At 39.1% G+C, this 72,089-nt stretch overlaps 4 protein-coding genes across 5 annotated transcripts in view; all 4 read left to right on the forward strand.

Annotated features, from left to right (window-relative positions):
- The window catches only part of LOC115784842 (beta-galactoside-binding lectin-like), a 7,978-nt gene extending 2,077 nt beyond the window's left edge, over positions 1–5,901 (forward strand). The window contains exons 3-4 of the mRNA XM_030736204.1: positions 3,263–3,434; positions 5,354–5,901. Coding sequence (XP_030592064.1) covers positions 3,263–3,434; positions 5,354–5,500 — 319 coding nt within the window. The 3' untranslated portion in view covers positions 5,501–5,901. The remainder of the gene's footprint in view (positions 1–3,262; positions 3,435–5,353) is intronic.
- A 6,080-nt stretch (positions 5,902–11,981) lies between these two features.
- On the forward strand, positions 11,982–23,172 carry LOC115784831 (beta-galactoside-binding lectin-like). The gene is made up of 4 exons (XM_030736187.1): positions 11,982–12,084; positions 12,495–12,574; positions 20,592–20,763; positions 22,583–23,172. Exons 1-4 carry the CDS (start codon positions 12,082–12,084, stop codon positions 22,727–22,729), a joined length of 402 nt encoding a protein of 133 aa, XP_030592047.1. The 5' UTR covers positions 11,982–12,081; the 3' UTR covers positions 22,730–23,172.
- Positions 23,173–29,717: 6,545 nt separating this feature from the next.
- Positions 29,718–34,376, forward strand: LOC115784851 (beta-galactoside-binding lectin-like). The gene is made up of 4 exons (XM_030736216.1): positions 29,718–29,793; positions 30,316–30,395; positions 32,278–32,449; positions 34,199–34,376. Exons 1-4 carry the CDS (start codon positions 29,791–29,793, stop codon positions 34,343–34,345), a joined length of 402 nt encoding a protein of 133 aa, XP_030592076.1. The 5' UTR covers positions 29,718–29,790; the 3' UTR covers positions 34,346–34,376.
- Positions 34,377–43,844: 9,468 nt separating this feature from the next.
- On the forward strand, positions 43,845–46,269 carry LOC115784833 (beta-galactoside-binding lectin-like). Of its 2 annotated transcripts, XR_004020294.1 has the most exons (5): positions 43,845–43,959; positions 44,481–44,560; positions 45,406–45,577; positions 45,700–45,913; positions 45,993–46,268. XR_004020294.1 is itself a non-coding variant. In XM_030736189.1 (4 exons), exons 1-4 carry the CDS (start codon positions 43,957–43,959, stop codon positions 45,844–45,846), a joined length of 402 nt encoding a protein of 133 aa, XP_030592049.1. In that variant the 5' UTR covers positions 43,845–43,956; the 3' UTR covers positions 45,847–46,269. The 2 variants fall into 2 exon arrangements, 1 of the variants encoding a protein (XP_030592049.1); XM_030736189.1 differs by having other exon boundaries at positions 45,700–46,269.
- The last annotated feature ends 25,820 nt before the right edge of the window (positions 46,270–72,089 follow it).

The following is a 72,089-nucleotide window of genomic DNA, read 5'->3' on the forward strand; positions in this document are numbered from 1 at the left end:
AGAGTGGAGAGCTACAGTGATGGCGTCCTCTGTGGATCTGTTTGCACGATATGCAAACTGATGGGTGTCGAAAGTGGGGGGGAGATGGTCCTTGATGTGCTGGAGAACCAGCCTCTCAAAGCACTTCATGATTACCGGTGTGAGGGCCACAGGGTGGTAATCATTTAGGCTGGTGATGGAAGACCTTTTGGGGACGGGGATGATTGTGGCTGTTTTTAGGCAGGGGGGGATGACAATAGCATTTCAATCTACGAGAAGGGATTATCAATGAAAGATAGTGAAAACTACCTGCAAAAATTAATTTTGACCACTGACAACCGACTCCCGGATCCCTGTGGTACGTTAGCAAGTGGCCCAATATCCGTGGGTGGATATATATGTGTATTTGATGGAGAAACCCAGTGTATACATCAGAGAGAAGTTACGCGCATATAAGTCACTGGATGCTTATAATTATGCTGTTTACGGCCATGTACAGAATGCCAAATATCATGATACAGACTGAGTTTTGTGTCTTAAAGGCAGAAGTTCTTCCAAGTCAAAGACAAGGAAACAGGACTGCTATGTATGAGGCTTGGGTCATTGTCAACAAGTCAGAGAACTATGTCCTCACAGCGAATTGTACCTGCATGGTAGCGTGAGTACTTCGTCAAATTGCTTTTCTAGTTTGCTAAGAATTTTCCGGCTGCAGATATTATTGATTTACAAAGGAAAAAATATATACTGTTCCAGCCAAAAGTTTAGACACGCTCAACCATTCAGAATCAGAATCAGAAGGTTTTATTGCCATATGAGTGAACAGGTTCACAACATTAGGAAACTGCTGCAGTACTTCATGCTTACATAAAAACAAATAAGCATAAAAACTATAACACAATATTACAAAACAGTACAGAGATTAACTATAAGTCATAATCATTTAGTGCAAAGCAGAAACCAGGTGAATGCTAAAGTGACATAATAAAGTGACTGTAAAGACAATCAAATGTAAACTATAGTCCAGTAATATGTACATGACAGTGCAGTGATCAGTGCAAACAGACAGGTGCATAAACATAGGGTCATCAGCGTTTGTGGAGGGTGGTGGTAACAGTCTTAGGGTTATTGTTCATGAGTCCAACAGCAGAGGGGAAGAAACTGTTCTTATGGCGGGAGGTTCTGGTCTGAAAGGACCGTAACCTCCTGCCTGAGGGGAGAAGGTCAGAAAGTCTGTGCCCAGGGTGAGAGTGGTCAGCTGTGATTCGACCTGCACGCCCCAGTGTCCTGGAGGTGTACAGGTCCTGGAGAGATGGGAGGTTGCAGCCAATCACCTTCTCAGCAGAGTGCACAATGCACTGTAGTCTGTGTTTGTCCCTAGTGGTGAGTCTGCTCATACTTTTGACTGGCACTGCATATTGGAATCTATAGTGCGATTAAATATTAATTTAAAAATCAGGACTCTCTGAGTCCAGCAATAAATAAAGTTATTGCAGTGGGCAGGAATGATTTCCTGTAGCGGTCATTGTTGCAGCAAAGCTGTAAAAGCCTCTTACTGAACACGTTCCTCTGTTGGTCAGTAGGTTGTGCAAAGGGTTCATTGTGTTGTACATTATTTTAATCAATTTGTGTACTATTCTTTTTTCCACAGTTGTCTCCAAGGGCTCTAGAGTAATTCCAAGAACAGATCTGGCCTTTCTTAAAAGAGACATAACATATGCAAAATCCACTTTTTTAGCCCTTAACTACATTTTGTGGTGTGCTTTGAGTGTGTAGGAGTGCAGGAAATTTAACTGCATTCTTTCCTGGTTCTGCGTCCATATCTTTATATTCTGTTTCTCAAACCTCAAGTATGCAAGTAAAAACTTGTGTACTTGTCAAGTTCGAACTTGCAGACTTGACAAGTACAGACTTGACAAGTACTGGGGATTATTTCTCAATTGGAACACCAGTGTACTTGATGACATCACAGCTCAGCTCCAGTGTTTCTACCACCTTTCAGCTTAAATTTACTAATTGTTTGGTTTTAAAAACTTCATCTCTGAATAAAAATATTATATATGTATACACAGCTCTGCTGCTTACTAAACAAAAACAGGTCAAATATTAAAATTATATTATTTTATTCCAGAACACTTCCACCACTTACAACAAACAGATGTTTAGAATACAGTCAACTAAATATTAACATTTTAAACCATATAATGTGATCATTTCTGGAGCAAGCCTGTCATCAGTCTTCACGATCTCCATGTTGATGCTGTTCATAGCATCAACATCCTGCTGCGATTCCCGTTCCCGGTGAAAAGGCTCTTGTGTTCCTTCCTGAGTAAAATATTTTTAATATCAGTTTTATTGATTGGCACAGGAACAAATGAAACCCTGAAATAAACCAAATATCAGCCGTTAGAGATAATCAGAGTGTATTATATTTTGGGCAGTGAAAACCAGCGGGAGTTTTGAAAACGATGTGCCGGGAGTCAGACATTCTGCCTGCGTATAGCGACCATCGTCCAGCCGGCGAGCGGACAGCTGCTGTTAGGGCTGAGCTGAAATTTGATGATGTTTACGTATCTATATTCTCACCTGAAAACACTGTAAAAGTGTGTTTTGTGTCACAGAAGCGGCAATATGCATTCTGGGATACTTGGCTGCACCAAGTCCACACAAATTACCACCGATGCAAACTCAATAGAAGGGGCGCAGTGAGAACACATCCGGGTATTTTGAGCGAACTTGCCTTTATGCGAACTTTGAACAGTACTTGGGCTGAGATTGAAGACGTTTCACAAGTTCACGAGTACAGAATTCCGCACAAGTCTACATATTGAGAAACAGCCAAGTTTTCTATATTCCCTGTTATGTTTTCTTTCCTCTTAGATCACAGAATTTGCTGTGGACTTCTGGCTTACTGATTTTGTGAATCCACCATTTTTTTCCTTGCAGTGATTTTTTTTAGTCCAAGTTCAGTCATGCATAAAGTTGCCAGTAGACAAGTCAAAATGTTTGGTTGTTGGGTGTATTAACCCACACGATTCCTTACATCGGCCCCGTCATCAGAGCCTCTTCGAAGTGCTTGTTTCTCTGCCAGTAGATAATTGTATTGCTGCTATCAAACTACAAAAATGGCCGAACGGTGTGGAGTTGAACATAGACATATATACACAGAGTGGGGTGGCAGTTCGGTTTTGTCTCTGAATCTCAGTCCATTTCAGCCCCATATATTCTTACCCTTGCTAAAAAGGATGTAATGTGTAATGAATGTTTGTGTGTCTGTACACTGCAGTTTCGAAGTGAATATCGGCCCCAGCGAGGACAGAATTGCACTTCATTTCAACCCTCGTTTTAATTCCTGTGGAGACATAAATACAATTGTCTGCAACTCTTTTGAGGCAGGGAGATGGTGTGAGGAGAAACATGAGAGACGCTTCCCTTTCTATCGAGGACAGGAGTTCAAGGTATGAGATTGTGTGTGCATATGTTAGCCTTGCATAGGTTACCTTAGATTTTTTTGCACCTATCATCCTTTTAAATCCTTCCTTTTCACATGTAAATCATTCACTTGTGGTCCATGTAAAGTAGAACTGCAATGCTTTGGTCTGAATTCCTCGTTATTGTAGGTCCACAGACCCCTTTAATTTAAAAATCAGGACTCTGACTCCAGATGCCTCACCTGTAAGGGGTCATTCACAAATATCAACATTTTCCAGACCGTACAAAGTGTACAACAGGGGGGAGGTGGGTTACACCCAGCGTACGCTTTTCAAATAGTTAGAAAATGTCAGTCGGTCTATGTAATTTGACCGCCGATGGCCGAGGCATCCACACCACTGCACCATTGCGTGGTCTGCAGCAATATGGCCTCAGGTCTGGCAGATCAGTCCAAAAGCCTCATTGAATTCTCTAAAATAGGCCATCATCGATTCACAAAATGGCCCTACTGATGATATTAGACAGGAACAAACTGCGAGTGTGGCGCAGCAGGTGTGGAAAGCAGCCAAAGCTGCTGGAGATAAATTCAAGAAGAAGTGGAAACATTGTTCCAAAAATGTAAACTGTATGCCGTTACCAAATTTTGTGTAATAAAACTCCCTGTCGCTGTCTTAAAAAGTTGCTAAAGGATGAATCAAGGTCCGGGGCTATGTGTGCTTTCCCCATCAGTGCCAAAGGTCCAAGCAATGCTACGAAGGGACGCAGTACGAGCGCTGTATGTACACAATGCTGTGTTGTGTTGTACGGTGTTGTGTCAAAAAATTATTTACTTATTTTTGTTTTTTTTTTATTTTTTCTTTGCTTATATCAGTAAATATACTAGTGCACAGGATTGTGAAGGGCTTATATATATAATGAAGAAATGACTTGTTCTTACCCTTATTAATGGGACCCAGGTCAGGTGAGAGGCCCAACCTACCACACACTCTAAAAGGAACTGCCGTAGGCATGCATTCAGTTCAATACAAATAAAACTTTATTTGCAATATTTTATATATATATATACACTGCTCAAAAAAATAAAGGGAACACTCAAATAACACATCCTAAATCTGAATGAATGAAATATTCTCATTGAATACTTTGTTCTGTTGAGATATGCTTGACAGATTAAAAAAGATTGAAAAAGCGTCCCCTTTGTACGCTCTGGAAAATGTTGATATTTGTGAATGACCCCTAAACAGCCACACCACAGTTTGAAAGCCAAATAGCCTACCATCTAATGCTGTTCACTTTAGATATTAATATTTATCTAAACCTGACATCCCGCATAACCAGAGTAGATAAATAACTTTACCTGATATAAAATGTGCGCTTCAAATACAAGCATTTCTGATCGTGTCCTCAGTCCAATTTTTATCAATACATTTGATGGCTTGCAACCACAGACGCCTCCGTTTTCTCTCAAACAGCCGTAATCCCGTGGGAATTCAGTACAACTTCAGTCCGCTTTTGGTAGAGTAGAAATTCTGACAGCCAAACATGCAACAGCCAGACATTTTGATGCTGTTATTGCTTTTAAATCACATTGAAATGCTGTGCAGTCTCGTTGTCCTTATTGATTTGAATGGAGTAGCAGTTCACTTCCATTGCCAAAATGCCCGTGCATCCGTTGATGAAGTAGGCTGTAAAAGGGTCTATAGAGAAAACTGAACAGACTAAAAATTATGACCCAGAAATATATAATATAAAGATATCTATGCAACACTGGGACAGAATGCATTTAAATTTCCTGCACTCATGCACACTCAAAGTACACAAACAAATGTATTTAAGGGCTAAAAAAGTGGATTTTGCATGATATGTCTCTTTATAATTTCTCTCTCTCTCTCTCTCTCTCTCTCTCTCTCTCTCTCTCTCTCTCTCTCTCTCTCATACCTTTTAGGTTGTCATCAAATTCACCCTTTCAGAGTTTGTGGTGACTTTACCGTGTCGTTCAACTTTCTGTTTCCCCAATCGCATCGGTGCAGAGAAATACTCTGTCATGAGCTTTATTGGGGATGCTCGCATTAGAAGCATTGAGATCAAGTAAAGCTCCATCCCGCCTGGAATTTCTGGATTGAAAATCCTGGGTTTTTTTTTGGTTTTTTTTTTCTGTTTGTCTAGCAGAAGGTAATAAGTAGCTGTAGGTCTTCAGCTTCCTGTAAATGTGCCAATCTTGACTCTGATCACAGATTGTCATATCTTGCACAAATTTAGTTTGTTGAGAGCAGATCCAAACAGCTATGGGCATAAAGATGGATACTCATAATCTTTAGCTTTTGTGGAATCCTACCGTGAGCAGTTTTAAAGTAGTCCAAGTGATTTGCTTTTTGGAGTTTTTTTGCTTTCAAGAATCATAAATCATAAATGTGTTATCGGGTTTTTCTTTAAGGTGCCTTAAAATGCTTCACTATTTGCTTTTCCAAGACATTTCACTTTTTAATTCTTACCTGCAACAACTTCAATTAAAGTGTTTTGTTTTATGAAAAAATATGACTCTGGTGACTCCTCATACTTGTTACACTGACACTGAGTGTTCTGCAAAGCCTCTCATCCTTCCACTGTGAAATTACTTTATAGGTGAAACACAGTCACTCCCAGGATTTGTAATTTAACCCTTACATACTATTCATATTTCATACCTTCACAGAGGATTCTGGGTCACTTTTGACTTGTAACAAGTGTCTGTACCAAACTTTGAACTACAGCTCAATATGGAATATATAGCTAACCTAACTGGTATTTATAAATTATTGATTAATGCTTAATGATTGTTTCAGAGAGCAGTGAGGGTATATTTTTTTAGGTTTTTAGTGAATATGAAAATGGTAAGAACTGCTGGTATTTATTATATAACCATGTATAACCATTACAGCCATGAAACACTGTCCTCACTGCTGTATCATAAAATGTTTTCTCATTGATACTATCAATATTTACTTATATTTATTTGTGGCTGTAGGCTGCTAAAGCTGACAGTGTGGACCACATCAAATAAAATAAAGCTGCAAGCAACGATGATCGAGCCCTCGCACCCGACGCGCGTCGACCAGTGGCGCGCTTGAGCAGACTGCTTGTTCTTTGCGTTGTTCAGCTGCCAAACGTCTCCCGCATCCAGTGGGTGGCGTTGGTGAGCACCCACTAAATAAAATGTAATGATGCTGTATTGAATACTTGCACCCATCAATGAAACTGTAATGATCATTAGATGGTGATTATTAGTGTACTGCTGATTTCCTGTCACCACTAGGTGGCATTATGAGTGTGATAGTCGCACTAAAACATTTCGACATATTTTTGAGCGCAGTGTACCACATAAAATTGGTTCAAGGTCTGTAAGCACAAGAAGAATTCACACAAAAGGCGCACCATATTATAAGGCGCACTGCCGATTTTTGAGGAAATTTAAGGATTTTAAGTGCGCCTTATAGCCCGAAAAATACGATAATAAGTGAATGTTGAAGTGTATTGGGCCTCTTGGCCAGGGGATGTTTTGTAAATGAGACCTGGTTCTCACACATTTTACCTGGTAAAACAAAGGTTTAAAAAAATATTGACACTTTCTCCTGTGCAGAGTAACAGAAGTCCTCTCACAGTTAGCACACATGAGCCAGTTTAACTGCCATGGAGTCATATGCAAACTCCTCCATATGTACTGGAGAGAAAAGAAAAGTTAGTAAATGCTTGTTCTACAGAAAACTCTCTTTATCCACAAAGATCATGCACACAAATGTGAAAGACATTGTGTTTGCAAAACTAATGTCAACTTCTGAGAACTATAAGGCCGACAGTTTCTGCTATCAAAAGTTCATGTTGTTAATCCTGAATTATTCTTGGTCAGGACATTTACATCCCCACAGAAAGGATCTGTTACTGCACACACATTTGGAAAATCACATAGTTTGACTATAAAATATATTATTAGAGAAGAATTCAAATTTGGGGTTGCCGCAGCAAAATCATTAAAGAAAAATACACATCCCCATTTGAATGTGTTTTCATTTGAAAATATAAAATATAGAAATTTTAGATGTAAAGCATAACACAAGCTTAAAATATTAAAGACTAAATTATCCATCCATGCATTTTTGTCCAACTAGATTCATTAGTATTTCATCTCAGAGTCTACAGAGGCCGATGTACTGTAGGTTATTAGAAATACTGGATGGTAAATGGTATCTTTGACAAGACTGACATCACACTAAGCCACTTTCCCTTTATTTGTTGTTGTTTATTTGTCCTCTTCATAAGCTTGATGCATAATTCAATAAAAAAGGTCCTTCATGTGAGATGCTTCACGCTGTCTAAGCTGGACTCAAATGATAAAAGCACACTTCCTTTCTGTTGTGCTGATTGTATCTTTATGACCTGAATCATTGTGAATTTATTGGTTCAGAAAAGAAAAATATATTACAGAGTCATTGAGATTATATAATTGATTTGTGCACTTTACTCATACAGACATTATATGTTAAAAAGATGAGCTTAACAATTAATTTAAGGTCCTCACACACCCTGTACTCACTTTGTGCTCCATGTATGAGGACTGGAAAAACAAAATGTTATAAAATAAAGCCAGAAATGTTAGTTAAGTCTTTTAATTTATTCTAAGCTTGAAATTTATTTTCTGTCCACCGTTTTGGTGAATAACATTCTCACTTTAAGGTGTTACAAGTGAGGCGACTGTTGTGATTTTGGTGCTACACAAAGAAAACTGAAATGAATTGAACCTTATGCTGTACAATGTATCATGGGATCCCGTCATGGGTAGCATGCAGCGACACAACAAGAACAACTCAAATTTCACCACAACCCTTACAAGAGAAGGGCAATTTAGACAGTTTAATGAGGCACTGCAATAGTTGTACATTACATTCAGTGCTACGGAGGTGCTTGTAAGAGCATAACAACCTGATTTAAAACTAAATCTAATGTAAAGATTCTTGTCCCAAGAAAATAGCTCTATGATATTAAGAGAAAATGCAACATTAGATCACAGGATATATGTGCTTTAAAATGAGTGTTTCTCATTTCATTAGAACAGCAAAGTAACACAACAAAGAATAATGAAAGATTATGAAAGAACAAGCACGACTGCATGCCACAGAACTGAATTATCTGTCATGCTGACACTGGTCAGGGCTGCTGCTCTCCTCTTATTCAAGTGTTGGTGCCTTGGAGCCTCAAATTTTAGCATCCTAATCAACTTTATTTTCATCACGCATCCCTCACCCATCTGTGTTGGCTGTGTACAGATTGACATGTGTAACTCTAAAACTTTTTTGATATTCAATAGTGTCAAAAAAAGGTACACAAATACAAGGTTTAATATTTAATTGAGATAAAAAATACATGATTACAATGCCACAATGGGGAGAAAATCAAACATATGCCACATACAATGAACAGTTTTTATAAAAATTAATTATTTCACAAAACAAGAAAAAACTGACAAATGCAAAAACGGAAGCATAAGACAAAAAGGTTTTTGGAAAATCATGTTTTCTTTTTACAAACAAGCAAATAAGATCGTCACAAATTTTTAAAAGCATAAAACAGTAATTAAAGTCTTTAAAAAATCAGCCAGTTTTAGAGCAGGTACACACCTTTACTTTTCCCACAGTACCTCTGTGTCTCTTCCTTTATGCTGTTAGGGATTATTTTTTATTCAGTAAGTAAAGGACCAATGTTTAAAGGTAAACTCCAATAAATTACTTAATAAACAGTGGATCAACCAAATAATAAACAATTAAATAATACATTAAATAGAGAGTAACAGATCAGAAAGTACTAACTTCTCTGTTTCAGTGCATCTATCTCAAGGACCGGCCACAGAACGTACAATTAAAACATCACCAACGTCACCATGTTCTGTCATTAATCTGGACAAGATTTCTCTGTGTTGATTAAATTAGAACATTAGGAAGAAGATGTGCTCGTGACTGAGAGGAATCTGGGTCATGAAAAAACCAGCTTGAACAAGACTGAATGACAAAAGTCAACTCATAGCGCACAGAGATTGTTTATGTTTAGATAACCAGTAGTATAAAAATGTTATGGTTAGAGAGGAACACTCAGAGAGAAAGTGCACACTCTTACTCTTAGTCCCCACATGCATGTGTGTATTTTTTCTGATTCTTTAATACATTAAATGAATTACTTTTTTAATTAAAGTGTTTCAGATGTCTTCCTTCATAAAAAAAAAACACCTGTTTACCTGTCAATGCTTTTCAGCCCCAGACACACAATCTCGCGATCTTCTGTCATCAGCATCGACTGCTTCTCGTCATTCAAAGACATTTGCCTCCACTGCTCTCCAGTGGTGTGTTGGATCAGATCCAAATGGAGAGGTTTGTGTACTCGGGTACAAAGGTACTTGTTATCAGCCCAGAAAGGCACCTTAAAACCCCCGTTGACATCTGGGGGTAAGGAGGAGGAGTTTATGACAGACACCTGGCCGAAACTCCGGAAGGGGGGCTGTCATAATTTGATATCATACACACATCTTATCAGTCAAATGGGTTGATGTTGAAGGGGTGCCTGCAGCGGACTGAGGGGAGGAGTTCTTTGGAGAGCCCTCTGACCTTTCGTGATTGGTTTGTCTTAGCGGCATCCCGCTGGAAGAACTCCGGGGAACGGCACCGGCTTTCTCACGGTTCATTCGGCTTTTCAATCTCAGAGCGTCAACAGCTGATTCAGTACCTCTGCAAACAATGCTCCGCAATTACAAGGGTGTCTGTGAGCTGGTACAACGGCGGCGTTTCAGACTGATTTCGATTTCTGTTATAAAACCTAAACAAATAAAATTAAATACCGATTTCCACCGCGGTCTGAAGCCGCAGTGTGTTCTTGTTATGTCGATGAGAAAAGGAGCTGCAAGGAGTCAGTCAGGGTAAAAACAGCTGGTCTTATTTGTTCAGTTAAAAAAAAAAAAAAAAATCACCCTGATCACACACAAACACTCCTTTTTCTATAAAAAAAAGGAGCCTTTTTCATGAAAAAAAACAGCCCGTTTATTGTATATGAAATACAATATATTATGAAAAATATATCCGGACTTATCCAGTCATAAAATTATGACATGTCATAAATCATATTTTATTGTCAGTCATAAATCATTTGTTTTGACATAAAGTGGGACCTCTTACTCTCTATAAGAACTTTCTGGTTCAGAGGCTGCGTTTGGAAAACTTTGAACATGGAAATAAATCTGATAAATTCCTGGCTAACCAGTTAAAACTAAATAAAGAAAAAACAGCTATTTATTCTATTAAAGACTCGACTGGTAACATTACTCATGACCCACAACAACCTTTTTTTTTTTTTTTCAGAATGGTGACTCAGATTTAGAACAATCACACAATATCTCCAAAGATGAATTCCTACTTCTTAAACCAGGCGAAGACCCCACACTCCCATCCAGCTACTGCCCAATCTCTTCCAGTAATGTAGACCTTAAAATAATTTGCAAAGTCCTTGCCAGAAGATTAGAAAAACTCACTCCATTTATTATACATCCGGATCAAACAGGTTTGATCAAGGGTCGGCACAAAAATTTCTGTTAGCAGTTCTACACAAATTTGGATTTGGTTCATCCTTCAAAAACTGGATTGAAACACTATACAGCTCTCTAAATGCACATGTTAGGACAAATTATCTTATTTCTCAAAGCTTCAGAGTGCAGAGGGGCACCAGGCAAGTATTGACACCTGATTACCCTAACTGGAGGTTGGAGGCTTACCTGGGGTTCCCGAGGTATTTAAATGTATGTAATGTATGTTTCCCCTCTTCGGTGGAACTGCTCCCAGATTGGATTCAGGAGACAGACACGCTCTCTTTTTAAGATTAGGCCTAAAAACCTTCTTATTTGATCAAGCTTATAGTTAGTGCTGGATCCTGAACCCTCTCTTACTGTAGTTATGCTGGGAGGGTGGTGATGGTGTGAAATAAAGAGCTCAGTTTTTTTTTTTGTTCATATACAGTTGTGGTCAGACATTAACATATACTCATCATAAACATGTCATGGTAATTTGGGGCTTTTATTGATTTCTTTGAGCTGTTCTTTTTCGAGGGTGGAATGATTGTACAGCATGCATCTTCAGTGACTTTAAAGCAAGAATTTTGTGCATAAGTTTGAACTCATTTTGGATTTGACAAGGTCAAGGCCTATTAACTTCTTGTTTGTGATCATAATTGATAGTTTCTCTTTGCCAGCATAAAAAGGAGGTTTTTGACAGCACTCCCTGGATTGATGAATACTCAAAATAATGGGGAGGACAAAAGAACAAATACAAATTGTAATGTAACAGTCTGATGTTGACAAATGATCTTTCACTAATTAGCCTCACTTTACCAATATCTGCAAGTATTTCTTAACTACTAAATTAGTTATTTATGGTCAATAATTTCACTATGAGTCTGCTGGTGACTATTTAGCAATGGTACAATTCTATTGGCTGGTTGAAATGTCACTCATTCTGAAGGCACCTCCCACACTCTATAAACTGCAGTCTTCTGCTGGGTTGCAGAGAGCCAAGGCCCTGCAGCACTCATTTCTTCTCAGCTGTATTTGACCTACTACTACTACTACTACTACTACTACTACTACTACTACTACTACTATCTGCAACCATGGTAAGTAAAATTTTGACAGTATTCAACTTATATTACTTTTACCTGGCTGATATGGACAGTCTTAAGCCAAAATGTAAACATGGAACCAACATGTAACTGAATCAGCAGAACTGTGCTTCAACTAAAGTAGATGCTTGCTTTTAGTTTTTGTTGAGCTTTTGGGAGTTCTGATTTCTTGGATTTATTTTATGACCTTTTATGATTAAAATATTTATCGTAGAGCATCTGTTTCCAATAATCACTTCTTAACTATTGTTTTTTCATCTACAGTAACACACAACTTTAACCTATGCTTGAAAGTTGTCTGTTGATATAGTGCATTATTGATTGATTTAGTGCATTATTGTCTAGTAATACTACAAATTTTTATTAGATCTGTATCAACAAACTTCCCTTCCTTTTTTGTATAGTCTATGTTAATAAAGAACATGACTTTCAAGGCTGGGCAAACCCTGACTGTTGTTGGAGTCGTCAAACCTGATCCCAAACAGTAAGTACTGATTAAGGACAAACTGTAGATAGAGTATTTTATTTATCCCTGAGGGGAAATTCCTGTGTTGTACAGCAGCAGAATCGAATCGAATAGAATAGAATGCCTTTATTGTCATTACACAGGATGTAAAATGAGATTGGAGGGCCACAACACTTCCCCATGATGTGTTGTTTTCTCCTCCTGCCAAAGGTAGCGCTACAAGTCGGCTGCATGACCCCAGGACACATATCCCCCCATGTGTGTTGTGTTTTGTGTATTCTTGGATGGTGTTCTGTAACTGCAATTTCCAATGTGTGAACTTGTTCACCCACATGGCAATAAACTCATTCATTCATTCATTCCTGTTCAGTGCCATGCAATAGAAAGTCAAACTTTCTAAAAATAATAATAAAAATAAAAATATAATAATCTAATATAATCTAAGAAAATATACAGAAAATAAACAGTATGTATAAAATATACAGAAAAATAAAATATACAGAAAATGTGTTAAAAATACAGAAAATAGGAAAATGTATAAAAATATTTACATTGTAAAAAATAAAATAAGTGTGGAGCCCCAGGGTGTGCAGTTTGGTGGTGTGAATGTCCGGGATGATTGTGTTGAATGCTGAGCTGTAATCCACAAAGAGCATGTGAGCGTAGCTCTGCTGCTGCTCCAAGTGGCTCAACACAGAGTGGAGAGCTACAGCGATGGCGTCCTCTGTGGATCTGTTTGCACGATATGCAAACTGATGGGTGTCGAAAGTGTGTGTGTGTGTGTGTGGGGGGTCTTTGATGTGCTGGAGAACCAGCCTCTCAAAGCACTTCATGATTACCGGTGTGAGGGCCACAGGGTGGTAATCATTTAGGCCGGTGATGGATGACCTTGTGGCTGTTTTTAGGCAGGGGGGGATGACTGCTTGGACCAGGGAGAGGTTGAAAATCGTGGTGAGAATCAGGGTGATCTGGTGGGCACACACACACTGATCACCTTGCCAGGTATTCCGTCTGGTCCAGCAGCCTTTCTGGGGTTCACTGCCAAGAGCACACGCCGTACCTCATGCTCCTGGACAGTGAGTGGGGTGGAGCTAGAGCCCGGTGGGGGGAGCAGGGCCGGAGCAGATGGGTGGTCCTCAAAGAAACAGTTAAGTTCCTCTGCTAGTGACACACTCAGGTCTCCTGCACTCACATCACAGCCTCCGAAGTTTGTGATGTTCTGAATGCCCTGCCACACCTGCCATCTGTTACTGCTGGACAGATGGGACTCTAGTTTACTCCTGTATTCCGCCTTGGCTTTTTTAATTCAGCTCGAGCAGCACTGTACAGAGCTCTGTCACCTGACCTGAAGGCAGCATCGTGGGTTTTAAGGAGTGAACGGACCTGGCTGTTCACCCAGGGTTTCCGGTTAGGGAAGACCCGGATGTTTTTGCTAACAGTCACATTTCCAATGTTCCGATACAGAACTTAATGTAGTCCAGTAGCATCCTTGTGAGTGTTTCCAGGTCCTCATGTTAAAGTAAGTCCTGGTCTGTGTGTGTGAAGCAGTCCTGTAGGTCAGAGAGTGTGTTTTCAGGCCAGGTTGTAATGGTTTTTACAGTAGGCCTGGCTCTCCATCTGAGAGGGGTGTATGCTTTGGTGAGCAGCAGGGAAAGATGGTTGGAAGATCCTGGCTTGTGTAGCAGTTGTTCGTGGAGACAAATGCACAAAAACTAACAAATAAGAACCGAAAGGAAGAACCATGAGCTGTTGCGACGCAGCCTTTAAGACACAGACTGAGTTTTCAATTCAATTCAATTCAATTTTATTTATATAGCGCCAAATCACAACAAACTGTCGCCTCAAGGCGCTTTGTATTGTGGGTAAAGACCCTACAATAATACAGAGAAAACCCAACAGTCAAAACGACCCCCTATGAGCAAGCACTTGGCGACAGTGGAAAGGAAAAACTCCCTTTTAACAGGAAGAAACCTCCAGCAGAACCAGGCTCAGGAAGGGGCAGTCATCTGCTGTGACCGGTTGGGCTGAGGGGAGAGAAAGACATGCTGTGGAAGAGAGCCAGAGATTAATATCAATTAATGATTAAATGCAGAGTGGAGTATAAACAAAGTAAATAAGGTGAATGAGAAACAGTGCATTATGTGAACCCCCCAGCAGACTAGGCCTATAGCAGCATAACTAAGGGATGGTTCAGGGTCACCTGATCCAGCCCTAACTATAAGCTTTATCATAAAGGAAAGTTTTAAGCCTAATCTTAAAAATAGAGAGGGTGTCTGTCTCCCGAATCCAAGCTGGAAGCTGGTTCCACAGAAGAGGCGCCTGAAAGCTGAAGGCTCTGCCTCCCATTCTACTCTTAAGTATCCTAGGAACCACAAGTAAGCCAGCAGTCTGAGAGCGAAGTGCTCTGTTGGGGTGATATGGTACTATGAGGTCTTTGAGATAAGATGGTGCCTGATTATTCAAGACCTTGTATGTGAGGAGAAGAATTTTAAACTCTATTCTAGACTTAACAGGGAGCCAATGAAGAGAAGCCAATATGGGAGAAATCTGCTCTCTCTTTCTAGTCCCTGTCAGTACTCTAGCTGCAGCATTTTGGATCAGCTGAAGGCTTTTCAGGGAGCTTTTAGGACAGCCTGATAATAATGAATTACAATAAGCCAGCCTAGAAGTAATAAATGCATGAATGAGCTTTTCAGCATCACTCTAAGAAAGGATGTTTCTAATTTTAGAAATATTGCGCAAATGCAAAAAAGCGGTCCTACATATTTGTTTAATATGTGCATTGAAGGACATATCCTGGTCAAAAATGACTCCAAGATTTCTCACAGTGTTACTGGAGGCCAAAGTAATGCCATCCAGAGTAAGTATCTGGTTAGACACCATGTTTCTAAGATTTGTGGGGCCGAGAACAAGAATTTCAGTTTTATCTGAATTTAGAAGCAGGAAATTAGAGGTCATCCAGGCCTTAATGTCTTTAAGACATTCCTGCAGTTTAATTAATTGATGTGTGTCATCTGGCTTAATTGATAGGTAAAGCTGAGTATCATCTGCATAACAATGAAAATTGATGCAGTGCTTTCTAATAATACTGCCTAAGGGAAGCATGTATAATGTAAATAAAATTGGTCCTAGCACAGAACCCTGTGGAACTCCATAATTAACCTTAGTGTGTGAAGAAGACTCCCCATTTACATGAACAAATTGGAGTCTATGAGATAAATATGATTCAAACCACTGCAGTGCAGTACCTTTAATACCTATAGCAAGCTCTAATCTCTGTAATAAAATGTTATGGTCAACAGTATCAAAAGCTGCACTGAGGTCCAACAGGACAAGAACAGAGATGAGTCCACTGTCAGAGGCTCTAAGAAGATCATTTGTAACCTTCACTAATGCTGTTTCTGTACTGTGATGAATTCTGAAACCTGACTGAAACTCTTCAAATAAACCGTTCCTCTGCAGATGATCAGTTAGCTGTTTTACAACTACTCTTTCAAGAATCTTTGAGAGAAAAGGAAGGTTGGAGATTGGCCTATAATTAGCTAAGACAGCTGGGTCAAGTGATGGCTTTTTAAGCAGAGGTTTAATTACAGCCACCTTGAAGGTCTGTGGTACATAGCCAACTAATAAAGACTGATTGATCATTTTTAAGATTGAAGCATCAATAATTGGAAAGACTTCTTTGAACAGTCTAGTAGGAATGGGATCTAACAAACATGTTGCTGGTTTGGAGGAAGTAACTATTGAAGTTAACTCTGAAAGATCAACTGGAGCAAAAGAGTCAAAGCAAATACCAGCAGTGCTGAAAGCAGCCGAACATGAAGAATAATCTTTGAGATGGTTATGAATAATTTTTTCTCTAATGTCTAAAATTTTATTTGTAAAGAAATCCATGAAGTCACTACTAGTTAACGTGAAAGGAATACTCGGCTCTACAGAGCTCTGACTCTTTGTCAGCCTGGCTACAGTGCTGAAAAGAAACCTGGGGTTGTTCTTATTTTCTTCAATTAATGATGAAGAGTAAGATGTCCTAGCTTTACGGAGGGCTTTTTTATAGAGCAACAAACTCTTTTTCCAGGCTAAATGAGCATCTTCTAATTTAGTGAGACGCCATTCCCTCTCCAGCTTTCGGGTTATCTGCTTTAAGCTGTGCATTTGTGAATTATACCACGGAGTCAGGCACTTCTGATTTGAAGCTTTCCTTTTCAGAGGAGCCACAGTATCCAAAGTTATACGCAGTGAGGATGTAAAACTATTGACGAGATAATCGACCTCACTGGGAGCAGAGTTTAGGTAGCTGCTCTGCACTGTGTTGTTTTGCACTCTTAGTTTTGTGTCTTGAAGGCAGAAGTTCTTCCAAGTCAAAGACAAGGAAACAGGACCGCTATGTATGAGGCTCGGGTCATTGTAAACAAGTCAGAGAACTACGTCCTCACAGCGAATTGTACCTGCATGGCAGTGTGAGTACTTAATTACTTTTCTATCTTGCTAAGAGTTTTCCGGCTGCAAATATTATTGATTTACAAATAAAAAAATATGTACTGTTCCAGCCAAAAGTTTGGACACAACCATTAATATGTGAGTCTGCTCATACTTTTGACTGGCACTGCATATTGGAAGTGCGATTAAATAGTAATTTAAAAATCAGAACTCTGAGTCCAGCAATGCCTCACCTGTAAATAGCCAGCCACACTACAGTTTAAAAGCCAAATAGCCTACCATCTAATGCTGTTTACTTTAGATATTAGTATTTATCTAAACCTGGCATACCGGTATAATGAGAGTAGATAAATAACTTTACCTGATATAAAATGTGCGCTTAAAACGCAAGCATTTCTGATCGTGTCCTCAGTCCAGTTTTTATCAATACATTTGATGGCTTGCAACCACAGACGCCTCCGTTTTCTTTCAAACAGCCATGATCCCGTGGGAATTCAGTACAACTTCAGTCTCCAATCTCATTGTACATCCTGTATAATGACAATAAAGGCATTCTATTCTATTCTATTCAGTAGAGTAGAAATTCTGACAGCCAAACACGCAACAGCCAGACATCTTGATGCTATCGCTTTTAAATCACATTTAAACAATGTGAAGTCTCGTTGCTCTTACTGATTTGAATGGAGTAGCAGTTCACTCCCATTGCCAAAATGCGTTCCCATCCTTTGATGACGTAGGCTGTAAAAGGGTCTATAGAGAAAACTGAACAGACTGAAAATTATGACCCAAAAATATATAATATAAAGATATCTACGCAATACCGAGACAGAACACGTTAAAATTTCCTGCACTCATGCACACTCAAAGTACACAAACAAATGTATTTAACGGCTAAAAAAGTGGATTTTGCATGATATGTCTCTTTATAATTTGTTTGTCTCTCTCTCTCTCTCTCTCTGTCATAATAACTTTTAGGTTGTCATCAAATTCACCCCTTCAAAGTTTGTGGTGACTTTACCGTGTGACTCAACATTCCGTTTCCCCAATCGCATCGGTGCAGAGAAATACTCATGAGCTTTAATGGGGATGATTGCATTAGAAACATTGAGATCATATAAAGGCTGTAAAAGGGTCTCTCTCTCTCTCTCTCTCTCTCTCTCTATATATATATATATATATATATATATATATATATATACACACACACATAATACTCCAACAAGCATATCAATAGAAACCATACAATGTGCAGTGAGCAATTTTTGTTGTAAATTTGTGAAACCAGTTTATTGAGACAGGGATGAGTCATTAAATAACTTTACTTTACTTTACTTTACTTTATTCATTTTTAAAGCACTTTAAAAACAGCAACTGCAACAAAGTGCTGTACACTAAAAAGAGCAAGAACAACAATAATAAAACAGGAAATACAAAATTAATAAGATCTCAATGTATACTAAAAGCCAGTGAATAAAAATGTGTCTTTAAAAAAGTTTTAAAAGTTGACAATGACGGGGCACTCCTGATGTGTAAAGGGAGATTGTTCCATAAAACAGGGGCAGAAATGCTAAAAGCTCTGTCGCCTCTGAGCTTTAACTTAGATCTTGGGACCTCAAGTAGCAGCTGATCAGCTGATCTGAGGCAGCGAGTTGGGAGATAAGGAGTTATTAGCTCAGTCAGGTACGATGGAGCTAGACCATGAAGACATTTGAACACAAATAAAAGAATTTTAAAACAGACTCTGTAGTGAACTGGTAGCCAGTGTAGAGAAGCCAAAACAGGAGAAATACGCTCCCTCCTTCCAACACCAGACAGGAGCCGAGCAGCAGCATTTTGAATCAGCTGAAGTCGTCTGAGGGAGGACTGACTGATACCAAAATAAAGGGCATTACAGTAGTCAAGCCTAGTAGTGATCATAGCATGGATCACCAACTCCAAGTGCTGCTTAGAAAGGAGGGGCTTAACCTTAGTTAATTGTCTTAAATGATGAAAGCAAGAGCAGACTACTGCCCCAACCTGGGGATCAAATTTCAGTTCACAGTCAAGTTTGAAGCCCAGGTTAGACACAGTCTGCTTTAAGTAAGGGGCTAAGGGTCCCAGGTCAATTTTAGATGAATCCTGCAGGCTACTCGGGCAGAACACTATCAGTATAAATAAAGTTATTGCAGTGTGCATGAATGATTTCCTGTAGCAGCAGCAGTCATTATTGCAGCAAAGCTGCAAAAGCCTCTTATTGAACACGTTCCTCTGTTGGTCAGTAGGTTGTGCAAAGGGTTCATTTTGTTGTCCATTATTTTAATCAATTTGTGTAGCATTCTTTTCTCCACAGTTGTCTCCAAGGGCTCTAGAGTAATTCCAAGAACAGATCTGGCCTTCCTTAAAGGAGACATAACATATGCAAAATCCACTTTTTTAGCCCTTAACTACATTTTGTGGTGTGCTTTGAGTGTGTAGGAGTGCAGGAAATTTAACTGCATTCTTTCCCGGTTCTGCGTCGATATCTTTATATTCTGTTTCTAAAACCTCAAGTAGGCAAGTAAAAACTTGTGTACTTGTCAAGTTCGAACTTGCAGACTTCCCAAGTACTGGGGATTATTTCTCAATTGGAACACCAGTGTACTTGATGACATCACAGCTCAGCTCCAGTGTTTCTACCACCTTTCAGCTTAAATTTACTGATTGGTTTTAAAAACTTCATCTCTGAATAAAAACTGCTGCTTACTGAACAAAAACAGGTCAAATATAATTATATTATTTTATTTCAGAGCACTTCCACCACTTACAACAAACAGATGTTTAGAATACAGTCAACTAAATATTAACATTTTAAACCATATAATATGATCATTTCTGGAGCAGGCTTGTCATCAGTCTTCAGGATCTCCATGTTGATGCTGTCATAGCATCAACATCCTGCTGCGATTCCCGTTCCCGGTGAAAAGGCTCTTGTGTTCCTTAATGAGTAAAATATTTTTAATATCAGTTTTATTGATTTGCACAGGAACAAATAAACCCTGAAATAAACCAAACATGAGAGTGTATTATATTTTGGGCAGTGAAAACCAGCGGGAGTTTTGAAAACGATGTGCCGGGAGTCAGACGTTCTGCCTGCATTTAGCGACCATCGTCCAGCCGGCGAGCGGACAGCTGCTAGAGCAGCGTAACAGACATCTCCGAAAACTTTGGATATGCACTTTTGTAATCAAGCAATACCAATTCGCCAGTCTTACCTGTGAACGGTAATCCAACGCCGCTCAATGCGGCACTCGATTTATCACAAAAGTGATATAAATAGATGTGCAGTAAATTTGTATTTGGTGTGAAGTGTCTCTTCAAGGCAGCTGAAGCTTCAATGGTACAGCTACGAAACATGTTATTTACACAGAAATTGAGTGGGCTATATAATAACTAGGTGATTACTTATTTTTTCAGTTTTATTTACATTTACTATTTTGGGGCTACTATTGTAACAGAATTATTTGCAAATGTGTGCTGAAAGTTTTGTCTCTGAATCTCAATCCATTTCAACCCCATATATTGTTACCCTTACTAAAAAGGATGTAATGTGTAATAAATGTTTGTCTGTACACTGCAGTTTCGAGGTGAATATCGGCCCCAGCGAGGACAGAATTGCACTTCATTTCAACCCTCGTTTTAATTCCTGTGGAGACATAAATACAATTGTCTGCAACTCTTTTGAGGGAGGGAGATGGCGTGAGGAGAAACGTGAGAGACGCTTCCCTTTCTATCAGGGACAGGAGTTCAAGGTATGAGATTGTGTGTGCATATGTTAGCCTTGCATAGGTTATCTTCAATTTTTTTCCACATATCCTTTTAAATCCTTCCTTTTCATATATAAATCATTCACTTGTGATCTACATAAAGTAGAACTGCAATGCTTTGGTCTGAATTCCTCGTTATTGTAGGTCCACGTGTGGACCTACAATAACAAAATCATGCTTTTGTTATTTAATTTAAAAATCAGGACTCTGAGTCCAGATGCCTCACCTGTAAGGGGTCATTCACAAATATTGACATTTTCCAGAGCGTACAAAGCGTATAACAGCGTACGCTTTTCAAATAGTTAAAAAATGTCGGTCGGTCTGTGTAATTTGACCGCCAATGGCCAAGGCATCCACACCACTGCAACATTGCGTGGTCTGCAGCGATATGGCCTCAGGTCTGGCAGATCAGTTCAAAGGCCTCATTGAATTCTCTAAAATAGACAATCATTGATTCACAAAATGACTCTACTGACGATATTAGACAGGAACAAACTGTGAGTGCGGCACAGCAGGTGTGGAAAGCAGCCAAAGCCACAGGAGATAAATTCAAGAAGAAGTGGAAGCATTGTTCCAAAAATGGAAACCGTATGCAGTAAACTGCAGAGAACTGTGATGGATTTTATTCTACATGTTCCTGGCCTGTTTTCATCTATGCCCGTTACAAGCTTCGTTCTAACCACTTTTATAGTGCTTTGCACACAGTACCTATAATAGGCGTTGGCCTTTTACGCTCAAGTTTAACGGCTCTCATACGTCGCTGGTAAAAAACCAGCGACGTATGAGAGCCGAGAACCATCCTGCTCCACCAAAGCGCCTTTGGTGGAGCAGGATGGTTCTCGGCTCTCATACGTCGCTGTTTTTTTACTACCCAGTTTCATCTGGATGAGTTTATAGCATTAGCTGCAGTATAGTTCGAGTTATCACTCACTGTGACAGTCTCCTCAGCAGTCCTGGAACAGCTTGCATTAGTCCCATTCAAGGTCAAAGCCACATTTTTAGCGATAGCATTGCTGCAGTGTGGAGGAACGGAGGAATCCACATATGCTGTCACTTCTCCAGAGGTGTCCACAACTGATGTCAAATCACTAACGTTGGGAATTCCTGGAGTAGACATATCCGTGTTATTTAATCCCCCGCTGCAGGGCACCAAATGTCGCTCCATTATTGCAACTCTGCGGTCAATATTAATTGTAACCTCACACAACTTCTCCCCAACATCCACTTGGCATGTCACTATATGCTTCAACACACAAACGTCACTATGTAAACACTCCATCTTTCTGAGTAAGTTGGAGACATCTAGACTGTTGAACGCCACAGGCGGCAGCTCATCCAGGAAATGGGAAACAAAGTGTGGTATATTTTCGCTGCACTCATTCAGAACCTTTAGACAACTCTGGCGTTGACACCTCTCTGATTTCCTTTAAAGGCCACATATCGCTACTTAGAACTGGGAAATAGCTCAAACAAGACTTTTCTAGAGGTTTCAATCCACTCAATGTCAAATGTATTTGATGCAAGCAGTACAACTTCGTCTTGGCACATAGTCTTAATTTTATCCACAAGGAAATTTAAAAACTCATCCTCTACTATAAGCTTTCCATCAAAAATATATAATATAAAGATATCTATGCAACACTGGGACAGAATGCATTTAAATTTCCTGCACTCATACACACTCAAAGTACACAAACAAATGAATTTAAGGGCTAAAAAAGTGTCTCTTTATAATTTGTCTCTCTGTCTCTCTCTCTGTCTCTCTCTCTCTGTCTCTCTCTCTCTCACTCATAATAACTTTTAGATTGCCATCAAATTCACCCCTTCAGAGTTTGTGGTGACTTTACCGTGTGACTCAACTTTCCATTTCCCCAATCGCATTGGTGCAGGGACATACTCGGTCATGAGCTTTGATGGGGATGCTCGCATTAGAAGCATTGAGATCATGTAAAGCTCCATCCTGCCTGGAATTTCTGGATTGAAAATCCTGTTTTCTTTTTCTGTTTGTCTAGCAGAAAATAATAAGTAGCTGTAGGTCTTCAGCTTCCTGTAAATGTGCCAATCTTGATTCTGATCACAGATTGTCATATCTTGCAGGAATTTAGTTTGTTGAGAGCAGATCCAAACACCTATGGGCATAAAGATGGATACTTATAATCTTTAGCTCTTTAGCACACAGATTAGTGAACATGCTTTTGTGGAATCCTACTATGAGCAGTTTTAAAGTAGTCCAAGTGATTTGCTTTTTGGAGTTTTTTTGCTTTCAAGAATCATAAATCATGAATGTGTGATCAGGTTTTTCTGTAAGGTGCCTTAAAATGCTTCACTATTTGTTTTTCCAAGACATTTCACTTTTTAATTCTTACCTGCAACAACTTCAATTAAAGTGTTTTGTTTTATGAAAAAATATGACTCTGGTGACTCCTCATACTTGTTACACTGACACTGAGTGTTCTGCAAAGCCTCTCATCCTTCCACTGTGAAATTACTTTATAGGTGAAACACAGTCACTGCCAGGATTTGTAATTTAACCCTTACATACTATTCATATTTCATACCCTCACAGAAGATTCTGGGTCACTTTTGACTTGTAACAAGTGTCTGTATCAAAGTTTGAACTACAGCTCGATTTGGTATATCTAGCTAGCCTAACTGGCATTAATAAATTAATGATTGATTCTTAATGATTGTTTCAGAGAGCAGTGAGGGTATATTTTTTTAGGTTTTTAGTGAATGTGAAAATGGCAAGAACAGTTGGAATTTATTATATAACCATTACAGCCATGAAACGCTGTCCTCACTGCTGTATCATAAAATGTTTCTAATAGATACTATCAATATTTACTTATATTTATTTGTGGTTGTAGGCTGCTAAAGCTGACAGTGTGGACCACCTCAAAGAAAAGCTTGAAGTGAAAATGATTAATTGTTACACACAAACATTTTCTGAAATATAAAGTGAAAATACTACTTTTTCTGGACAGGGGCAAAAAAATTTTGTTTCTGCTCCTGAAAACAAATAAATACATAACTAAAACACTGTTAAACATGAGCTTGAATGTTTAAAATCTCAGGTCAGTATTGATTATTGCTTTTGATGGACAATATTTTTGAAGCTACTAGGTAATCCTAACTGGTGTAATAGTCTCACACAGACTCTGATATTTCATTTACCCAAGAACAGTGGGGTATTTATTTAAATAGTTATTTTGGGGGAAGAAGCTGGCTTTTGACTGATCAGTGACTGAGGTGACCAAGAGGATGCAGGTAGGGGATACCTGGACTGGGATGGGGGGGGGGCTTCAGAGAACCCTTGGACTGGCATGGAAAATTGAAGAGGGGAGGGTGACGTTCCATTGCCTGTCCCCACTCTCATTAGTGCCACTGTGGGCGAACATGTGGACACTTTTCTATTGAACTCAGATTAGGGGTATGTGATTTTTTTGGCTTTATATTTTTCTTTCATTTTGCATCACATGTACACTGTCAGATTGATCTTTTTGATGACAGTGTTATGTAACTTTAGTTGCATAATTACATCCCTTTTGCCTCTTTGTTGCTGTTTCTTCCTGTGTGAAATAACTAGTAATTTGCAAAGCTATACATCTACAACTCTCAGAGCGAATATCCTCTGAAGACTTCACACCTGTCTTAGTGCTCTATAGGTTATTTTTGTCACTTTGTCTCTTTATTGGCATGAGTGCAGAAAAGTCTTTGCAGAAAGTGGAGTCTTGTAGTATTTCCCTGTGACCACTGGAGGGCAGTGAACGCTCATATGATAATAACAAGTAAAACAGTCAACTTTGTTAATTCTTTGTATTTCATGTAAACAGTTAAAAATTTAATTTAAGTTAAATTACATTTAATAAATTAATTACAACTGAAGCATGAATCCAAATAGCTGCCATTCACATGATGATAACAGTCAGTTTAAATAAATTTTTAGTAAATCTGTATCAGCTCATTTTGTTCATGTATGTATTTGTGTGTGTGTGCGCACCTTACTCCATTGATGTAAATGTTTTCTGTGCCAATAGATCTGCTGACTGTCTTGAGACCACATGCTGGGGCATGAGCAAAGGTCTCTGTGCCCCACTGAACTTCTGATGAAGGATCTGCCTTTAACAATACTCACAAGCTTTTCAAGATTCATCATGTAGAGAGATAAACTTCTAAACAAAAGTATTTTCCAGCTGCTTATGGGATGAGGTGGACACCTCTCTGTTGATGAGGACGTGGTTAGTGTACTTTGAGCTGTGGCTTGTAAACTGCCAGTTTATTCGGAGGCTGATGGATGCCAGCTGTTTGAAATCTGAACAAACCTCACACTGTGTGTCAGCCAACACTCGAAGCACAGCTGAACTAAGATCCTCAGATGTTCACTTGTGAGTTGGTACATAATTGTGAACGAGCTCATCTGCAAGTGAAGATAATGTGACCAAATACAAAATACCCCAATTTCTACCATTTTTCTCTGAGCAAAATAAACACTAGTAGTATGCTGCAAGTGAGTAAAGACAAGAAAACTGTTGGCAGCTCCAAGTCACAAAAAGTTGCACTGTTTTCTAAACACAGGGGCAGTCTTTTGATTTCAGTATGACATGCCAAATCTGCCAGAGCCGCACAATCTAGTTGCAAAGTAAAGATGATATTCAGCTGCAGGTAATTCACTAACAGGACAGGAGCAACTTGTTAGTTGTAATCAGAAATTAAATGTATTCTTACAGCATCAGTCTGGCAGACAGAGTCGTTATAATAGAAACAAGTTTTAGTAATTGACAGGCTCCAATACAAGACTGTAAGCTGTGACACAATATTTTGACATAATGCTGGTTTCTCATACTGGTCTTAAGATGAATGAGAGAAGGAGTCGCACTCGTCTCCGGGCCTTGATTGATAAAGTCCAGCTGGGGAGTGACTCAATACAAAGTCCTTCAACTCCTTTGAAACTTTAATCCAACACGGCAAAAACGAGAACAGAAAAAAACAAGTTATCATCCCAATTCTTAAGTCCACAGTGGTTGGACAGTGGTTACTCCTCTGGCGTGTCCTGCTGAAATTTATGTTGCTCTCTATACTGTGGGAAACAGAGTACCTGAACCTTCCTGATGGTCCCTTTTTATAATTGTTTCCCCATGTGCATCACTCCCCCCCTCCCCCCCCCCCCCCCCTTCTCTCTCTCTCTCTCTCTCTCACATACCCTCTGAGCCACACACACGCACGCACGCACACACACGCTTGCATGCACATACTCAAACTTTCTATCCTTTTGGTACTTTCAGTACTTATTTGTATCACACAGCCTGCCTAAACAGGGCTCTACTGCACTTCTCTCATTCAGAATCATTACAGAAGGATCACTCTCACTTATTCTGTTACATTTTGAAGGAAATTAGTTTTTATGAAGTTTCATGAAGTTCATGGTATATGTTTGTCTTTACTAAGTCTACACTTATTTCCCTGAGAAATTTGGAAAAACACATATATTTCTGAACTTCATATGTTACCAATAACATATCATAGGGTCAGATGTTAAAACATTTATAAAGTCCCAGGTGGATGAGACCATGGAGATCTCACTCTGACAAACCTCAGCATGGACATCGTCTTCATCACTGATTCCTTCTCATCAGTTGTTTCTTGCTCTGGATTGTATTCCATGTTGTCTTCAACTTCTGACACTTCCTCCTCTAATCTGTCCTCACTGTCAGTTTCCTGGTCTCTCTCCTCCTCACCTGTGTGGTGATCAAATATGTAATCAAGAGCCTTAATTATGATTTATCGACCTGCTGTGGTGCTGCCACACAATGAACTGTGAGCAAGGCCTCAAAAAAGCATCATACACCAAAACTATGAGAAAATTTCAGTGTTACTGAAACAATGTTGAAACTGTTTGTGAGAACTGCCAACACAGGTGCTGTTCTTGTGGGAGAGAGGATTGTGTGTGTGTGTGTGTGTGTGTGTGTGTGTGTGTGTGTGTGTGTGTGTGTGTGTGTGTGTGTGTGTGTGTGTGTGTGTGTGTGTATATGCATGCGTGCATGTGTCCATCTAACAAATGAGGATGTACCTGAGCTCAGTTTTTTTACACTGTTGTCTCCCCCGTTCAGTTTTAATGACCAGTTATTTTTGACTGGGAACACTAAGAGTGTACAAATGTTAAATAAAACACACACAATTATATGAAAATTAATACAATTTATTTTCTGTGTTGAAATCGTCTTTGTGGACAAAGTCATGGAATTTTAGGTCCGATCAAAGTAACTACATTTATTGCATTAAGTGCATTTTTCAGAGACACAAACATAGCTGGTAGAGATGTCCTTCAATGAGTTACTTTTTAATCTGAGTGCCTTTCAGAGCCTGTACTTTTTCAGGTTTACCTGAGCAAAGAAGTTGTATCAGTACTTCAAATTTTACCAGAGTATTTTTTTAACACAAGTATCTGTACTTCTACTCAAGTAAAGAATGTCTGCACTTTTGCCACCTCTGGCTTTAACTAAAGCAGATGTTTGCATTTAGTTTTTGAAATGTAATACTTTGAACTTTTATGGTCAAAATATTCACCACACAGAATGTGTGTACATTAAGTACTTCATAACTGGTTTGTCTTCTCATGTGCATGGACATGACAGTTATCTGTTAGACAGTAAGATAAACATACGTTAATATTTCCCTATTTCATTTCTGTCATGGCTTCTTTCTGTCCCAGTACCAGAGCTGAGCAAAGCTTTGCTTTGCATTCTGGCCTCTTTGAACTGATGAACCAGGCAGAACACAATAAAGACCTTGTGTCATTTTAGCTTTATATGGATACAGGACTGAATATGTTTGTAAAGAAGTGCAGTGATGACATCTGCATAAAAGTTACTTATTAGACAGCAAGATAAACACATGCTAACATTTCCCTATGCCGTATCTGTTATGGCCTCCCTCTGTCCCAGTACCAGAGCTGAGCAAAGGCTGAATTGCTTTTTTTTTTTGCATTTTTGGCCACAGCGGCTTTTATCAACAGTGGAGAGAGACAGGAAATGGGGGAAAGATACGCGGGCAAGTTGACGACATGCCGGGATGCGAACCCGCGCTGCAACGCGGCATGTGTATGTTGTCGCCAGCTTCACCACTAAGCCAATTTTGGCCTTTTTCTCAATACAGGCATGAACATGTTTGGAAAGGTGTACAATAGCTTAAGGAAGCTTAAGATTAAAGGATGAGATGAAATAAATTATTAATGTAGAAACCAGAATAGAGGCAACAATCCTGTAATTTTAAGTAAATTATATATATATATATATATATATATATATATATATATATATATATATATATATATATATATATATATATATATATATATATATATATATATATATATTAGGAATATATATATAAGGGGTTTCAGAATGTGGGTTTGAGAACCTCTGTCATAAAGACCTCTAAAAACCTGTTTTTACGTGTTTTTATGTGCACCATGGTTCATCCAAGTTCACTTTTCTTGCCACTCATTTACTGTTGTTTCATTTGTGTTTAACTCCTTTTATTATTTAATCATCTGCAATCATTTGTGCATTTTAAGTTTTACATTTGGATTTTGTGGAGAGCTGGAATGTAAATGTGTTTGCCTAGAAAACACTTTAGCTCAGCACCTGTTGTCTTAAATGTGCTATGTAATCTTGACTAAGGCACCAAGTTTGAAACATTATATGAAGAATGTAATTACACAAATAAGTGAAGTCTCTGACAACCCCCACAGTACATGAGCCATTTCACGTGGATAATATTTAGCAACAGAGTTTCAAGATGTACAAGTTCTATGTAAAACAATATAATGTTAAAAAAAAACTTCAGAGGAACCATATCTTGTAGGCCAACGATACTGTAGTTTGGAAAACATTTTTAATCTTACACTTATGTGGCCCCGCAACAATCCGTTTAAACAATGTGGCGCTCTCACTTGCTGTTGGCTCTCACTGTGGTGTCATATCACTTCCTGTTCCTGTTAAAGAGTACAGCTGCGTTTGTGTGCAGATGAATTAATTATAAATCTCTAGATTACGACTTATTTTGTAGTGTAATCTTCACATGCCTTCAGCTTTCAGGCCCCTCTTCAGTGGAACTGCTCCAAGTGTGGATTCAGGAGACAGACACCCTCTCTATTTTTAAGATTAGGCCTAAAAACCTTCTTATTTGATCAAGGTTATAGTTAGTGCTGGATTCTGAACCCTCTCAATTTTTAAGATTGGGCCTAAAACCATCTTATGTAACCAAGTGCTTGCTCATAGGGGGTCATTTGACTGTTGGGGTTTTCTCTATTATTGTAGTATCTTTACCTTACAATATAATATATAAGAGCAATGAGACGACTGTTGTAATTTTGCACTATGTAAATAAAATTGAAAAGAACAGAATTGAAATAAAGAGCTCAGTTATTTTTGCTTATATACAGTTGTGGTCATAAGTTAACATCCACTCATCATAAACATGTCATGGTAATTTGGGGCTTTTATTGATTTCTTTGAGCTGTTCTTTTTCGAGGGTGGAATGATTGTACAGCACGCATCTTCAGTGACTTTAAAATAAGAATTTTGTACATTAGTTTGAACTTATTTTGGATTTTACAAGGTCAAGACCTATTAAGCTTTTGTTAGTGATCATAATTGACTACACCTGATAGTTTCTCTTTGCCAGCATAAAAAGGAGGTTTTTGACAGCACTCACTGGATTGATGAATATTCAGTGGGGAGGACAAAAGAACTTACTTCACCAACATCTGCAAGTATTTGTTAACTACTAAATTAGTTATTTATGGTCAATAATTTCACTATGAGTCTGCTGGTGACTGTTTAGCAGTGGGACATTTCTATTGGCTGGTTGAAATGTCACTCATTCTGAAGGCACCTCCCACAAGCTATATACTGCACTCTTCTGCTGGGTTGCAGACAGCCAAGGTCCTGCAGCACTCATTTCTTCTCAGCTGTATTTGACCTACTACTACTACTACTACTATCTGCAAGCATGGTAAGTAAAATTTTGACAATATTCAACTATATTACTTTTACCTGGCTGACATGGACAGTCTTAAGCCAAAATGTAAACATAGTTACAAGTTGCAAGTTTAGCCCTTTAACAATCCTGGATTTTTTGGCAAATATTTTTGGGCCTGGATACGGGCCCTAGTATTGTTAAAGGTTTAATCTATCCCAGCCGAATGTAACTGAATCAGTGGAATTGTGCTTTAACTAAAGCAGATTCTTGCTTTTGGTTTTTGTTGAGCTTTTGGGAGTTCTGACCTCTTGGATTTATTTTCTGACTTTTTATGATATTTAAATATTTATTGCAGAGCATTTGTTTTCATTAATCACTTCTTAACTATTATTTCATTTAACTATCATCTACAGTAACAGACAACTTTTATGCCTATCCTTGAACGTTGTCTGTTGATATAGTGCATTATTGATTGATTTAGTGCATTATTGTCTAGTAATACTACAAATTTTTATTAGATCTGTATCAACAAACTTCCCTTCCTTTTTTGTATAGTCTATGTTAATAAAGAACATGACTTTCAAGGCTGGACAAACCCTGACTGTTGTTGGAGTCATCAATCCTGATCCCAAACAGTAAGTACTGATTAAGGACAAACTGTAGATAGAGTATTTTATTTATCCCTGAGGGGAAATTCCTGTGTTGTACAGCAGCAGAATCGAATCGAATAGAATAGAATGCCTTTATTGTCATTACACAGGATGTAAAATGAGATTGGAGGGCCACTCCTGTTCAGTGCCATGCAATAGAAAGTCAAACTTTCTAAAAATAATAATAAAAATAAAAATATAATCTAAGAAAATATGCAGAAAATAAACAGTATGTATAAACTATACAGAAAAATAAAACATAGAGAAAATGTGTTAAAAATACAGAAAATAGGAAAATGTATAAAAATATTTACATTGTAAAAAATAAAATAAGTGTGGAGCCCCAGGGTGTGCAGTTTGGTGGTGTGAATGTCCGGGATGATTGTGTTGAATGCTGAGCTGTAATCCACAAAGAGCATGTGAGCGTAGCTCTGCTGCTGCTCCAAGTGGCTCAACACAGAGTGGAGAGCTACAGCGATGGCGTCCTCTGTGGATCTGTTTGCACGATATGCAAACTAATGGGTGTCGAAAGTGTGTGTGTGTGGGGGGGGGGGGGGGGGGGGGGGGGGGTCTTTGATGTACTGGAGAACCAGCCTCTCAAAGCACTTCATGATTACCGGTGTGAGGGCCACAGGGTGGTAATCATTTAGGCCGGTGATGGATGACCTTGTGGCTGTTTTTAGGCAGGGGGGATGACTGCTTGGACCAGGGAGAGGTTGAAAATCGTGGTGAGAATCAGGGTGATCTGGTGGGCACACACACACTGATCACCTTGCCAGGTATTCCGTCTGGTCCAGCAGCCTTTCTGGGGTTCACTGCCAAGAGCACACGCCGTACCTCATGCTCCTGGACAGTGAGTGGGGTGGAGCTAGAGCCCGGTGGGGGGAGCAGGGCCGGGGCAGATGGGTGGTCCTCAAAGAAACAGTTAAGTTCCTCTGCTAGTGACAAACTCAGGTCTCCTGCACTCACATCAGAGCCTGTATTCCGCCTTGGCTTTTTTTAATTCAGCTCGAGCAGCACTGTACAGAGCTCTGTCACCTGACCTGAAGGCAGCATCGTGGGTTTTAAGGAGATATATAGATATATAGATATATATATATCTATATAACCATCATAACCATATAATATGATCATTTCTGGAGCAGGCTTGTCATCAGTCTTCACGATCTCCATGTTGATGCTGTCATAGCATCAACATCCTGCTGCGATTCCCGTTCCCGGTGAAAAGGCTCTTGTGTTCCTTAATGAGTAAAATATTTTTAATATCAGTTTTATTGATTTGCACAGGAACAAATAAACCAAACATCAGAGTGTATTATATTTTGGGCAGTGAAAACCAGCGGGAGTTTTGAAAACGATGTGCCGGGAGTCAGACGTTCTGCCTGCATTTAGCGACCATCGTCCAGCCGGCGAGCGGACAGCTGCTAGAGCAGCGTAACAGACATCTCCGAAAACTTTGGATATGCACTTTTGTAATCAGCAATACCATTCGCCAGTCTTACCTGTGAACGGTAATCCAACGCCGCTCAATGCGGCACTCGATTTATCACAAAAGTGATATAAATAGATGTGCAGTAAATTTGTATTTGGTGTGAAGTGTCTCTTCAAGGCAGCTGAAGCTTCAATGGTACAGCTACGAAACATGTTATTTACACAGAAATTGAGTGGGCTATATAATAACTAGGTGATTACTTATTTTTTCAGTTTTATTTACATTTACTATTTTGGGGCTACTATTGTAACAGAATTATTTGCAAATGTGTGCTGAAAGTTTTGTCTCTGAATCTCAATCCATTTCAACCCCATATATTGTTACCCTTACTAAAAAGGATGTAATGTGTAATAAATGTTTGTCTGTACACTGCAGTTTCGAGGTGAATATCGGCCCCAGCGAGGACAGAATTGCACTTCATTTCAGCCCTCGTTTTAATTCCTGTGGAGACATAAATACAATTGTCTGCAACTCTTTTGAGGGAGGGAGATGGCGTGAGGAGAAACGTGAGAGACGCTTCCCTTTCTATCAGGGACAGGAGTTCAAGGTATGAGATTGTGTGTGCATATGTTAGCCTTGCATAGGTTATCTTCAATTTTTTCCACATATCCTTTTAAATCCTTCCTTTTCATATATAAATCATTCACTTGTGATCTACATAAAGTAGAACTGCTATGCTTTGGTCTGAATTCCTCGTTATTGTAGGTCCACTTGTGGACCTACAATAACAAAATCATGCTTTTGTTATTTAATTTAAAAATCAGGACTCTGAGTCCAGATGCCTCACCTGTAAGGGGTCATTCACAAATATTGACATTTTCCAGAGCGTACAAAGCGTATAACAGCGTACGCTTTTCAAATAGTTAAAAAATGTCGGTCGGTCTGTGTAATTTGACCGCCAATGGCCAAGGCATCCACACCACTGCAACATTGCGTGGTCTGCAGCGATATGGCCTCAGGTCTGGCAGATCAGTTCAAAGGCCTCATTGAATTCTCTAAAATAGACAATCATTGATTCACAAAATGACTCTACTGACGATATTAGACAGGAACAAACTGTGAGTGCGGCACAGCAGGTGTGGAAAGCAGCCAAAGCCACAGGAGATAAATTCAAGAAGAAGTGGAAGCATTGTTCCAAAATGGAAACCGTATGCAGTAACTGCAGAGAACTGTGATGGATTTTATTCTACATGTTCCTGGCCTGTTTTCATCTATGCCCGTTACAAGCTTCGTTCTAACCACTTTTATAGTGCTTTGCACACAGTACCTATAATAGGCGTTGGCCTTTTACGCTCGAGTTTAACAGGGCGCTTTGGTGGAGCAGGATGGTTCTCGGCTCTCATACGTCGCTGGTTTTTTACTACCCAGTTTCATCTGGATGAGTTTATAGCATTAGCTGCAGTATAGTTCGAGTTATCACTCACCGTGACAGTCTCCTCAGCAGTCCTGGAACAGCTTGCATTAGTCCCATTCAAGGTCAAAGCCACATTTTTAGCGATAGCATTGCTGCAGTGTGGAGGAACGGAGGAATCCACATATGCTGTCACTTCTCCAGAGGTGTCCACAACTGATGTCAAATCACTAACGTTGGGAATTCCTGGAGTAGACATATCCGTGTTATTTAATCCCCCGCTGCAGGGCACCAAATGTCGCTCCTTTATTGCAACTCTGCGGTCAATATTAATTGTAACCTCACACAACTTCTCCCCAACATCCACTTGGCATGTCACTATATGCTTCAACACACAAACGTCACTATGTAAACACTCCATCTTTCTGAGTAAGTTGGAGACATCTAGACTGTTGAACGCCACAGGCGGCAGCTCATCCAGGAAATGGGAAACAAAGTGTGGTATATTTTCGCTGCACTCATTCAGAACCTTTAGACAACTCTGGCGTTGACACCTCTCTGATTTCCTTTAAAGGCCACATATCGCTACTTAGAACTGGGAAATAGCTCAAACAAGACTTTTCTAGAGGTTTCAATCCACTCAATGTCAAATGTATTTGATGCAAGCAGTACAACTTCGTCTTGGCACATAGTCTTAATTTTATCCACAAGGAAATTTAAAACTCATCCTCTACTATAAGCTTTCCATCAAAAATATATAATATAAAGATATCTATGCAACACTGGGACAGAATGCATTTAAATTTCCTGCACTCATACACACTCAAAGTACACAAACAAATGAATTTAAGGGCTAAAAAAGTGTCTCTTTATAATTTGTCTCTCTGTCTCTCTCTCTGTCTCTCTCTCTCTGTCTCTCTCTCTCTCACTCATAATAACTTTTAGATTGCCATCAAATTCACCCCTTCAGAGTTTGTGGTGACTTTACCGTGTGACTCAACTTTCCATTTCCCCAATCGCATTGGTGCAGGGACATACTCGGTCATGAGCTTTGATGGGGATGCTCGCATTAGAAGCATTGAGATCATGTAAAGCTCCATCCTGCCTGGAATGTCTGGATTGAAAATCCTGTTTTCTTTTCTGTTTGTCTAGCAGAAAATAATAAGTAGCTGTAGGTCTTCAGCTTCCTGTAAATGTGCCAATCTTGACTCTGATCACAGATTGTCATATCTTGCAGGAATTTAGTTTGTTGAGAGCAGATCCAAACACCTATGGGCATAAAGATGGATACTTATAATCTTTAGCTCTTTAGCACACAGATTAGTGAACATGCTTTTGTGGAATCCTACTATGAGCAGTTTTTAAAGTAGTCCAAGTGATTTGCTTTTTGGAGTTTTTTTGCTTTCAAGAATCATAAATCATGAATGTGTGATCAGGTTTTTCTGTAAGGTGCCTTAAAATGCTTCACTATTTGTTTTTCCAAGACATTTCACTTTTTAATTCTTACCTGCAACAACTTCAATTAAAGTGTTTTGTTTTATGAAAAAATATGACTCTGGTGACTCCTCATACTTGTTACACTGACACTGAGTGTTCTGCAAAGCCTCTCATCCTTCCACTGTGAAATTACTTTATAGGTGAAACACAGTCACTGCCAGGATTTGTAATTTAACCCTTACATACTATTCATATTTCATACCCTCACAGAGGATTGTGGGTCACTTTTGACTTGTAACAAGTGTCTGTATCAAAGTTTGAACTACAGCTCGATTTGGTATATCTAGCTAGCCTAACTGGCATTAATAAATTAATGATTGATTCTTAATGATTGTTTCAGAGAGCAGTGAGGGTATATTTTTTAGGTTTTTAGTGAATGTGAAAATGGCAAGAACAGTTGGAATTTATTATATAACCATTACAGCCATGAAACGCTGTCCTCACTGCTGTATCATAAAATGTTTCTCATAGATACTATCAATATTTACTTATATTTATTTGTGGTTGTAGGCTGCTAAAGCTGACAGTGTGGACCACCTCAAAGAAAAGCTTGAAGTGAAAATGATTAATTGTTACACACAAACATTTTCTGAAATATAAAGTGAAAATACTACTTTTTCTGGACAGGGGCAAAAAAATTTTGTTTCTGCTCCTGAAAACAAATAAATACATAACTAAAACACTGTTAAACATGAGCTTGAATGTTTAAAATCTCAGGTCAGTATTGATTATTGCTTTTGATGGACAATATTTTTGAAGCTACTAGGTAATCCTAACTGGTGTAATAGTCTCACACAGACTCTGATATTTCATTTACCCAAGAACAGTGGGGTATTTATTTAAATAGTTATTTTGGGGGAAGAAGCTGGCTTTTGACTGATCAGTGACTGAGGTGACCAAGAGGATGCAGGTAGGGGATACCTGGACTGGGATGGGGGGGGCTTCAGAGAACCCTTGGACTGGCATGGAAAATTGAAGAGGGGAGGGTGACGTTCCATTGCCTGTCCCCACTCTCATTAGTGCCACTGTGGGCGAACATGTGGACACTTTTCTATTGAACTCAGATGAGGGGTATGTGATTTTTTTGGCTTTATATTTTTCTTTCATTTTGCATCACATGTACACTGTCAGATTGATCTTTTTGATGACAGTGTTATGTAACTTTAGTTGCATAATTACATCCCTTTTGCCTCTTTGTTGCTGTTTCTTCCTGTGTGAAATAACTAGTAATTTGCAAAGCTATACATCTACAACTCTCAGAGCAAATATCCTCTGAAGACTTCACACCTGTCTTAGTGCTCTATAGGTTATTTTTGTCACTTTGTCTCTTTATTGGCATGAGTGCAGAAAAGTCTTTGCAGAAAGTGGAGTCTTGTAGTATTTCACTGTGACCACTGGAGGGCAGTGAACGCTCATATGATAATAATAAGTAAAACAGTCAACTTTGCTAATTCTTTGTATTTCATGTAAACAGTTAAAAATTTAATTTAAGTTAAATTACATTTAATAAATTAATTACAACTAAAGCATGAATCCAAATAGCTGCCATTCACATGATGATAACAGTCAGTTTAAATAAATTTTTAGTAAATCTGTATCAGCTCATTTTGTTCATGTATGTATTTGTGTGTGTGCGCACCTTACTCCATTGATGTAAATGTTTTCTGTGCCAATAGATCTGCTGACTGTCTTGAGACCACATGCTGGGGCATGAGCAAAGGTCTCTGTGCCCCACTGAACTTCTGATGAAGGATCTGCCTTTAACAATACTCACACGCTTTTCCAGATTCATCATGTAGAGAGATAAACTTCTAAACAAAAGTATTTTCCAGCTGCTTATGGGATGAGGGGGACACCTCTCTGTTGATGAGGACTTGGTTAGTGTACTTTGAGCTGTGGCTTGTAAACTGCCAGTTTATTCGGAGGCTAATGGATGCCAGCTGTTTGAAATCTGAACAAACCTCACACTGTGTGTCAGCCAACACTCGAAGCACAGCTGAACTAAGATCCTCAGATGTTCACTTGTGAGTTGGTACATAATTGTGAACGAGCTCATCTGCAAGTGAAGATAATGTGACCAAATACAAAATACCCCAATTTCTACCATTTTTCTCTGAGCAAAATAAACACTAGTAGTATGCTGCAAATGAGTAAAGACAACCGGTGGAGTTAGCTGTACCAGCACAGTTTTTCTATGCTGGAAGAAAAAAAAAATGTGTTTATGCAGCTGAAGTTTTGTAGGTCCACCTCTAACAGCAGTCATGTGTTAGAGCACAGCTCATGAGATCACAGTGAAAACTGCATGTGCTGTTCATGCGCTTGACATTTTTGAAAGTTTATTACCAAACCAACATCATTTATAAAGCACTATAAAACAGCTACAGCAGAACCATTAAAAGATATAATACTCAAACATTTATATCTTTGCTGTGATTCAAAGAGTTAAAATGAGAATGTCCACAATTTAGACTTTAAATGCAGGTTATTTTGTTTAAGCAATTTAGCAAGGACAAAGTAGAAGCTCAGTTAAATGGTAATAATGACATAATCAAATCACCTGAATCTGTATCCTAACCTAAATAGACCACTCTGTGCTAATGCTGGTTTCTCATACTGGTCTTAAGATGAATGAGAGAAGGAGTCGCACTCGTCTCCGGGCCTTGACTGATAAAGTCCAGCTGGGGAGTGACTCAATACAAAGTCCTTCAACTCCTTTGAAACTTTAATCCAACACGGCAAAAACGAGAACAGAAAAAAACAAAAGTTATCATCCCAATTCTTAAGTCCACAGTGGTTGGACAGTGGTTACTCCTCTGGCGTGTCCTGCTGAAATTTATGACTGTGAACTCCAAAATCCCTTTTTCAGGTGTTGCGCTCTACTCTGTGGCAAACAGAGTACCTGAACCTTCCTGATGGTCCCTTTTTATAATTGTTTCCCCATGTGCATCACTTTCCCCCCCTTCTCTCTCTCTCTCTCTCTCTCTCTTTCACATACCCTCTGAGCGACACACACACACACACACACACACACACACACACACACACACGCACGCACACATGCACACGCTTGCATGCACATACTCACACTTTCTATCCTTTTGGTACTTTCAGTACTTCCTTGGATCACAGCCTGCCTAAACAGGGCTCTACTGCACTTCCTCTTTCCCATTATTACACTTCTCTCATTCAGAATCATTACAGAAGGATCACTCTCACTTATTCTGTTACATTTTGAAGGAAATGAGTTTTTATGAGGTTTCATGAACTTCATAGTATATGTTTGTCTTTACTAAGTATACACTTATTTCCCTGAGAAATTTGTCTTAAGACTGGAAAAACATAACTGATTAAAATATACAAGTACATAATGTTTTAGGTCAGAATGTTCCTGCTATGTCCCCATTGTATCAATAACAGAAGCAAGGACTCCTGAGTGGAGTGATCAACGAGACTAAACATGATAAACGAACACTTGGAGGAAGAAGCAGCTGTGGAATCCTTTCTCTCTGTCTTGCACATTTCTTGTTTTGTATATGATGTAACCAAGACTGATAAGCTGTGACTATATGAAACTGTAAGCTGAATTAGAATGGACCAGCACTTAATGTCACACACATGGCATGCAGTCCTGATCCAGATTAATCTGTAAAACTGTTTGAAATGGCTTTATTAAATTTAATAACTTTTATGGTCAAAATATTCACCACACAGAATGTGTGTACATTAAGTTCTTCATAACTGGTTTGTCTTCTCATGTGCATGGACATGACAGTTATCTGTTAGACAGTAAGATAAACATACGTTAATATTTCCCTATTTCATTTCTGTCATGGCTTCTTTCTGTCCCAGTACCAGAGCTGAGTAAAGGTTGATTTGCATTCTGGCCTCTTTGAACTGATGAACCAGGCAGAACACAATAAAGACCTTGTGTCATTTTAGCTTTATATGGATACAGGACTGAATGTGTTTAGAAAGAAGTGCAGTGACGACATCTGCATAAAAGTTACTTATTAGACAGCAAGATAAACACATGCTAACATTTCCCTATGCCGTTTCTGTTATGGCCTCCCTCTGTCTCAGTACCAGAGCTGAGCAAAGGCTGAATTGCTTTCTTGTCTCCTTGATAAACTGGCAGAATAAAAATGAAAATCTTGTAGAATTTTGGACTATTTTTTTTTTTTTGGATACAGGCATAAACATGTTTGGAAAGGTGTGCAATAGCTTAAGGAAGCTTAAGCTTAAAGGACGAAATGAAATAAAATATTAATGTATAAACCAGAATAGAAGCAACAATCCTGCAATTCTAAGTAAATTAGATATGTGTATATATATATATATATGTCAGACTGATTTAATAAGGTGACAGCCATATTTCATCATCATGTCAATGACAGACTTACTGAACTCTCATGAAATAAATATAATTGTGACACATATTTTTGGATTAACAGAAATTTACTGTACAAATAGTTCAACTGGCATCTAAAAGTGCAGGTGGTAATAAGTGAATGGCGTCCTTTGTCCCCTGTAGGGTTTGAGAACCTCTGTCATAAAGACCTCTAAAAACCTGTTTTTACGTGCTTTTATGTGCACCATGGTTCATCCAAGTTCACTTTTCTTGCCACTCATTTACTGTTGTTTCATTTGTGTTTAACTCCTTTTATTATTTAATCATCTACAATCATTTGCACATTTTAAGTTTTGCATTTGGATTTTGTGGAGAGCTGGAATGTAAATGTGTTTGCCTAGAAAACACTTTAGCTCAGCACCTGTTGTCTTAAATGTGCTATGTAATCTTGACTAAGGCACCAAGTTTGAAACATTATATGAAGAATGTAATTACACAAATAAGTGAAGTCTCTGACAACCCCCACAGTACATGAGCCATTTCACGTGGATAATATTTAGCAACAGAGTTTCAAGATGTACAAGTTCTATGTAAAACAATATAATGTTAAAAAAAACCTCAAAGGAACCATATCTTGTAGGCCAAAGATACTGTAGTTTGGAAAACATTTTTAATCTTACACTTATGTGGCCCCGCAACAATCCGTTTAAACAATGTGGCGCTCTCACTTGCTGTTGGCTCTCACTGTGGTGTCATATCACTTCCTGTTCCTGTTAAAGAGTACAGCTGCGTTTGTGTGCAGATGAATTAATTATAAATCTCTAGATTACGACTTATTTTGTAGTGTAATCTTCACATGCTCTATCCAAAGCATGCTCTCTGTTGAATCACCTGCAAATTATATTCACAGTATTCACTTAGTGTGTCTTTAGGATTCATTAGTTTAGCATAACTATAAGCTTAGCTGTCTAAGCTTCTCCTGTCCCTCCTGCACTTTCCTGCTCTGTGTGTCAAATGTTCAGTTACTCTTCGGACACCTTCAGCAGTACTTGTAATAATTGTAGCCTGTTTGTAGCCTAACCAAATTGTTCACGTTTCAAATTGTTTCTCCCCACACAATGACACACACTGAGGTGCAAACTGTTATTGGCGGCTCTTGTGACACATCGCAATGTGTGGTCACATTATGTGGTTTAATTTTGTGGTATTGTGTCAATTTTGTTTGTAATTTTGTTAAATTAGGATCTTAGCTTTCTGATTTCGGTTACAAGATAAATGGAGTGCTATGCCACAAGGGGGCACCTTCACCCTAGTGAGATGGCGGGAGAAGGAAACACACTGCTGTTATCCGTCTCATGATTTTCCTGTTTTTTTCAGGTTAGTAAGTAGTAAAATCACATATGTGATCCATATACCACTCTTCCTGCTCTTGACGGAGACGGTCGCATTCTATCTCTCTCCTTGCCCTCCCTATTTCTCCGCTTGCTGCTTGCTGTGAGAGCGTCTCTCGCACACTGTCCGATTAAGAATAAGATTGAGAGCAACATGATTTGGCAAGCTGGGCCCTAAACACCATTGATCGAATTTTTTCCACTATGAGACCGGGGAAAGGGGAACCTGCGTGTCCGAGTGGAACAGACCCGGTTGGATACGTCATCGATTCTTGGAGCTTGTGGAGACCTGTGTGCTTCTCAGCCCTGGAGGTCGAGGACGTGGAAGACGGCTACATATTTGGCTATGTGGTAGGGGTATCTCTTTTGTTTGGGGTCGGAGGATACCTGATTTACCGGGAAATTAAGAAAATCTGGGCAGCAGTTCGACATCTGCAGAGGCTGCCGACCCAGGTGGATGGGCTGTGCAGGGCCGGACTGGAGATTAGGTTCGGTTCTGCACAGTGAGGATGGTAACTAATGAATTTGGAATATTGGATTAGTGAATGGGTTCCCCAGTGAGACTGAAGGCTGTTGGAAAAAAAACAAGCAGCCTGTTCCAAAACAACATCTGCATTATCAGGAATTCGGCTCCCTAGCCGGCCTTGGGCTGGCAATCATATCTCTCCAGGCCTATGTGTGACGGTCGCTCTTCCTCTCAGCCCTCTCTGTGATCTGTGAAGCTGGATCTGGTGTACCACGGCCGCTGATGAACTTCCACCACTATCAGCGAACTGTTTTGGCTAGGAGCTGGCATCTGGGCTCCACAATGCCCCCACCCTCTCGTCTCCGTCTGCATCCCCTCCTGACCCTGACCTTACCCACCATACTGCTATCTTGGCTTTAAATGTGCAAATATGCTTTTGCTGAGGTGTTTTTTGGAACCTCGTACGGTGTTTATAATGAATACAGTACGAGATGATTTTTTTCAACCTACCTATCCCAGTGTATCTCTTTCTGTTCTTCTGCTAAAGGTAGCGCCGGGAAGACGGCTGCATGACCTCAGACACCTGTCCCCCCGTGTTTGTGTTTGTGTTTGTTGTATTCTTGGATGGGTGCTCTGTTAACTGCAATTTCCAATGTGTGAACCTGTTCACCCATATGGCAATAAAACCTTCATTCATTCATTCATTATACTTGGCATACCAAATAACGGTAACGCCTGAGCAGTAGCTCATCTGAACAGAATATGTATTTGTTTAAGTTTTGCTTTAAGAAGTGATGTGTTGCTGCTAAGAAAAGACATGAGGAGCTAGCTTAGCTCACCACACACCCTGTAGCTCTGCGTGGGAGTTATGATTGTGTTTTTCCTAAACCTAAGGTTTCTTTTTTTGTAATGATTGGATAGCACTGCTCCTGTACCTGTATCAAAGTTGATGAGTTGATAGAGATTGTTCTGTGTGTCTTTGAAATGATTGTTAATGATTAGTGTACCGTATTTTTCGGACTATAAGGCGCGCTTAAAATCTTTAAATTTTCTCAAAAATCGGCAGTGTGCCTTATAATCCGGTGCGCCTTATGTATGAATTTTTGTTGTCCTCACTGACCTTGAACCAATTTTAAGTGGTACACTGAAAGGGACGCTTCAGAAATATCGACATTTTCCAGAGCGAACAAAGCGTACAACAGAGGAGAGGGGGTAACAGTTGTAAAATGTCGGTCAGTCTGTGTAATTTGAGCGCTGATGGCCGAGGCATCAACACTACTCCACCATTGCGTGGTCTGCAGCTATATGGCCTCCAGTCTGGCAGATCAGTTCAAGGGCCTCATTGCATTAAAATAGGCCATCATTGATTCACAAAATGACTCTGCTGACGATATTAGACAGGAACAAGCTGTGAATGCGGCGCAGCAGGTGTGGAAAGCAGCCAAAGCTGCCAGAGATAAATTCAACAAGAAGTATTGTTCCAAAAATAGAAACTGTACGCAGTAAACCGCAGAAAACGATGATGGATTTGGCCTATTTCATCTATGCTGGCCCTTATATTTGTGCGTAATCTGGCGATCGGTGGCCGGCACTGTTGCCAACTTTTGTGCAACAAAACTCGCTGTGGGCTGTCTCAAACATCGCTAGAAGTTGCTAAAGGCCGAATCAAGGTCTGGGGGGTGTGTGTTCTGTCCCCCTCGGTGCCAAAGAGAGGTCCGGGCGATGCCACAGCATATGAAGGGACGCAGTACGAGTCCTGTATATTTTCTTTGCTTATATCAGTAAATATACAGGTGCACAGGATTTATGAAGGGCTTATATGAAGAAATGACTTGTTTTTACCCTCGTTAATTAAGAATATATTGTAGCGTCTGTTAAGATGTTGAAGAAGATGGCGAGAGATTGCCAGTAAAAGTTGCCCTTTTATTAATAATTAAATGGTTGCTGTGTGACGCAACCAAAACAAAACAGTAACAACGACGAGACTGACTCGGATAATGACGAGAGGGAACCCGGCATGCTTGATGCCAAAATCGCCCAACTGTTGAGCTCGGACACTGAAGATGAGGAATTTGATGGATTTGTGGAAGATGAATGATTTAAAATGTGAGTGTATTTTTCTGTATTTGTTATCACTGACCAATATTCTGAGTTATTGTGAATGAGTTGGATAAAGTTCAACTTACCTGATGCTTTTGTTTCACTCTACATATGTTTTATCATATCAAAAACCTTCTTATGTCACCAAGTGCTCGCTCGTAGGGGGTCATTTGATTGTTGGGGTTTTCAGTGTATTATTGTAGTATCTTTACCTTACAATGTAATATATACCAGCAATGAGGCGACTGTTTAATGTGATTTTGCACTGTGTAAATAAAATTGAAAAGAATAGAATTGAAATAAAGAGCTTAGTTATTTTTGCTTATATACAGTTGTGGTCAGACGTTAACATCCACTCATCATAAACATGTCATGGTAATTTGGGGCTTTTATTGATTTCTTTGAGCTGTTCTTTTTCGAGGGTGGAATGATTGTACAGCACGCATCTTCAGTGACTTTAAAATAAGAATTTTGTACATTAGTTTGAACTTATTTTGGATTTTACAAGGTCAAGACCTATTAAGCTTTTGTTAGTGATCATAATTGACTACACCTGATAGTTTCTCTTTGCCAGCATAAAAAGGAGGTTTTTGACAGCACTCACTGGATTGATGAATATTCAGTGGGGAGGACAAAAGAACTTACTTCACCAACATCTGCAAGTATTTGTTAACTACTAAATTAGTTATTTATGGTCAATAATTTCACTATGAGTCTGCTGGTGACTGTTTAGCAGTGGGACATTTCTATTGGCTGGTTGAAATGTCACTCATTCTGAAGGCACCTCCCACAAGCTATATACTGCACTCTTCTGCTGGGTTGCAGACAGCCAAGGTCCTGCAGCACTCATTTCTTCTCAGCTGTATTTGACCTACTACTACTACTACTACTATCTGCAAGCATGGTAAGTAAAATTTTGACAATATTCAACTTATATTACTTTTACCTGGCTGACATGGACAGTCTTAAGCCAAAATATAAACATAGTTACAAGTTGCAAGTTTAGCCCTTTAACAATCCTGGATTTTTTGGCAAATATTTTTGGGCCTGGATACGGGCCCTAGTATTGTTAAAGGTTTAATCTATCCCAGCCGAATGTAACTGAATCAGTGGAATTGTGCTTTAACTAAAGCAGATTCTTGCTTTTAATTTTTGTTGAGCTTTTGGGAGTTCTGACCTCTTGGATTTATTTTATGACCTTTTATGATCAAAATATTTATTGCAGAGCATTTGTTTTCATTAATCACTTCTTAACTATTATTTCATTTAACTATCATCTACAGTAACAGACAACTTTTATGCCTATCCTTGAAAGTTGTCTGTTGATATAGTGCATTATTGATTGATTTAGTGCATTATTGTCTAGTAATACTACAAATTTTTGTTAGATCTGTATCACCAAACGTCCCTTCCTTTTCTGTATAGTCTGTGTTAATAAAGAACATGACCTTCGAGGCTGGACAAACCCTGACTGTTGTTGGAGTCATCAATCCTGATCCCAAAGAGTAAGTACTGATTAAGGACAAACTGTAGAATGGTGTTGTAAATTAGTGAATCATATTAAAGTTGGAAAAATAAAATAAAATTTCATTTTGGGACTTTTTGGTTTTCAGGTAACAGTAACTGTAGTTTCAACCAATATACCACAAAATTCATTCTGTCATACACAGACAAGGTGGAGCTATCGCAAAAAAATTTCAGGTCACACAAAAGTGATAAACAGATGTGCAGATCAGAGGAAAAAAAGAGTCAATTTGTTTTTGATGAGAAGTGTCTCTTCAAAGCAGTTGAAGCTTCAAAAGTAGAGCTATGAAACACGTTATTTTGTGTTTCATTCTTCTTCTTTTATTTTTACTCACTATGCTTTTTCTTTTTGTTTTTAATTTTTTTTAAATTTTTTTTTTAACTTCTGTTTCCTCTTGTATTTTACTTATTGTGCTTATTTCTTTTTTAAATTCACCATGAGAATTTGATTGAGCTATTCCTTTAAGATAAATTAGATTTTAAACTTCCTGTGCTTATTGTAGTTTTAAACTCACCGTAAGAATTTGATCTGGGGGAGACCTTTCCCTTAAAGAAAAAGGAGTTTTTAAAAGAACTTTTGGTAACACTTCATAATACGGCCCACACACAGAAATTGAGTGGGCCATATAATAATTAGGTGATTACTTATTTTCACAGTTTTTTTTTTTAATTTACTATTTTGGGGCTATTATTGTAGCAGAATTATTTGCAAATGTGTGCTGAAAATTTTGTCTCTGAATCTCAATCCATTTCAGCCCCATATATCCCTACCCTTACTATAAAGGATGTAATGTGTAATAAATGTTTGTGTGTCTGTACACTGCAGGTTTGAATTGAATATCGGCCCCAGCGAGGACAGAATTGCACTTCATTTCAACCCTCGTTTTAATGCCAAAGGAAATATAAATACAATTGTCTGCAACTCTCTTGAGGGAGGGGGATGGTGTGAGGAGCATCGTGAGAAAAGCTTCCCTTTCTGTCAGGGACAGGAGTTCAAGGTATGAGATTGTGTGTGCATATATACTAGCCTTGTATAGGTTATATTAGATTTTTATTTATTTATTTTTTTACAATATTTAATTTGTTTGTCTCTCTCTCTCTCACTCATAATAACTTTTAGATTGTCATCAAATTCACCCCTTCAGAGTTTGTGGTGACTTTACCGTGTGACTCAACAATCCGTTTCCCCAATCGCATCGGTGAAGAGAAATACTCGGTCATGACCTTTAAAGGGGATGCTCGCATAAGAAGCATTGAGATCAAGTAAAGCTCTGTCCTCCCTGGAATTTCTGGATTAAAGATCCTGTTTTCTTTTTCTGTTTGTCTAGCAGCAGGTAATAAGTAGCCATAGGTCTTCAGCTTCCTGAATACATGCCAATCTTGAATCTGATCACAGATTGTCATATCTTACAGGAATATAGTTTGTTGAGAGCAGATCCTAACAGCGATGGACATAAAGATCGACAGATAAGATGACTACTTAAAAACATCATAAGCTTTAGGTCTTTAGCACACTAAGTGAACATCTTTTGTGGAATCCTACCATGAGAAGTTTTAAAGTAGCCCAAGTGATTTGCTTTTTGCAGTTTTTTGCTTTCTAGAATCATATACACTATATGTGTGATCAGGTTTTCTTTAAGGTGTCTTAAATTGCTTCACTATTTGTTTTTCCAAGACATTTCACTTTTTAATTCTTACCTGCAACAACTTCAATTAAAATGTCTTCTTTTATGAAAAAACATGACTCTGGTGACTCCTTATACTTGTTAAACTAACATGGTGAGCAGTCATTTAATCCTTACATACTGGTCAAATTCTATGTCAAGACCTTGTATGTGAGGAGAAAAATTTTAAATTCTGTTCTAGATTTAAGAGGGAGCCAATGAAGAGAAACCAGCATGGAAGAAATATGCTTTTTCTTTCTAGTCTCCATCAGTACTCTAGCTGCAGCATTTTGTATCAGCTTAAAGATTTTCAGGGAACTTTTAGAACAGTCTGATAATGAATTACAGTAGTCCAGTCTAGAAGTATGCATGAATTAGCTTTTCAGCATCACTGAGACACAATATTTCTAATGTTAGAGGTATTGCACAAATAAAAGAAAAAAATGGCCTACATATTTGTTTAATATGTGCATTGAAGGACATATCCTGCTCAAAAATGGCTCCAAGATTTCTCACAGTGTTAAGGCCTTTACACAACGCATCCGGTGTGAAACGGCCTTTAGTATCTGGTTAGACACCATGTTTCTAAGATTTGTGGGGCTGAGTACAAGAACTTCAGTTTTATCTGTATTTAGAAGCAGGAAAGTAGAGATCATCCATTCCTTTATGTCTTTAAGACATTCCTGCAGTTTAAATAATTGATGTGTCATCTGGCTTAATGGATGGATAAAGCTGGATATCATCTTCATAACAATGTAAATTGATGCAATGCTTTCTAATAATACTGCCTAAGGGAAGCATGTATAGTGTAAATAAAATTGGACCTAGCACAGAACCCTGTGGAACTCCATAATTAACTTGTGTGTGAAGAAGATTCCCCATTTACATAAACAAATTGGAGTCTATTGGATAAATAGGATTCAAACCACTGCAACGCAGTAAATTTAATACCTATGGCATGCTCTAATCTCTGTAATACAATGTATCAAAAGCTGCGCTGAGGTTTAACAGGACAAGCACAGAGGTGAGTCCACTGTCAGAGGCCATAAGAAGATCATTTGTTTATATAAATGGGGGAGTCTTCTTCCCATCTGTCCATGAGGCCAGATGATAGACATCAGTTAGTTAACCTGTAGGAATGTCTTCTAATTTCCTGATTCTAAATTCAGATAAAACTGAAGTTCTCATGCTCTGCCCCACAAATCTTAGAAATGTGGTGTCGAACCAGATACTTTGGTTGGCATTACCTTGGCCTCCAGTAACACTGTGAGAAATCTTGTCCTTCAATGCACATATTAAACAAATATGTAAGACTGTGTAATTGAAAATTTTACTTTAACCCTTAATCTGTTGTACAACTATGGAGTGTGTGAACCATTGGTTCTTAAAATCTGTCCAGTTGGCTGTTTTCTTATCTGTCACATTATTATTATTACTTCTAGGCTGGATTATTGTAATTCATTATTATCAGGCTGTCCTAAAAGCTCCCTGAAAAGCCTTCAGCTGATCCAAAATGCTGCAGCTAGAGTACTGACAGGGACTAGAAAGAGGGAGCAGATTTCTCCCATATTGGCTTCTCTTCATTGGCTCCCTGCTAAATCTAGAATAGAATTAAAAAATTTTCTCCTCACATACAAGGTCTTGAATAATCAGGCCCCATCTTATCGTAAAGGCCTCATACTGTATCACCCCAATAGAGCACTTCACTCTCAGACTGCTGGCCTACTTGTGGTTCCTAGGATACTTAAGAGTAGAATGGGAGGCAGAGCCTTCAGCTTTCAGGCCCTTCTTCTGTGGAACCAACTCCCAGTTTGGATTAGGGAGATAGACACCTTCTCTATTTTTAAGATTAGGCTTAAAACTTTCCTTTATGATTAAGCTTATAGTTAGGGCTGGATCAGGTGACCCTGAACCATCCCTTAGTTATCCTGCAATAGGCCTAGGCTGCTGGGGGGTTCCCTTGATGCACTGTTTCTTTTTATTCACCACTTTCTACTCTGTTTATACCCCACTCTGCATTTAATCATTAGTTATTATTAATCTCTGGCTCTCTTCCACAGCATATCTTTTGTCCATTCTCTCCCCTCAGCCCCAACTGGTTGCAGCAGATGACTGCCCCTCCCTGAGCCTGGTTCTGCTGGAGGTTTCTTCCTGTTAAAAGGGAGGTTTTCCTTCCCACTGTCGCCAAATGCTGCTCATAGGGGGACATTTTGACTGTTGGGTTTTCTCTGAGGCAACAGTTTTTTTTTTCTTTTTTTTGGATTTGGCACTATATTGTAACGTTGTAAACACACTTCCACAGTCGGCGATGTTCACAACAAAGGTCGTCTTTATTAGCAGAAAAACGGCTGCTGTAGGCCACAGCCACGCCAACCACAACTACAACAACGGAACAGCAACACACACACACAGGCAAGCTCTCGGTCTTTTCTCTCTCTCCATGCTGCCTTCACGAACCTCCCGAACAGTCCGAAATCCCACAACATCAACACGCTCTCTAACTAAGAGAATCGCTACAATATAAACAAAATTGAAATTGAAATTGAATTGAACCTTCACTAATGCTGTTTCTGTACTGTGATATATTCTGAAACCTGACTGAAACTCTTCAAATAAACCGTTCCTCTGCAGATGATCAGTTAGCTGTTTTACAACTACTCTTTCAAGAATCTTTGAGAGAAAAGGAAGGTTGGAGATTGGCCTATAATTAGCTAAGACAGCTGGGTCAAGTGATTACTGTTCAAGAAACAGTTTAATTACTACCACCTTAAAAGCCTGTGGAACTTATCCAACTAATAAAGACAGATTGATCATATTGAAGTTTGAAGTATCAATTAATGGAAGGACTTCTTTGACCAGTGTAGTAGGAATGGGATCTAATAAATGGTTTTGTGGAAGTTGGCCTGGAGTGGTGGCCTAGGGGAGAAGAAGAGGGTTCGTCACTGAGAGGACCCTGGTTCAAATCCTCGGGCTGGCATCACTGTGGGTCCCTGAGCAAGCCCACCCCCCCAGGTTGCTCCCTGGGCGCCCTTTGGCTGCCCCCTGCTCCATGCTGTGCTGTGTGTACTACATACTCAGTGTGTGTGATGGGTTAAATGCAGAGAATGAATTTCACTGCATGTAAATGTATGTGACAAATAAAGCTCTTTCTTCTTCTTCTTCTTAAGTAACTATTGAAGTTAACTCAATAGTTACTTGGAGTGAGAGAGTCTAAACAAATACCAGCAGTGCTGAAAGCAGCCAGACATGAAGATAAATCTTTGAGATGGTTTTGAATAATTTTTTTCTCCAATGTCTAAAATTTTATTTGTAAAGAAATTCATGAAGTCACTACTAGTTAGAGTGAAAGGAATACTTGGCTCAACGGAGCTCTGACTCTTTGTCAGCCTGACTGCAGTTTTATAGAGCAACAAATTCTTTTTCCAGGATAAATGAGCATCTTCTAATTTAGTGAGACGCCATTCCCTCTCCAGCTTTCGGGTTATCTGCTTTAAGCTGAGCGTTTGCGAATTATACCACGGAGTCAGGCACTTCTGATTTGAAGCTTTCCTTTTCAGAGGAGCCACAGCATCCAAAGTCGTACGCAGTGAGGATGTAAACCTACTGACAAGATAATCTACCTCACTTGGAGCAGAGTTTAGCACTGTTTTTGCACATGGCATTGAAGAGCATAATAATGAAGGAATTATATCCTTAAACTTAGTTACAGCACTTTCAGAAAGACTAATACTGTAATAAAACTTATTTCCCACTGCTGTGTAATCCATTAATGTAAATGTTATTAAGAACTCATCAGGCAGAATGGGGCTTTCAGGGAATACTATTAAGTCTTCAGCTTTAATGCCATATGTCAGGACAAGATCCAGAGTATGATTAAAGTGGTGGGTGGTCTCATGTAAGGCAGAATAAATCAATATGTTATCAATTATTAAATAATTTACTAACAGGGACTTGGAAGAGAGAGACCTAATGTTTATTAATCCACATTTAACTCTTTTACTCTGGTGCAGTTGAGGATGCTATATTATTTTTTTCTTTTTAATTTTTATGCTTAAATTGTTTTTTGATGTTTTTTTTTTTTTTTTTTTTTTGGTGGTCCAGGACCAGGCACCTTCTCTATGGGGATGGGGTCTTGGGGGGGATGACAGGGAGAGAGGCGTGTAAGACTGCAACCCTGCTTCCTGGTCTCAATCTTGGGTATTCATGTTTTAAGAGGGTTAATAAATTTGCCCAGATTTCTAGAAATGAGAGCTGCTCCATCCAAAGTGGGATTGACAAAAGTGGGATGGGATGCATTCAAAGCAGTGTGTGTGTGTGTGTGGGATTGTACATGTCTTTCCCACTCTCACTGAAATGGCAGATCAGGTGCCGTTATAGTCTGATGAACCCCCCAACCCCTCTGATGATCTCTGTTTTAATTGTAGTTAGCTCTGAATAAATTAATTCTAATTTTTTTTTTTTAGATTATTTAGTTACATTACAGGTATTTATACTTCCAACTGTAGATTTTGTGTCTATACCCTCTGACCTCTGTATAGCCTCTGTTCATTTGACATCATGCAAAAACATCTGCCAAATCAAACATATAGAGCTACCCACTGTGGCAACCCCCTGTGAATAAGGGAGCAGTCAAAAGTAGCTCCTCTTCCATGATGTATTACTATTCCACTGTTTGAAAGACCAGCAGGTATCTGTCTCTGTGGGCACCTTGGCAAATGTGTGGTGTTCTTGTGACAGTGTCAAGGTCCACCTTTTACTCTGTCAGCACTGTTCCATAAAACATACATACACACATGGCATGTATAGTTTCACAGTTTCAAACATCTTTAAACAACCATTTTTCTTGGTTTGACGCACACTAGTCAATGCTTCAGTGAAATCTTGATACCAAGGCCATAAAGTGACATGACATTGACTCATAAACCATAAGAAAAATACAGTGTTTGAGATAAATAATAAGTTCTGCATGAAAGTTGACTGTGAATGGTCTAAAGCCATATTCTGCCTAATGTTGTTCTTTTAGTCTGATCTGCTTATAGTGTAGTAGAGCTGTTTCTAGCAGGTGTCCCTAACAAGCAAGACTTACCTCAGCTAATAAATATTCTTTAAATATGGTTGCCTGAAAAACGTCAATACAATTAACAATCTACAGACCACTGAATTTTCTTCTGTAAATTGTTCTTGTTTTAGATTCTTTAATAAAAAATGCCCTTATTAGCCAGTAGATGTCACCATTGCTATAGTAAGAGTGAAAATAGTGGCCGTGGTGGTGGTTTACGTGTGTGTGCACAAAATGTGTGCTTCTTTGTATATTATCTCTGTGAAACTTTTAGTCAACTTAGACAAATAAACCTATCCTTGTTTTTCAGGCATCGGCTTTTTGATTTCTCATCACCCAAACTTCAATTTTAAAATACTGTAGTATAAGCTCTACATGTGCTAGAGTTAAGGCAACTGAAAATGTTTCCATGATGAAAACATGTACTGTGCATGAAAGTGACATCTTAAACACAATGCATCTAATCTGACAAGACTGCTAAATGAACAAACAAAATTTGCTTTAGATGCATGAAAATTCAGATCGTGACAAAAAAATGCTCCGTAGCTCCATTGAGATGCCTTTTGTGTGTGTGTGTGTGTGTGCGCGCTTTTGTGTGAACTCGTGAGTATTATAATAATCTAACCTGATGTAACAAAGGGCAATATTTGTGAAGCTGACTTAAGAAGGGATGGATAGACAAGAGGAAGTGAAGAAAAGATCTGATGTCTAAGGACGGGTTCCCATGCTCTGATCCTCTAAGACAAAGGCTGATCGAATCATGTTGGATGACACTTTATTCTTTGTTAGATTTCATTACTAACATATCCACGCAGATGCTGCATGTGTATATGTGTGTGTGTATGAGGTAAATTCAGCTCTGAAGCCACATGGTGGTGTCAAAGGTGATCTCACTGGAGGAGCAGATTTGTTTGTCATGATGACCACAGTTCAGTCCCTCCTGCTATTCATTGTTCTTCTGTCTTTATGTCAGTTCCCCTGTCTCCCCACTTTCTTCACCTTCTGAAGAGCTGTCTCTTAATTAGAAATAACTAATTTCAACACCTCCCTTCTTCATTATTTTGTGGCAGACAAGATCAATATCCAAGGGCTGTGTTGCTGATTTACTCGGGTGGTTCTGAAACTTTTTCTGGCATGTTCTAATTCAGAACTCATAAAAAGTTCACACCTCAGAAGCTGTTTTTTTTTTTTTTTATTTATTTTTTATTCACAACAAAAGTGATTCAAGCTGACTCTACAATGTCAAAAAAACATATCCATTTTTTTTTCCCTTGCAGTGACTCACCTGCAGTGCACCCCAGCTGCAGTGGCTCTGCACCCCATCAGTGGAGTCCACTCCACATTTTGAAAACACAAGTGTAGTCTTATTTTTGGGTTTGTTCTTAGACAGTTTTAGCTTGGCTTGGGACTTGACTAATGTGACTTACACATAGAGATAGTGACTGCTATCAGGTGATGTATGTAAACCCCAGAGGAGAGGGAAGCAAAATGAGTGCCTCTTCCTTAGAAATGTTTGATGGAGTGTGTGTTCTGCCACATTGATCCATCAACTCCATTCTTTCAAAAAACACTGGGATGCTTGTGAGAAGGACAACAATCCAGCCCGTCAACACACATCCAATCAATCACCTTAGAGCTTTGATTAACACATTTAAATTACCTTGCTCATAGTAGGCCTTGGAGGAAAATGCACGCACACATACAAATACACACACACACACACACAGATACACTCATTTATGTAAAAGTGCAATTTCAGCTGGCAGACAGCATATGCGGTGTTGTTGAGTCTCTGTTTCATGTAACGGGTACCGTGCATGTTTAACACATTCATTTCCTTCACCTGTGCCATGTCACTTATTCAGTGTGTGAGTAAATGTGCTGAAATGTGTGGAATAGAATGATTCACCTCAGCTTACATAAAACCTTTGTCTATATTTAGTGCCAGCATGACTCCAGATTTCTGCACTGAAGCTATCAGCCACACATTGAGATGTGCGTGGGCCTGCCCTGAGCTGACTGCGGTCCTGGAATCATGCTCTGCAAAAATGACAAATAAATATGAGATTAAGCATCTCTTGAATGTATAGTGTTTTATGTGCACTGATGCTACACAGCTATATGTAAAGGTGCAGAAAAGTGAGTGTAAAGAAGAGGAAGAGAAGGATTTATTGACCCTGGGCAGGTGAAAAACTATTTTCTGCAACATAATTCAACACTAAGAGTTTAGCCCAGCTAACTATGTAAAAATATAATGCATTAATGCAATTCAATGCAATTTTATTTACATAGTGTCAAATCACAACAGTCACCTTAAGGTGTTTTACATTATAAGGTAAAGACCCTACGATAATACAGAGACCCCCTGCCAAAAAAAAAAAAAAAATCAGAGTCTCCATGAGCAAGCACTTGGTGACGGTGGGAAGGAAAAACTCCCTTTTAACAGGAAGAAACCTCCAGCAGAACCAGGCTCAGGGAGGGGCAGTCAACTGCCATATCTGGCTGAGGGTGAGGGGAGGGAGACAGGATAAAATACATGCTGTGGAAGAGAGCCAGTGATTAACAATATCTAATGAATAAATTAAGACAACAAAAGAAAGCCAACAAACCTCTGCAATATCCTGGGTATTTCAGCAGTTATTACTGTAGACCAAAATATTAAATTGAATCATGAAATGCTCAGTCAACAATTGTAAGTATAACATTAATATTGATAGTTAGATTTTATTTCCCCATGAAAACATTTCAAAATGTATATTGTTAGGGGATACAATGCAATGGCTCATAAAGGAGAACCTTTAGAAATCTGTGGAGAACATTTTCCCTGTAAGAAACAAATGTTTGTTAATTAGACTTTAGCATCATCTTTGAGAAGAAGAGCCAACATTTGAACATTATACTGATAAAAACAGTCTCATATGTAGCCTTTGTTAATCACTGGTGTCCAAGATCAGGCTGTTGTGCAACTCTGCATATGAATTGAGCTTCATTAACAGATACACTGAGAACAAGTCCATTGTTCACGATTACTTCACACAGTAATTGAGCTGACTGCTTTGCAGTGAGTGAGAAAGATTCTAACAGAAGCCTTGGTGGTGTTTGAGCCAACTGTTGTGATTTTTGAATCATGTTGTTCTTTCATATTTTTCAGTTTTTACATTGTGTGAATGTGGAATAATCAGAATATAATGGGCAGTAATATTACTGCTTTTTTAACAGAGCAAGCCCCCTTTGATTTTCAGTTCAAAAGCTAAATGCCCCTTGAACAAAAGAGATGTCTAAGCTCCCCACCTTCAGTGTGACATTCAGAGTGATATGACATGATATTGACACTGTGGCTGATAAAACCTGAGCTGAGCTGTGACCCTGAAGCACAGCTTGATTCTAAGAGCTGTACCAAATAAAATATCTATCTATAAATATCAGACTAAAAATGATACTTCCTTCACTTCTCGGTTTGCTGACATTAAGAAACTGTAATGGGAATCAAAAGATTGTTACATTATTGAAGTCAAGTGTCATTTTCTGTGTGTGTGTGTGTGTGTGTGTGTGTGTGTGTGTGTGTGTGTGTGTGTGTGTGTGTGTGTGTGTGTGTGTGTGTGTGTGTGTGTGTGTGTGAGCTTTAGTATTGTATATGAGAAATTAAGAGACAATCTTTCATACTACAGTTTCAGACTTTAGAAATTAAGAGTTTAAGCTGAAGGTAAACATTTGCTCTCACTCTCATGTGGTATGCACAGGGCCACCCTGCCAATCTGCTGTAATCCCACAGTAATCAGACCCTGAGGCTGTATGGCAGAACACATCGACCTGCCTGCTCAGCCAAATCACTGCAGGCTTATACTGTAAATACAGTTAAAGCCTGCATGCTTAACTAAATGTTTTACATTTGTCCTTTCAACACTGCTGATTAACTTTTCCAGTGCACCACTTTCTATAGCACATATCATTATCCACCACTTTCCCCTTTCTATACTTCAGAGGTATTCACTTATTTTGCGCTTTAGACACTTTGGATAAATGTGAATCCTAAATACCTAAATTTTAAATTCATTGCTGTTCAGTACCTGAAAACATAAAATGTTTTTGCAAGTCTTCTTGTTCCATCTTCTTTATAATGTCACATCCAAGCAAAGAAAATTCCACTCAGAAGAAGGATCTGCACGTAATGTGCCCATACACCTGGAAAGCACAGTAATAATAGTGCAATTTTAAACATGGCTGCCTCTTTATACAAATAAATTAAACATGTAATTTAGGAGATGGTTGATCAGGTAACTATAAATGTTAAAAATAGAACAAAATTTACTTAGTGCTTATTTAATACTGTCAGCATCTAGTACAAATTTTGATGTCCACTAAAAATCAAATAAACAATGGGAAGTTTGTGGGAGTATTATGATTCATATTTAAAATGTGTCCTTAAGGACAATATACTCTTCATGCAGGGAAAAGGGGGTTCTCTTCATTTTAACAACTCAAAAATAAAAGAGCATGCATCATAAACAGTTTTTTCTTTTAGACGTGAGAGCAGAGCTGTCAAATGAAACATTGTTCTAAATGACAAAACTACACTGAAGGAGATGACAAGAAACACACTGTGATTGTGGGTGTGTGTCAGTGATAAAATAAGCATATGGAGTCATGAGCTCTATTATACTGTTAATACAGATTGCACCCTTGTTAGCTTTCTTACTGAAGTCTGTAAACATACTGCAAGAGTTTCTGAATACTCCCCCCCCCCCCCCCCCCCCCCGCCCAAACCTGTCTATGTAGTTCAGTATTGGCATGCTTTTTCTTGTGCATCTTGTGTATAGTCTTCCATTTTGCCTCTTAGTTGTTTTGATTTAAAAGTCAGATCCATCCTCTTGTGCAGTGAGGTACTGTACATTCAATAGTATTTGTAAATTTGCGCCAGGGCAAGCAAGGCAAACACTGCTTGTCCACTGAAATCTAATTAAAACTGAAAGTGAAAGTGATATCTCTCCTTGCATGTTTCAAACAGCATAAGGCTTCTCACCTGTTTGCATCCATCCAATAAATTGCTGTCATTTTGCGGCTGTAGTTGGCTATTGTTTCTGGAAGCAGGCTTTATTCCGCTTAACTTGGAGCCACTGAAATCTGTAGCGTATTTCATGTCTTGAACAAGGTTAGCTGTGAGACCAATAGCTTTTTTTGGTGGCTCTTTGTGCATGGTCATTGTGGATAAACCTCTGGTCTTTAATGGTAAGCCTATGGTGAACTAGCTTTCTAGACAAACTGCTCCTCCGCTTTCACTGCTCTGAGGTCAGTTATGATCTGCCCATTGTGTGGAAACAGAGCTAGCATTAGCAAGTAAATGAGCTTCTGTGATGTATCATCTTAACTTTCCTCTGTAATGTAGAGGAGGTAGAGTGTAGTGTGAAAAGGCTTTTAATAATGACTTTAGCATGTTAGCAAAGAAGCCTTGATGATAGAGAGGGGAATCAAATCCTGCTATGTATGGTTTTACTAAAAGAAACGAGCTGAACAAGTATTGGGGGTGGGGGTGGGGTGCAGAGAATCATCATTAAGCATAACTGGTGGCATGGCTACTTGGACAGATATTCATCTTTTATATAGTCAGGGGTGTGAACAAAGTCTCCTGTGATTTTGTGAAACATGCTGTGAGAGGACTGTTTTCCATTTTTCTGAAGATTTCAAGGTTTTACTCTTACTTCTATCATTTTCTGATGACATATTCAAGACTCTGGATATCCTTGAGTTTTTTTTTTTACATCCTGCTTTTTCGCTGGCTGTTTTGTGGTCACTGAGTTTATAGTTAGGTAGGATCTGTTTGTATTTCACTTATGACCCAATGAGCATAAACAGCTAACAGAATTCTTTTTATAGGTCAGAGCAGCAGTGATGTTTGTGCTTCATTTTTGTATGTTCCTGATTTTTAGGCAAAAATCTTTCTGTTCACCTCTGTACTCCGGTCTTGCCTACTTCTGTGCCATGCTTGATGCCCATATCACCTTGGGCCCTTCACACCCCTCTCTGAATTTATCTCTTCCTTTATCCGCTCCAGTGCCTTTTGCCACCACGACCTTTTTGCTCTCTCACTTGTCGTCTACTTCGTCTCTGAAGAAATGTTCTTCATAATCTCTCTCCCTTATTCTCCAGGTTTACTCACACTCTCCCCCTCAGGCAGGGTGAGTCAGGTGTGACCACATCTCTGGTTTCTGAGAGCTGCTTGGGCTACAGATCACACACGCTAACAAACTGCAATCTCTAAACAGTACAGCACATACTCCCCAAGCTTCCACAGATATGTATTTTTACATTTGTCAGAGTCTTGCTCACCAGTCTTGCTGTGGTCATCTCAGGAAGTTCAGGAAGTCAAAACAAGCACACAGGTGTCCATGTATGTTTAACTGCACAGCTCAGTGCATGCCATGTCCTGTGTGATGTATTTTCTGTATTATTTTCTGGTACATTATTCAAATTATATGCACTCTGTGTATGTCTGTGTTTATGAATAATGTCAGAGCATCAGCATACACACACAGCATAAAATAATATTCAGTTTGTCTGTGCAGCGTGTATGAATTCCTGTGGGAGAAGCTATCTGCGGTTTGTTACAACATATGTTGCATTATCTTCAAATAATGCCACCAAAGATATTGTAGAGAATATGATGTACTTTCCATATGTTAGATGTTATTACCAGCTGTGATAGCAAGCTGGTATAGTTTTTATTTTATGAGTCTGTCTGTGAGTTCCATCCATCCATCATCCATCCATCCATCCATCCATCCATCCATCCATCCATCCATCCATCCATTTTCTTCTGCTTAACCAATTCAGGGTGCTGGAGCCAGTTACAGCTGCCATAGGGTGCGAGTTGTCATTGCAAAATACAGTATATATACAAATATATATATATATATATATATATATATATATATATATATATATATATATATATATATATATATATATATATATATATATATATATATATATATATATATATATATATATATATATATATATTTGGTCTTAAATGATTACTGATTCATGAGTCACTGATTCAAAAAACAGGATGGTTGTTATAGTTGTTCTCCCTTGTGACTGTCATCATGGCATCATGATCCAGTGCACCTTCTGTGGTGGAATCCAACACAAAGACAGTTTTGAGAACTTTGCAGATGTTTCTATGTCTGCCTATCTGAACACATGAAAGATGAAACACATGAAAGCAAATTCCTCATCTTCTATACAGATATTCTGACTGTTAGTATTACCATGACATTGGTTCATCTTTTACATCTGTGGTCTACAGATGCATCTCTATGCACCCCTGTCCTTATCTTTTTATTTCTTATTTTTATCCCTGTACTAAAAGCACCCCCTCACTCCCACCTCTTCCCATCTACTGGGCTCCACTTGCTACTTTTCTTGCATGTCTCCGTGAATGTTTGGATCGATAAGAGCTGGCTGCGTAATAGAATTAGGCTCTAATGGAAAGTACAAACTAGCTTTCTATTTACTAAATCCCTCCAGGGGATTCTGGGTAGGTTAGGAGGAGACTGTGAAATGAGACTGTAATTGAAGGCATATGTCCATGATTTTAATGTGAATAGTTATATGTGTATATGTATGTGTGAGTGTGTGTACATGATTGTGCGTGAGTGGAAGTAAGATGCTGTAAATAGACTTGCAATCAGGTCCAACTGGTGTGAGTTCTGCAGAAGTCATCTTGAATGCTGGTAGATTTTTTTTTTTCCAGAAGTGGCTTCTGACAGCAGAAGTAAGAAACTTCTCTGTGCATGTCTAAAAAATCTCTAAAAACTAGAAATCTTAGACCATATATTGAAAAAAAAAAGTTATTTATTTGGGAATTATAAATTCATTACAGCTTAAAAAATGTGGCACAGTGTCACAAACTGTAGGAGACTTCATACTGTAATTCAGGTGCATGTTACTCAATATTGGTATTTCAGACAAAACCCATCTTTGATCCTGACCCTAATTTTGCGCTCAACTACACACCTGTAAAGTTTCATGGCTATATCTTGCACAGTTTTGATGCTATCACATAGAAAATGGTCTGCCCATGGAAAAACTGAAATATAAACATTCAACTAAGGACTAAAAAAATCCTTTTCAACAGTTCTCTCTACTGCTGTCTCTAGGAATGATAGCACACAAAAACACAGACAGACTCACAAGGTGAAAATGACACCAGCCACATGGTGACAACACCCATACTTGGTCCATTGAATGGCTCTTCATGTTGCTTTCACACAGGACACGGCATGTTCTCTGCTACCTGCTGGCTTCAGCAAACTGTTCAAGAGAGGTACAAACGACAGAGCAAAATAGGCTGAGTTTTCAAAACTTCCCTAAAGGTGTTAGGATGTTTTCTGTACCTGTTTTCCTCATTCCCTCAATATCACCAGTACAGCTATAGAGCTACTGGGAGGAAAAACATAACAACTCTAAGCTGTGTTTGACACATTGCCTAGCTACAACTCAGCAACTGTAAAAGCAAACATATAACGCGTCTACCTGGATGGAAACTTATTTCAGAGAAAATGATTTCCCCTCTGTGGTCTCGATACAAACTCAAATGCATGCTGTATAATTCAGGTAATTCAGAAAAGTGATAACTTTTGCCTGCCTTCGTCTGGCTGGATGGCTCCTTTCTATTGGACAGGTGTACAGTTGTCACAGGTCAAACTTTCCTGTGTCTGCAAGAACTCCCAAGCTGACTGCTGTGCTTAGCTGAAGTCAATGAAAATAACAGGTTTCAGAGTGCATGCTGTGTCCTGTGTGAAAGCACCTTTATCAGCTGTAGCCAGTCTCTTTGACCCCTGTGACACTGACGCAAAGACTCCTGCGGAGGCCTGCAGACGAGCAGCTGCAAGCAATCTGCAGAAATTTATGGTGGATGGGAAGTGTAAACAATCAATAAGGTACACATAGTTTGCATTGCCCATGAACTGCATGACCTAATGGAGTGTGAAGCATGCAGAACACGTGCAGATTGTGGAAATTTGTCAGACATTTGCGGAGAGTTAACGTGCTTAATACGTGTGTTGCAGATGGGGGCAGTTCGTTGTGTTGGTAAGACATACTGACGGCGGATGTGGTGGAGCTATTAAATATATAGCCTCTCGATTAGTAACTGCCTACAGGTGCAAGGGGGTGAGCTCTGGAAAGGAGCCTCACCCAGAGGTGGAGACTGGAACCAAGACCCCCAGAACCACCTAGGAAAAAAAAATGGGAACCAGCCAGCCTGCCCCAGACCCTGACACAAAACTATTCCTGACTCTCTATGCTTACCCTCATCCCCAAAGCACCAGAAAGCTGTCTTTCCTGATACTGGTATATATTATTTAGAAGGACATGTTATACTGTATCTCCAGTGCTAAGTGTTATGGTAACCCAGAAGACAAAGTTTTGTAACATGGTTTAAAATGTGAAAGGGTGAATTTGAACCCAAACTGTAATCTTTTCCTAACTGCAGCCTTTGGCGCCTAATCCTAACTAAACAGCTTGTGAAAACAAAAGTATGCAGCAAGTAAAAGCAAAGTTCAAAAGGAAGTCAAAAACAAACACTAGGTCCTAAAGATGGGTCTCAAACTTATGTGTCATGGTGGAAAGCCACACAGGCTGTAAAACCTCGAATAAGGTGATAAATGTCAATGGGCCTGCTTTAGGTGGAGGAAGCTGTTTACTGGTGATATGAAGAGCCACTGAATGGGCTAATAAGACTCATAGAGGCAGCCACAGCTGCATATAAATTTGTTTTTTTTGTTATGTTTTTTTTTTTTTTTTTGTGAGTTAAAACAAATCAAGGGTCAGTTAGAGTTTTCTAATAAAAGCAAAAATAACAGTAACATCACACAGCATGTAAAAGTATAAATGGAAAACTTCACAGTATTTAATACATCAGATTGATCAATAAAGACTCATATATGCATCAAAAAGGATACAAAAATATGTAATGCTGATACAATGGTGTAATTAACTATTACAATTTACACAAAGCACATGTTTGGCTGCTGTTGTTGCTTAAACACTTAATGAGACTATCAAGCCACATTCACAGAAAATGAAGTCTGATGGGATTCAATTAAAATTCTGAAATTAAAAACATTGCTCAGTTTTTACAGTATTTGTTTGAAAGAAAATCAATGCCAAAGCACAAAACTGACACCACACAGCTAAATAAACAATCTAGTCCACTGGGCAAAATATCACAGTTGGGGTTTAATGGAAGTCGAGTTGATGTGTAAATTGCTTTTGTTGTGGCAACATTTAGATTTGACAACCCAGGCCTGTTAAATGTGAATGTTTTAAAATAGTGGGTTGTCTTTTTTTTTTGTTGTTGTTTCTTCTTCCTTTTTCTCAACTTACTCACCTCACTTCTCAGCTCTTCTCGTCTTTTGTATTCCTCTCTAATCTTCCAATCTTCTTTAGTCTTTGCTGCTCACCCCCATGAGCCCCAGATTTCTTAATCCTTTATTTTCCTGTCAACAAACTCACTTTGTTCTCTCGCTCTTCTTAGCCTCGGTTCCTCTCTGACAGTCGCTTTCTCCTGTGGCATTGCAAGAAAGAGTAACGTGACTGGACCGCGAGGACAGTGTGGCCTAGACATGATGGATGTAAAACGCACCTGCTCGCTCACACACACACACACACGCACACACACACACACATGGGCACTTATCCATTCAAAGGTGAACACATGTTCAGTGAACTGGGACTCTGAATGTTTCATAAGAACACAGGGGGCACAGTTCAAGTTTCAGCTTTGCAGGTATATGTGTGTATACAACAAAAAAGAGGTACATGTCTACATGTCAGAGAGGCAGACAAAACTGAAAGACACACAAGTGCTGTACATGAGACATGACAGAGGATGAGAACATGAGATGAGACGACTCTTTTATGTCAAATAGGATTACTGGCTTCATGTGTATGAATGACACTCAGACACACACTTGCACATGTATTTGTTCTTATTTTAGTGTGGCTACCTGGATGGTCACAGTTTTTTTTAATAGGGTCTAGATAGCAGGTGTCTAGTGTGTGCCTGTGGCACTAATCACTTTCCTGAGATTCCTGCATGCTCCAGGCACCTCCAGGACTCCCCCTTATCTCTACCCAGTGAGGGTGAGAACTCACACTTTTACACTTAAACACAACTACTAACACACACACACACACACACACACACACACACACACACACACACACACACACACACACGCATATACACACACCTTGGGATTCAGCCTATCTCTTCCCAGCAGCCCTGGGGGCTGTGTACAACTGGCATATCTATGGAAACAAGCCACTATCAGTGCAGTCATCCAAAGTGACATCGCAGATTTGAGCAAAATTTTACATGATCTTTCAGGCATTTTTGGATGGAAGAAAACAGATTCTGAAAACAAAGTCAAGCAGAGCATTTTATGTTAATACAGAGAAACCTATCCCACTGCTGTTTGTGGCTTTCCAGTTATAATCATCATGTAAAAAGCACTGGGCCGAAGAAACTTTTTAAGTGAAACTTTCTCATTAAGGCTAATTATCAGGACACAGCTGTTTCTCATTTCTCAAATTACTCCATTCTTTGGCAAGTGATACATACCAAAAACAAACCCAGAAAAGTTTGAGAACATCTCCAAGTGAATGTCAGTACTGAATGAACTTTATCCCGATTCCAACGTGTTTATTGAAATCAGTTTTCTGTTTGGGACGCACAGCATTGCTATGAATCAGCAATTTCTATAAAAGCAGTGTTATTCAGCACTGCCTTTAATTAATCGTGTGATGCCGAGCATTGGATAGTTTGAGTGCAAATCCTGCAATACAACAATGCTGAAAAAAATAAAATCAAATAAAAATAAATACCAGAGGACTCATGATGTCACTGCATGATTGCATTGCTCTGTGGTGATGCCATGCAATGTGACATGAAGTGACCTGATGTGATGAGATATGGAGTGACAATGGTGACATGATGTGCTCTGATGTGATGCAATGTGAGTCTTGTTGTTTTCAGATATTCCCACCCTCTTCAGTAACTGATACGGTCTTATGAAAGTTGTAACAGTGTGATTCCAAAGTAAAAAAAAAAAAAAAGACAAAGAAAAAGAAAATAAATCCAGTAGTAGCAACACCGCTTCACTGATATCTTTCCTTTCAGTAATATCCAAAGGAGGTGGAAGTTTTGCAACTTATATTTTATCATTAAAAGCACACCTTATACCTAATATTTTTTCTTTGTTCTACCTACTGTGCTAATTGCCTATCCCAAGAATTGTATTTCCTCGTAAGTGCCAACTCAGACAAAGCACACAGTCAGCAAATATACCCACTAAGTTCCCACTGTGGTCCCTAAACCTCAATTATTCACAACTTATGAATAACGCACTTTACCTCAAGCTGGCAAGTGGGGGTATTTTTGCCCATGGTGCCTTGAATTAGTCATAAACTCACAATGGCAAAACATGCAATTTTCATGCCTCTGGCCTTTTTTTTTTTCTTTTGTGAGGTATTAAAGTGCTATAATAAGTATTTTGTGGTTAATACATGTAGAGAGTATCTAAACCTAACTTGTATTCTTAGACTTCAAAGCAGCTAGCTCTCAGTGTGACTGACCAGGTACGTAAAGGGCTGTAATCACGTTTAATCGATCTGAATTCTCTGCAACCTTTTCCTTTAAACTACACAGCTCAGCATTATTTCTAAAGACTAACAAACAGTAACTGTTTTTTTTTTTTTTTTTTTAGCTCATAGAGCACTTAGGTTGCCCTCCAAAACATTCTGGATCTAGTAAACCCTCTATTATTGTTGCTCTGATGCCTGCTAACAGGAAAAAACAACCTTCAAACTGGCTGCTGTTTTGATGGATACTGTAAAATAGAAGCAAAATTTTGACCTCTGTGGTGCATTTATAATGAAAACCACTCTATTTTGGACAAAGCTATAATAAGAGTTGTCAACTTGAATATGATTAGACATAGAGGTTAAAGGAAGTAAAAACCAAGCGCTAAACCCAGTGCCTGGAAGTGTCTCAAGAGTTCGTGGGAAGGTTGACCGCGTGTTCTGACCCCTCTGTGGAGGAGGTCAAATGGAGGGAAAAGAAGAGTAATGGCCTATATTAATGTGAATCTTTCCAAGTGAAAAGTTTTCAGCACGTTGGACAGCCCTAAAAAGGGAATGCTGGTTTGTTAGCTGTCCATGGTGCTGAAAGAATATAAATGAAGGCGCCAGAGAATAACAGCTACTAAACAGTGTGTGTGCGTACATGAGCATGTGCGCGTGGCTGGAGTTATGCCCCCCTCCCATCCCAACTTCAAAATGATATTTTCTTCCCAGCTGATTTTCTTCGTCTGCATTAAGCACACTCCAGGCGACTTCTCATCTCTCTGCCTCTGTCCCTCTCACTTTCATCTCTTGGGACCTAAAGTTGACTCTACTTTCTGCCTCTGTACAAAGCTAATACAATATACAGTATGCCTTATCGCATGCCGGTCGCCACCCACTTGCCTACATGATCCACAGTGCACTTTCCCAAGTGCACCCCGTTGTCTCTCCCTCGTGGTATTTCCAAAGTTGCTCACACGTGAATCTTTCGCGTTCACGCTGCGATGGTGCGCTCGGTTGTCCGAACTCATGAAGACATGAAACGCTCAACCTTGATTATCCACCGCTGTGCGCGTGTTGGACTTATGTGTGTGCTTGCGCGCGCGTTGCTATTTAATGCTACTCCAGTGTGTCAAATCACAATGCTGGTGTGAACTGGTTATGAGGTATGCCTCATCAAATATTAAAGCCGCCGTAAACCTCCCTTCCATATTGCCATCTCCACACGCCAAGAACATATCATAACGCGCACACAAGAATCAGTTCAATTACACTGGGTTAGACTCAGTTCGACTGAGAGGGTTGTGGACAAGACGTAACAAGCACTTTCAATGTGAGGACTGAAAAGAGGAGTGCGTACCTTATAGATCATGCCCTCTCCCTCTCTCTCTCTCTCGCTCTTTCTTTCTCTCTCTCTCTCTCTCTCTCTCTCTCTGAGAACTCACCCGCGAGAAAGGTTTTGACGCGCCATAGATGAATTAATATGCCCGTGGAGCGTGGGATTCTTTTAAAAGATTTACTTTTTTTTCCTGAGCATACTGCCGTTCAAAGTAGATAAGATTTTAAGACGTTTGTTTTTTCCGGAGCGATCCTTGGGTGAACCTTCGTGAGATATTTTGGCTGCACGAAGATCCGGGCTTGACAGATGCGCCCCTCCATCGACTATTCCACCGGGAGGAGGTCTGGACGCACGGTGAAGTGAAGACGGCGCTCTAATAGAAATGTTTGTGTTCTACCCTGCAGGGAATTAACTGTTGCAGTTGATTTGAAAAAAGAAAAAAAAAAAAGGCACGCCTTTTGGATACGAGGTCTGAAATTAACAAGTTGCTTATTGAATTCGGCGGAATGGTCTGAGAAGATGTATATTTTTCTTCATGACAATGTTTTGTGGGAACCATGAAAAGGGAGAAGATGGGAACGTTGTTAACAAATACCGGGTGTTACGTTTTTTCTCTTCGGCTTCGTAGGATTTTTTTGCAGTGTGCTCAGTCAACGTGACCATGTTAAAAAAAGTGTTCCCAAATTCCTTTGCGCATACGGCTTAAAGTGGAACTCGAAATATTGATCATGCTGGACATTTACCGGATGGAAGTGGTCTTATAGTTGCGTCGAAATAAAAGTTGGTTGATGAGAGAGGACCATTAGAATTCTTGCTTGATTTTGTTCTTGGCTTTCTGGAAATGTGAGTCCGGTGGTGACCAGTGCGCACCACACAGAGTCGCCAAGGCTTCGACGCGCAAACCAATTTTCGTTGGGGGAACCGGGCTTTGGACCGCAGCACCGCAGCGACGTTCTCGCCTTTTCACGCCGAAATGCCTCCATATGCTATGATTCCATAAATGGCAGGTGGATACTGATTCTCCATGGTGTTCACCGGCCAGGTGCATGAAAGAAAACGAAACCTCGGTTGTTTCGTTCAGTAAACCCTGGACACACCTTTTTTAATGTCAGTCAAGGTAAGTTTGGCCTATTTCCACTTCAGGTGTTGCATGTTGCTGTGGGTACAGTCATGAGCTGTAATGTTACGCGTTTTTAAAACAAGCTGAAAGCAAGGCAAAGGTGTTGAATGTCCTTTAGACCTGTAGCCCCACAAATCCGACAAGTGATGTCATATATATATATATATATATATTTATTTATTTATATATATATATATAGTGCCTGTGATTCCTGCAGAGTGAAGTATTTGTAGAATTAACGTGACATGAAATAAGTCCCCCTCCTCCTCCCAAAAGGGAGGGGGAAAAAATTGTGGATTCAGAATGGCTATACGTGGATAACCAACACTGAACAGTTGCTACTACATTGCTTTCTTTTCATTTGCAATCAAAAAGTACATTGTGCATAAATTTTGAATGTATATGGCAGCCAAACTGGAATTTTCTCTCTTTTTTAGGGTCCTTCTGACAAACGCAGGGACATGCTCATTAGGTTTATGATTACAATTTTTTTTTTTTTTTTTTTTTTTTTTATCCTGTATGGATGCACACAAAGTTCCTTGGGGCCTTGTGTATTATGTCTGGTGACATAATAACAGTACTGAAGGATTACACTACCAGATGAAGTCAGGAATCAGTCCTAAATGTTATGTTTGAAACACTAATAATTTTCATTTTCAAAGAAAATGATCCATGTTTAGATGGTGGTGCAAACTGATATGAATGAAGAGGCTTCGATCTGACTGGGGTGATCAACCCCTCCACCTCTCACCTTCTTTTTGTTGGAGGAAAACCTCTGTTGAATTACTGCCATATTGCTTTTCCATTCACACGTGCAATAGCAGAGCATCCTGCTTTTTTTGTACAGTAAGTAGGTGAAATTTATCATACAGTATTTATAGTGTTTGAATTATCTACAATCTTGCACTCTCCACCAGCGGTTTCTGATAATCTTTCTAGAAAAGCAGGCTGGCTCTCCGACAACAACCTGAGCTAATGCTCAGGTTGCTCTTAAGGCCCTACAGCAATGAACATGCTATGAAGCTGCCAAACAAGAGGCAACTTGTATTTTTTTTTTTTTTAAAGTGAACTCAGGCACAGACCATCAGTTTGGTTGTTCATTCATATCCTTACCTCCACTCACCTTGTATTGATGTTAGCGTTTGCAGTGGTGTCTAACCTTAGGCTGTTTCAGCAGAAACTAAGTGTTGCCTGGATCAGCGTTGGATAGAAAAAAATCAGTGCAAAATTTTGAATAAATGTTGTGAAAAGACACACAAACAGAAAATGCTGTCACTTCAACTGGTCCTGCTGCTGGGTTGATGCCCTTCTACAGGCTTGTCCAGCTCGCCGCATGATTCTTGATATCTTCTCCACATTGTGCTGGGAGGCACAGCAAACCTTCTTGCAATGGCACATATGGATGTGCCATTCAGGAGGAGCTAGACTCCCTGTGCAACCTGAAAATAGTGACAGAGGCACTAGCAAAAAGCAAAACTGGAGAAAAATCAGTCAGGAAGAATCAGGAGAGAGCAATGGCCTGTGGCCGCTACCCGTAAAACCATCCCACTTTTTTTGGGTTGTCTTGTTGCCTCTCCAATGCATCTGTTTTAACTATAATTTGCATGAAAGCAGGTGAAATGGATTCACAGTAGTTTATGCTTCTTAAGTAGACAGACTGATATCCCTGCAGTTTAACTGACTTCATATTATACTGTGATGATCAAGTGTACCTTTAATTTTTTGAGCAGTACTATTGAAAAAAAAAAAGAAAATGCTGAGTTCATCGTTTATTATTTTTCCACTTATGTTTATCTCAGTCTGGTTTTCTTACACCATTTCTAAATTACTCCATATGCCCATTTCTCTACATTATGTTCTGGGAATAGTATAATGGTTAATATCAGACAATAATACAGTATAGATACAATAGTGTGCAAAAGTATTGAGCCACTCCTCATTTCTTTATATGTATTTCCAACGAGCCAAACTTTCTTATTTTTTAAAGTGGTCTTGAGCAGTAGTTCTCCAGGCTTTGGATATTGGCTGCTTGTTTTGTCCAGTCCTTGTACTTGAGCATTTCAGAGGTATATTTTTCTTTGGATTATTAAACCACTTAACATTGCCCTATGAATTATTCAAGCACCTAACTCAAGGGATGAACCAGTGTGTCTACACATAACAGACAAGAAAAAAACAATTTTAAATTGTATCTTCAGGCATTTTGTTAGTAGCAGTCTTTCACAGGAACACATCATTTGTTCCTCTCTCTTTTTTGAATATGTGGAAAATGCCAAAGAAAACACAGCCAAAAAATAGTATATTTGCAGCAATAAGGTGATTCCCAAAGAGCTATTAGCCAAAATCTTGGCATAAATTGGCCTGGTAAAATCAATGGCAACAGGTCTTGTAGGCTGATAAATCCAAATTTAAGTTCAAATTGTCATTAGTATGTATGGAGGAGGTCAGAAGAGAGGTACAACAGTGAGCGCAAACTGCCATCTATTAAACATGGTGGAGGCTCTGTCATGGTTTGGGGCTACATTTCAGCCAGTGGTGTTAGAGATCTTGTCAAAATTGATGGAATTATCAATACCAACTATTACTGTCAGATTTTGATTCACCATGCAGTACCACCTGGAAGCATCTAATTGGCAATGGCTTCATTTTTCTGCATATAAAGTGATCCCAGAAACACTATCAGTCATGGATTGGCCTCCCCAGAGCCCAAACCTCAACATTATTGAAGCAGTGTGGGATCATCTTGACAGAGAACAAAAGGCAGCCAACATCCAAAGAAGAGCTTTGAATGTCCTTCAAGAAGCCTGGAGAACTATTCCTGAAGACCACTTAAAGAAATGACAAGAAAGCTGCCTCAGAGAGTTCAGGCTGTGTTGAAGAATAAAGGTGCTCATACCAAATATTATAAGAATTATACTAACTGTTTTTGCATTACAGTATATACTGTATTTCCATGTATTTTTGCACATTTCAATAAATAAATGCTTTCCTATTTTCCTGGCAAAATAAAAAGAAATGAGGTGTGCCTTGAGACTTTTGAACACTCCTGCGACAGGCCAATATGAGCTGATAATATCAATTTGGCGATATATTGGTTGTACTTTAGTTTTAATCTCTTATGATAGAAACACACATTTCCTAGTATGGGTGACTTAATCATCTACCATATGTCTTATACTGGAAGTGCCATTTTATACACACTGAGTTACATATGATGGTGCAGGAAAACTGGCATGATTGTGTAGGAAGTCTGTTCAGCAGCTTGCTTCTGTGAATCTTTCTCGCCTGATTTTGCAGGGTGTGGACATTTAGACAGCAACTAACTCTTCACTTCCATTTTCCTGCATTTATACATAAAAGTGCACGCACACACATACATACGTACACACACTCACACAAATAGACGTCAGGCCTGGCTTGCATGAGAGCCAGTATTGTGGTTCACCATAGGAGGGAGAGAGGGGGCATTTATCGTTCTTTTGTAGCAGCAGCTCACAATGGCCTGAAAGTAATAGGGGGTAGCTCAAATCGAAAGAATAGGTGTGTGTGTAGAAAATGAGGCGGAATGATGAGCAAGAAAAATGCATGAACGTCTGACAGACTGAGGTGAAACAAAAAAAATAAATTTATATATATATAAATATGAAAGACTACAAAAAGTGAAAGAAAAAAGGACATTAAGCAAAGGATGAGATGGAACAGGAGGTGTAAAGATCAAGGGAATATTAGGAGATGTAGGAAAGTGAAGAAGTGATTGAGGGGATCAAAATGACAAAGGGTTAGAAGGAATATGGAGTGAAAGACAGCGAGTTGGATACAAGTGTGTCTGCAATGAGTGCTGGTATTATCAGGTTTGGTGAAACGATCGGTTTATGCTCGACAACTGCGCGGTGAGGGCAGCTACATACTGTGCCTTGAGAGCCTCCCGTGAAGGCCAGAACAAGTGAGAGGAAGAGTCAGAGAGGGAGGGAGAGATGGCAGGTGAGCAGAGAAGAGGGTTGGTAACTGTGGCTGTCGATATTCAATGATTGAGAACAAAGAAGAAATGCAACGGGTGGAGGAATGAACACCTGCAGAGAGGATAAGACACAGACAAGACGCATGACAAAAGCAAAAATAACAGAGGGAAGAGAAGTTTTTTAGATTTTTGTGGCTAAATCATTTAAAGATTATTTAGCCTCAAAAAGTTTTTTATTCACCATATTTCTTTTCTAAGAATCTGAATCTGATCTGGAAAAAAAAAAAATAAAGGACCAGTAATCATTTAAAACAATATGTAAAGATCTTTGAGCAGTTTGTGTGAATAATGAGTATTATAAATCAGATGATCTTGACTTCAGGCCCACCTATCTCCTTCTCTGTGTGTGTCTTACTCTTCCTGGAAATGTGAGTCACTGCGAATGCCACCAGCAGGCAAAGTTGTTGACTCATGCACACTCACCCACAGGCTCTGCTATTGTGTCGTACCAAACGAGATTGTAACCAAAGGCGTGTGTGTTTGATTTCATGCAAAGAACTGTAAATATGAGCGATCAAAGATGAGGCTGGGTCAACAAAATAGTAAAAACACTTTGCAAGGAGGGAGTTTTCTTTTACTGCTGACACTAAATCACAATTAGTCATATGCTTATCTATCTATAAATGGCAATTTACCGCTATAAATTGAGTGAAACAATGGGTGTCAGGGTTTCCAAATGAATAATAAGGCACAATTTCTTAAGTCGTTTAAAACTGTGACACTCTTTAATGAGGCATGGGGCATCGTTTTGGAATTTATGATAGTGTACAGTATATGTCCCAAAATACATTTGGAAAGAGCAGCAGTTGCAGACAAAAAATTACTACAGATTCATATGTAAAAACTGAAAATAATCAACATTGTTGTGAAAATGCCATAACTCAGTGGCCATAAAGTGGGAAAGCTGGACAATGAATGATAACAGAATGAAGGTTTGTGGTTTGCTAATGCTGAGCATGTTGATCAAGAGCCAAAAGATGCCATTAACATATAGTGCTGTATTGTATTATATGGCGGGTCTGTAAAGGTAGCCACCTTGCAGTGGAAATTAGTATGAACAGTTCTGAAGTGTACTTACTTTTTTTTGGTTTGCATGTGTAAGGTATAATAAAAACAAAATGTTTATTAAAAAATCTTACCTGATTAAAATTTGACTATTCTCATGTTTAACGTTACCTTCTTGAGAATATCCAGAAAGCTGCCTGTCTGCAGGGTGAGACTTTTAACGTGTTGTTTTGTTCTGAGGTGTCTGAGGGAGAACATTCAGAGGAAATCATCTGAACTGTGATGTTTGCTAGTGTGTTTTTGTAGCCATACCAACACAGTCTTCACTCGCCACTGGCCCACTCACCAAACTTCCCAAAGATGAAAATCAGCTTGAAGGATCAACATTCTGACACACTGGAGGAGCTCCAGCTTCAATCACAGAGCCACATGTGCAAAGGGACACAACAGCACTTCCACTGAAACATCTAAAAATAGCAGCCTTGACAAAAAGCTACCTAGAGGTGAATGAGAATGTGGCCTTAAATGTGAGACTGTCCAAATTTATATCAGATGGGACTTTTGACATTTACTGTATGGCTCTGTTCTCAGAACTTTTTGATTAAACCTTGTGTTTAAATGCTTGTAATTGCTTACTCATGTGCCTTAGTGTCCAAAAACGACATTGGCCCATAA

The sequence above is a fragment of the Archocentrus centrarchus genome, chromosome 8, assembly GCF_007364275.1.
Source record: "Archocentrus centrarchus isolate MPI-CPG fArcCen1 chromosome 8, fArcCen1, whole genome shotgun sequence".
Lineage (NCBI taxonomy): Eukaryota > Metazoa > Chordata > Actinopteri > Cichliformes > Cichlidae > Archocentrus > Archocentrus centrarchus.

Excerpts from the sequence above, each read along its gene's own strand:
- LOC115784831 (XM_030736187.1), top strand. Across the intron at positions 12,575-20,591 it reads GTCAAACCTGATCCCAAACA|TTTCGAGGTGAATATCGGCC; the intron begins GTAAGTACTGAT and ends TGTACACTGCAG. Across the intron at positions 20,764-22,582 it reads ATCAGGGACAGGAGTTCAAG|ATTGCCATCAAATTCACCCC; the intron begins GTATGAGATTGT and ends AATAACTTTTAG.
- LOC115784851 (XM_030736216.1), top strand. Across the intron at positions 30,396-32,277 it reads ATCAATCCTGATCCCAAACA|TTTCGAGGTGAATATCGGCC; the intron begins GTAAGTACTGAT and ends TGTACACTGCAG. Across the intron at positions 32,450-34,198 it reads ATCAGGGACAGGAGTTCAAG|ATTGCCATCAAATTCACCCC; the intron begins GTATGAGATTGT and ends AATAACTTTTAG.
- LOC115784833 (XM_030736189.1), top strand. Across the intron at positions 44,561-45,405 it reads ATCAATCCTGATCCCAAAGA|GTTTGAATTGAATATCGGCC; the intron begins GTAAGTACTGAT and ends TGTACACTGCAG. Across the intron at positions 45,578-45,699 it reads GTCAGGGACAGGAGTTCAAG|ATTGTCATCAAATTCACCCC; the intron begins GTATGAGATTGT and ends AATAACTTTTAG.